Raw genomic sequence first — 72089 nt, forward strand, 5'->3', positions numbered from 1 at the left:
AACACTAATACCAAAAATGACAAAAACCTGACAAAAACTGGCCTTTAACACTATTTGGAGACATTTTCAACAATGATATACATATATTGAGTGCTATATGTACCTATTAATCAACAGTGGTGGTTAACCTGCAACATGGGCTTTAATGTTTTATGTAAAGCACATTGAGTTGCTTTACATAAAATGCTGAAATGTGCTAGCTATACAAATAAAAGTGCCTTGCCTTGCCTTCATGAACGTGTTGAACAATGTTGTAACCTTATAACGTTAACATTCCCCACCGAGCATTAGCATGAGCTAACGCTAACGTTACTTGTCAACCTAGCACGTTAAGCTTGATCAATCGAAATTGAAATGTATCAATATGTATGTTGTAAGTGGCATGTAATGTAACTCTCTTTCTATACAGCAATTTGGGCAGTGTCAGTTGGACACATTTGTGCACACAATTACCTCATGTCTCTTTCATCTAAGAATGACCTTAAACTGGTTAAATTTTTTTATTTCTGTTCCTTCCTACCTGTCTCCACTTCTTCCCTTTTCTTGAGTGCAAGGTCTTCGTGACCCAGATTGTGTGTTAGGTTCTAACATACATGATAGTCAAACCGGATGGTGTACTTCGAATGATTTCACATTTTCAGATATTTCTGGAGATTATGGGTACTCACCATTTCCTGGTTTCCCACACAGGACAAATCAAAAGATTTTATTGATAACTGATTATTTTATTATTTATTAAAGCTATAGTGCTTAGTTTCTGTCACCCCCATGAGGTATTCTAAGTAATGACAACAAAACTGTCACCGCGTCCACATGATACAAGCCTTCCGTGATCACGCACCACCCCCCCCCCCCTCCTCCTCCACGCAGTTGCTAGTAGCCGAGGAGGACACTGAGGATTAAAAAAACAAGATGGACTCTTCAGAAGAGGTAATTATCTTCACTCGAGTTTCTGCGTGGGACAGTCGCCGGACGCCACAATCTTTTGAACCATAAAATACAGAGAGAGTTTTGTGGAGCTGATAGTCTTAATTAGCTTTGTAGCAACTTATTTGGCAATGGCTTGAATGTAACGGACGTTCATTAATATCAAAAAGTTACACACTAAAGCTTTAATTGTTTTAGCTTAGGCATGGCCTAATTAGTGAAATGGAAGACACGATACATTTCGAAATATCTTTATCATTTCTGTGTCATTGATCCTATTACCTTGGAACATAGCAATGCACAAGCAAGTTCTTATGTACTCATTTTCTATCTCAGCTTTGTCTCAAAGAGAGAACTCCTCTGCTCACTGACAGGATACACCTTGCTATGCTAACTTCCCTGCGTTAGCTCACTCACATCATCATTGTTTACACTAAAGATAGCTTTCAAACTGCACTTCCTGTCTCTTTGACACAGAAAGAAGTCTCATCTCCGAGACTGCAGGGCTAAATTGTGCTTAAACGTTGTACGCTTGTGAACCCTGTGTGCATTGAATAAACACCCATAGTGACACATGATTGATAGTGAATCCTGCTAAACTTATGTTACTTAGAAATAAAAGTGAATATATGTGTGGGACCTGGAAAATATCTTGATCCCAAAGTATAATTACAAGTTACATTTGTCTGATTTCTTGATTATAATTGATTATATGATAGACATTACAAGAGTAAACTTAACAGAACAATATCTAATCTAATATTTACAATAAGAGTGTACTTTTTCTACCACATAATACAGTAGTGTGTTTTCTCCACCCACTTCCCCCTCTTTATGTCTAAATACATACTTGTGAACATTGCAGAACTATAGTGTTACAATGCTTCTAATTTATGTAATCTCAACCCTGTGTGACACACCATTACCCTCCGAGTCCCTGAGGTCGAGACTCATGCTGGAATAATGTAAAAACGAATAAGGCCAGGTGAGTGAGATAAGCCTCTGCTAACAACTCTGTGAGTGTGACAGGCATTGAAGTGGGTAAATGGGGAAAGCAATTTCATTCCCATTCATTTTAGTAATAGCCGAAGTGTTGCGGAATGTTTCCACTAATGCATCACTTGCAGGTAGCTGACAAAAATAGATTTTTAATCTCATTATCTCCTTAACAGCTATGCATGAAGAGAGAGGGAAACGGTGCTGTGTGTGTGTGTGACTGTACATAAACGAGTTTGAGAGGTAGAGAGCGAGAGGGGGTATGGGTGTACAGATATGCATCCTCGCTTCCTCCCACCCCTAGGTGCTCTAATTGAGATGAGGCCTTAGTTATATAAACAAGAGGTACACCTCAAGTTGAAAATTAAATATTTGGAGAGCAGGCGTCATGCTTTTGAAAGTGATATATATTCCAGTGGGTGAACACCGGTGTCAAAGGGGTGCTGATGAAGAGGTGGTTATTGGCATGGAGAGCCTGCTCCCTTGCACTGGAGAGTCAATTCCCACCTCGCCTCTCCTTCACAACAATGAACATAACAGCCTCTAAAGCTCTATTTCTATTTCTGTATGCTCCAATTGGATCACGCTTCTGCTGATTGTTCCACATCTCCATGCACTGTTAAAGTGGTAATCTGCGAGTTCCTTGTTACTTTTCCTTTTTTCTTTGTCTCTGTGTTTGGTGCTAAGCGCTCATTACTGCAGTTTTGCACTGCACATCCCGCAGATCAATCAGCGTGTCTCGTACTCTGACGTCTTTTCCTTTTTGAAGTTTGAGTTTCTGTAAGTGACACACTTTTGTGTATTCAGCTGTGTGGCTTTTGCTGCTAATGCTAGTTTGTGTTTCAGACATGGCAGAAAGTCTGACTTCCTGCTAAGGAATGTGTAGAGGTGCAGCGAGTCAGAATTCCAAGTAGTGAGGATGGGCAATATTTCCTAAACTAGCAAAAATATTATGGTGAATGAATTGTAAAGATAATATAAGATCCTGTAGGTAGGATGCTGTAAAAACAAAATGAGATCAGTGTTGCCGACTCTTCCATGAAAGTAGCTAGCACTAGCTCCAAAAGTTGATAAAAGTCGCCAGATGCCGTCATACGCTCATTTGCATATTGGTGCAGCCTGTTCTCATGAAAGGTTAAGCACAGTAATTTGTATGATTTCCATGTTTTTTTTTTGCTGTATCCACCACATTGACTGCTGCTGTATAAGAGCACGTCTGGCCACGTAGGGAAGAGGTCGGTCTAGATGGACGGGTGTTAACACACAGGACTTTCAAGCCAGGGAGTGAAGTTCACTTCCCGGGGAAAACAAAAGACTTTCACTCAGGAAATGCGTGTTCCTTAGGAGTGTTTTAATCCAAACCACAATCTTTGTCATAAACTTACTTAGTCGCTTCGTCGCCTAAACTTAACCGCAATGTCCACCGACACAACCGGCAACTCGCGGTGCTCTGTACCCAGCTCAAAGTCACCTACTGTATTCTCGGGTTAATTAACCACCAACAACGGCTGGTATGACCAGGCACCGTGCGGAGCCGGTGTCACAGAGCTCTGTAGCGGCTAAACACATCTACTAACTGCCGCTGATACGACCGGTTTGTGGCGGAGGTCTTAGCCGGCTTCACAAAGCTCTGTAGCAGCTTAAACAGCTAGCAACGGCCGCTCGGCTAGCAACTGCCGCTCTGTGTCACAGAGCTCGTAGCCGATGTCACGTGCCAGCGGTCTCTTAATTTTTCGTATGATATCTTATGTTTTAGAGTGCATACCTTTTCGTACGATATAATACTAACCCGTTCATGAGTATGCGTTGATTGGTGACGCCATCACATATCATATTCATAAAGCTAGGTGGCTGTGTGTCGGCTAACTGCCTGTTACACGGCCAAAGAGGAGAGGGAGAGAGACCCTGTGCTGTCGGCAGAACAGCGTAGAATGTAATTACTCTGAGCAGCATGCATTAAATACAAAATAATATAGCTTGCTTTTCCCCTGATGGTCTGAAGTCGCTAAATTTGTCCCTAATCGCCTTTTAGAAATAAAGTCGCTAAGAGGGCATGAAAAGTCGCTAAAACCTAGCTCAAAAGTCAGTTGAGATTTGAGCTTGGAGGTTTATTCTAGACCTTAGCAACAGTTTGTGTGACTCCACCTACTCGCTTTTTTGGAGCCTCTTAGGTCACATGAGGGCACAGTTCAGATTGGTGATGAGTACCGCGAGATGCGACTGAAAGCTCTGAAAAAGCAGGTAAATGGAGCTTGATATTATTTTGTGACACACAAAATGAGATGTTTAAGACGGTTGACTGAGCGTGAGCTGTGCTGACCTTTGTGAGTGTTCCCATAGCTGATCAGCCACTGCTTGTGTTAATGATGAGAGAATAAATTGAGAATACATTTATAAGGAGTATTTCTGTATCAAACTATGCAGTGAATCTTCATCATAATGGGGCCAAACTGAAAGATTTACTGGTCAAAATATCAGCCTTCAGATTTGTCTACTTGGTGTGTTACAATGTACTGTTTGAGTCTTAGTAGGGATTTAACTGCTGTTATAGAACATTATGGGTCAATTATAGTATTCTACAGTGTGACAAACTCTTGCCATGGATGCAGTTCTGATCCTAGAATATGGAGGACCATTTTTCTTTTTAAATGAAATCATTTTTAAATCAATATTCAGTGTCAAGTGATTGACTTCTCTAGTAAGTAGCCATGTAATAAGCGGAATAATGTAGAGTAAGAGGGTGATTATTGCGAATGAAACCCTCACAGGGTAATGCAGGATCCTTTACCTAACATCATTCACATTGTAGCGTGCAGGCCTATGTAGTCTTGATTTTAAAAACCTGCAGAAATGACTTTGCTGGTCATTTCAATTGGTATATATTTACAACAGGAAATAATAAAGTAAGTCAATTTACAAACTGCTCTTTGCTAATAAGCTAGCTGCACAGACTCCCACACATCCTCAAATAATCTTGAGCAGAGCAATGGGGAACGTGCAGTGCAAGGGCCTCATTTTTCCTCTTTAATGTGAATACGGCAGGGGCTACTTTGAGCCATACTGGACACCTGACATTTGTCAAGTCTCATTTTGACTAGTCTCACTTTGCCGGACCCTCATCCACACAGCATTCCTGGATGGGATAAAAACATGCTCTCGTCTATTGACATTTCTTTCACAATCGTCATGGGAGGGACTAAGCACCGGACGGAGCCACGGTGCCTCTGCAAAATAGCGTCAGGAAGGAACTTGTTTTGGTGGAACGTGTATGTTCAAAAGTAGTTTTAGTCGTGCAACAGAAAACTCAGATTGGACAGATAGTCTTGCTAGCTGTCTGGATTTACCCTGCAGAGATCTGAGGAATGCAAAGGCGCACTTAAAATCGTTAACACTAAATGCTAACCTACTAACTAATATTGTTGAATTGTTTCACAACAATTCAACAATATTGTTCTGCAAAAATAAACTGTGCAAGTGCTATGGCCAAAGCTTGTAGGCCTACTGCATTTTGTAAACATCACGCATATGGATGACATGAGTTGATGATGTGTCTTTGCTGGCATTTCCTCTTGAATTTAAACTACAATTCACCAGGCATTCACATCTAACATGCCTCAAAATGTTTTATCAGTTTTATCAATGTATACATACAGTATTTCTGACACAGATTGTGACCAAGACGTTACTAGACAGACCCATCTTGCAAAGTGTGACATGCAATGAACCTGCAACATCACTGTTGTGACTCAACGTACAGGGCCTTTATGAAAGCTTGAAAACTGTGCTGCCAATGAGATAAAAAGAGAAGTGCCTGGCATTGATCAGCAAATCTTGTGAGCCCTGCTCACAAAAAAACAAGTAAAACATTGCTTCTTACACCTTAAAGTTTTAGTTGCCGCCATATCTTTGTGGTACCCTGAAATTAGCATTTAATTATCACAGCTTTTTTTTTAAGACTCCAACTACATCAAAACAATTAGTAATTTGCTTTAGCTCCGATATTCCATTTCTGACTTGACCAGACAGAATTACCATCAGTGTGTTTTTAGGTGGAAGAAAATAAATAGCTGGGCCAGAACTTGTTTAGACAGATTCAAAATCAATGTGCTGCCACCAGGAAGGGTTGTGCCCTGATTGCCCTTAATTAACCATCGCCTTTAATTACATGAAAGAACTCATGTTATTTTCTAGATTACATTGCACACAACTAAAATTAAGCAGTCAAAGTTAAAGGTTTTGGTGTCCTTAAAATATTCCTGTTGGATGGTTGTGTAAGTTTAAAGATCCTTGAAAAAACAAAACGTGAAAAAGTGTTGGAGGTTGTTTATTTCGTATTAAAACAGACACTGCAATTAATGAGAGACATTTGAAAGTAGAGCAGCTTCACTTTGAGATGCAGAAAGACCACAATTTTTCCTCCGGTCTGCATTGATCAGCCACACATGAGAAGAAAATGTGTGCTTATGCATCGGTGGAACAGAATAATACGTCTTAACAATAGCTGCCTCTGCAGATACAGCCAATATCTAAAAAGCTTGTTCTGCGTAGCAAAGGGTAAATGGGAGCTGGGGAGTCTGGTGTGAATCAATAAAAGCCATCAAACACCTGAGGGGTCCTACAATTTTCCCACAAACCACTCCACCCCCTGGGCAGGGGGAAACAATGGCGGGGCATCAATACCTGCAATTGGGAGAAGGTGGGCCAGGAGACAGCGAGCAAACCATACAAGTGGGTCACCTCTCCTCCAGACAGCAAATGGGTGCGCAATCGTTTGCATCAATTCAGTCCAGTGGGAGATGGAGGACAGGATGGTAAAGGGGTGCCATTAGGAGTGTATTGGTATAGAAGGTGGGCGCCGGGGAGGAGGTTTTTAAAGCAGGTAGAGATGGAGACACAGGGGGATAAAGGTGTTTTCAATTACCCACAAATTCAGAGCAATTTCCTCCTCTTTCTGACCACAGCTCCCACTGCGAGGCTGATGGGAGTCCAGAACAAGAGGCGTGGAGATCGCGATTGTTTGTTTGCGGGTTGGTGGGGAGGAGCAGTAGGAGGTCGGTTTTCATCCGTCTGCTTTGTTCAACCTTTCTCTGTCACCTTGCTGCTTTTATTGGAGCCTTCTTCTTCTTTTGCGATGGGTAGGAACTTCAAAGTGCATTTCAGCTTCTGTGTAGATGTTGATAAGCCACTTCCTGAGAGCAAAAGATACTCGTATGATAATTGAAGATAATAGACACACACTCACTGCATTGTTCCATTCAGCAGAACAAGACTGCTGTTTCTGTTTTGCAAAGTAGTTAAATTAGCTGTGTAATGATGCACGCCTCATCTCGCTGATGACTTTTGCCCTCGGTTAAAAACTCCTCTGCATGGCAGACCATTTCCATTGTTCTCCTCTATCAGCGGAGACGGTAGGTTTGTAATGCTTTGGATTAAATTATTGCAGGTACTTTGTGTGTGTGGTGCCCTGGAGCAGATATGTACTGACAAAAACACCCCAGCAGGGATGAAAATGACAGAAATGGAACCATTGTGTTCGTTAGAAGGAGGGGGTGTGAGCCATGGTAATAGCATCCACACATACAGGCCTGTCTGGTCCTTATCAACTCATTCTTTGTTGTGAGAAACTCTTATCCCCTGACCCAAGGTTAAGGCTATGCAGATGAATTATTGTTGATAAAACACTCTAATTGATTTACTTTTTTCTCCTGGTGAATAAGAAAGTAACCACAGGAAGAAACAAATGGTAAAATGAACAGAAAGATAGTATTAAAAGCTAAAAATAAAGCAAAGAAAACACAAAGTATATAAATTAACCTGTTCTAACCCAAAGCTGGATAACAGACCAGGCAACACAAAAAAAAATAATAATAATTAAGTTCCCATCATAATAATATATAATGATATAATGGGTTTTATTATAATAAATAATAAACCCCAAGTTAACATATACGAACAGCTCCAAAACCCAAAGATACTGAGTTTGCTAACATAGAAGATAAGAAAACCAGCCAATATGCTCATATTCATGAGAGGCTTGAATTTGACTATTTGGGGCATTTTTGCTTATAAAAGGATTGTTTTATTTTATTTTTTCAGTTCTGTACAGACATTCATGTTATCCAGAAGATTATTGCTATGGACTCTGGTGATCGCCTGAATTGTCCTCTAGCGCCACCATGAGGTTTATATTTGTTGATTTAAGTGAAATGTCTCAAAAATGTTTGGATTGTCATGACATTTTCCATTATCAGGTAAAAAATGTAATATGTCCAGTACTTTTGATTATGGCTAAATGCTTCTCATCGGCTGTACTTCATGGTTAGTGCTCAGCGTGCTGACATGCGAAACTAAGCTGGTGAACATAAATGTCACCATGTTAGCATGCTGACGTTTAGCATTAAGCAGCAGCCTCAGAGCTGCGAGTGTAGCTGTAGACTCTTGTAGTATAGTCTACTGTAGAAGCAACTGTAAGTTACATCATGTTTCCTTTTCGTCTTGCACCTTCCCCTTTTAGGACAATCATCTACACATCAAAAGGAGACAGGAAGTTCCCCCTGCTTGCAGATGTTGCCAGATTAACATGTGAGAGGCTTGATAGGAACCTCTATCAACCATGTCACTTCCCCTGCTCCCTGGCTCAGCAATAGAGGAACAACTAGGTAGCCATTTTACACACACACACACACACACACACACACACACACACACACACACACACACACGCACGCACACACATACTCTTATAGTACATCGGAAGGTGTGTGTTTGTGTGTGTGTTTGCAGGGGTTGGGTTAAGGTTCTTTCTGGATGGTTAGACTTATCTCCCCTCCCATGCACATTCACAATGTATGCTGCGCCAGATGGCCGGAGAATACAGAGCTGCTAATGGTACCACATGATCATGTCTTCGCCGTATACTAACAACGTACATAAATGCCATACACAGAGCGTTCGATTAAGGAGAGTAAACACTTAAAGGACAATGTAGGTTTAGCCGTGTGTAAATCCAGATCTCACAGGCAGTATCCACAATTTAAATACATTTGCTTGCACCTAATTAAAATGGCTGGTTTGCATTTACATATATTTCTTAGTTTCTAGAAAGGTAAGATTACAGATGAGCATGTGGTTCATTGCAAACAAGTTATGAGTTAAAATCCAAGGGAGAGCTATGAAATTCCATGTGAGCCTGCCCCAGCTCCAAGCACACACATGCACACTACATTCGCGCGCGCGCGCGCACACACACACACACACACACACACACACACACACACACACACACACACACACACACACACACACACACACACACACACACAGGTAAATAAGACTTAGTGTGTCTCTAGTAGTACATTACTGCTCCCATGTGGTGAAATGGGTTCTGTACTCTTTAAGGGTTGATTCAGCCAAGTAAGAAAAACAACATACTTTCTCACTTTAGGCATCTCTCCATGCAAGGGTTTGGGGTTTATTAGTTCAGATTTGAGATACCTGTATTTCTGCCTGATGTGAATGGGATTTTTTATTTATTCAGGGTAGGTTCTCTGAGAGGAACCTTCTCTTTTGCAGGAACACTCTGATCCCATTCTCACATTCACACTTTGGAAGCTGCCCAGTACAACCCCAGTCTGAACTACTGGCCACTGAACAGCTCCATTGGAGCAGTTGGGGTTAAGGGCCTTGCTCAAGGGCACCTCAGTGGTGGTAAGTGCCCACCCAGATTTATCCTGTCGGTCCAGGGAATGAACCGGCAACCTCCCAAAACACACACTCGCTTCAGTACGTTTTAGGCCACTATTGCCAAAGTGATAAGAAGTGTATAAGAAGAAAAAAGTGTTACTAATAACATTAACGATATCTACGCTCTATAGACCCAATCACACATGTTTGTTTGTATAACCGGCAGGTTAAGTCCACCTTTGTCACGCCCTTTCCAGTTAGCGTTCCCTCACAATAAACCAATGCTGTGAGGTTCCAGATCTAATAAGAAAAGTATTTATATAGCTGATGTACTATTACATTTTTTCAAGGAAATGTGATTATATAGCCTACCTTTCAATTCATTTTATTTGTATTGTATTTTTTTTATTTTTTACTCTCTTCTTTTCTCACTGTGTATTTTAGTACCTTCTTATAAAGTTTATTTATTTTGTCATTATGTAAGGTTATAATACTCATTGAATGGCTCATTATATATCTTTTAAGTATGATGCTGAATTGTTAAAAAAATTTTGTATCACATGCTATTCATGAAAATATGCAAATAAAGTTGAAAGAAATAAATTAAAAAAAGGTGAGTTTCCGGATCAGTCCCTCAGAAATAAAGACCGGCGGTAGTTAACCCTGTTAATGTGCTCTACATTAAGTCACAAATGTTACCACTTTCATACCACCTACCAGGGTTGTCTGACCTCCTTATACCCATGTCGACCTCCAGTCGACATGGGTATATCCCTGGTCATGACATCAGAGATCACCTGGGTCAACCCGGGAGCAATGCATAACAATTACCTTAAGTGCTAGAAATATAAGATCATATCTTATAGTTAATTGTACCGTATGTTATGTTTTACATGAAGGGTATGTTCTAAATGTTACTGAATACAGTATCCTCACATCACTACCTCACATAGTTTCTTGTTGTTGGCATCTCCTGTGAAAGTCAAATTGCTCCTCCTCACTTTGTTCAACCATTTCTTCCTTCTCTCACTTTCTGAAGGGAAGCTGAACATTCTGACCCCCTTCTCTGAGCGGTTGGTGCACACAATTAAAGGAGAACTCCGGTCAAGTTTTACGTTAATCTCCCTCGCCTGCCGCAGCGACAACAATCCACAGACGCCCGCTGGTCTGGTGGATGTCCTCCAGAGGACAGTTCATGCTTTCACGGCGAAATATTGAAGTTTATTCCCCCCTCAAAAATAGGTAATTGAGCACTGTATTGATCCTATCAGTGACTATGTAACTACATGGAAACAGACCAAACTAGATTTGGTTTATCAAAGGCACTAGCAAAGTAATAAGTACAGTAGAACAACAGGTCGGCCCTCCGTGTTTAACTATATTTTTAAACGTTACAGTTACAGCTGAAAATGACTACAGAAATAAACAAGTTTGCCCATTTCACATATCTCTGTAATTCAAATCAACAGCCAATTGTCTCCCCGGGAGTGATTTTTCTGTTAGTGTGACGTCACGGTGATTCAAATGTCCCAGTATGCTATAACAGTGTGACAGTGAGCCAGCATAACACCAGGACCCTGAAACTGAAGCAGCTAAATCCAATTCAGCCATTTTCCTACTCTGACATGTCACAATGTCTTCTGTGCAAAAGACCTTAAGCCTTCTTAGCAACTAGCCTTGCTAGCTAACATCCCATGTACCCCTGTAGCTAACAGTAAAGAAGCACCCAAAGCATGTATTATGTGTCTGATATCACAAAAGTAAAGGGCAAAATTGAGACCTTTTTTATTTTAATTTTTTTACAAATCAAATGATGCCATGACTTATTTACCATTAGTCATTGTTGCCACATCTCTGGTTGGGCTATCCCAAAAAGGCATTAACATGGAAAATAAACAAAGCTGTATGCAATAATTTACAATTCCGATACGCCGTTTATTTTGTTGCTATATTGTCCTATCATCCTATATTTCATATTGTTGTATAATGTCTGTCTGACATTTTTCACTAATCTAAAACATGACAGAGATGTTATTCTCTCTTTCCTACTAAGGAACTACAGATGAAAATTAGCTTATAGCTAACTATGGTACTGCTAAAGAGCTGTGCACTGCCCCTGTCAAATAAATAAATAAAAACAAAAGCAGTGATAGTTACGGGTTTTGTTGTTAAGATTAGCTTTTGCATTGCGGCAGCTATTCTTCCTGGGGTCCACACAGTTTACATGGTGACAATACAGAGATGTACATTCATTCACACTACTGGCAATAAAACAATAACAATTACTGTAACACAATTTCAGAAACACAAACCGGCTTCGACTGAATCTCTCTAACAGATAATTATCACTGTTTTGGGCGAGTTCTAGCTCGCCCAGTAGAGCGTGCTCCCCATGTAGGCTGAGTCCTTTGCTGCAGCCCGAGTTCAAATCTGACCTGCAGCCCTTTGATGCGTGTCATCCCCTCTCTCGTCCTCCTTTCATGTCTGTCTATACCATCTTCTAAAGAAAAGCCCCCCAAAATAATTTTAATATCATTTAACATAGAATGCCATGAAACCTTTACAAACCAAAGATTGCCTATTAATTACTAACAGTGTTTTTTTAAACAACATATATTATTTTGTTGTGTAAGTGAGAAATGCATTGCACATAATGCTGCAGTCCTTTATAAATAGATTTCATAGAGACTATTTCTTCGTAAGAAAGAAGATATCTGAAAAGCTGGACAAAGAGAACCCAAACTATCTGCATGACTATACCACTAGAGGTAAGTGAGAATTTTCTTTGTTTTTTTCTTAATATGGGTGAGCTTATCCTTTAATACCTAATTTGTATTCCAAGTTGTTTGAAAGACTCCCAGTGCTAAACATTATTCAAGAGAATAAGCTCATTGGGTATTATGACAGCAAAATGGTAATTTAAAGCTCACAATGCAAGGTTAGATTAGAAATATGGAATAGGCTAAATGCTTAAAATACAAACACAATAAATGAAATGAAATGGAAAAGAGGGGTTTAGAGTCATATTCCTGTGCATTCATCATGTGCATGATGTTAATACCTCACTGAAAGCTGTAACCGATCAACATCATGTATTGCATTTGATTGTTTTGCTCATGTAAAGCTACCCTGTTCCTCCTTTGTGCTACTTTTCCTGCTCGAGTCCTCATTTAGACCAAGAATGCGGATCACATCACACCAGATCTGAGGTCTTTACACTGGCTTCCTGTCTCTCAAAGAATTGATTTCAAAATACTACCGTTGGTTTATAAAGCACTGAATGGTTTATTAATCTTCTGCTGCTACATTATGAACCATCCAGACCTCTCAGGTCGTTGGGACCAGTCTGCTTTCTCTCCCTGGAGTCAGAACTAAACATGGAGAAGCAGTGTTCAGTTTTTGTGCACCACATATCTGGAACAAAAACATATCAGAAAAATGCCGGCCCGCTGCAAATCTAAGTTCTTTTAAATTAAAGCTACAGTGCGTAGTTTCTGTCTCCCCCATGAGGAATTCTTAGTAATGAAAACAAAACTGTCGGAGCGTCCACAGGATACAAGCCTTCGGTGATTGCATTTCACCCCCACCCCTCCCCCATGCAGTTGCTGGTAGCCAAGGAGGACATGGAGGATTAAAGAAAACATGATTAACTCTTCAGAAGAGGTAATTATCTTCACTTGAATTTCAAAGTCACCGGACGACACAATCTTCTGAACGTAGCCATGCTGAGAAATACAGAGAGAGCTTTATGGAGCTGATATTTGTATCAACTCATTGGGCAATGGCTTGAATGTAACGGACGTTCATTAATATAAAAAAGTTATGCACTAAAGCTTTAAGGGCTGAAGACTTTTCTTTTTGATGCTCCCATTTTAATTGTTTTCTTACACTGCACTGTAACTTTTCTTCTTGTGTTTCATACCTGTCTCATCCTATTTTAGCTGCTTTTATATTCTCTTTAACAAATGTTTTTAATTGTTTTTAACTGCTTTTCAGTGTTTTATGTAAAGCACTTTGAGATGCCTTGTTGCTGAAATGTGCTATACAAATAAAGCTGCCCTGCCTTGCCTTGCCTCTTGCGTTGGAATGGGGCTGTGTGTCAGGACGGCCATGATTGTGCACATACGAGGTTGGAGATCAGTGTCAGTTTCCAGCAAGGACTCTATATTTAGCTGGCGAGGGGACTGGGTGACCCAGTCTGACTGCAACACATACAGACACACTTCACTGAGACCCCAACACTCGTTCACCTGCTGGCTGTTTCTTTTTTATCTGTGTATGGCGTATGGCGAAGAGGAGGTGAGTTATGAATACTTAATTTCCTCATTTTAAAATGACTGCAGTATGGATGTTTATTCCCCTCTTCTCTATAGTGTGATTTCTTAAAATTTCACATTTACAGCATCCCTACATCGCCATGACAGACTGATGTGACTTAGAGAATGGCTTTGCTGCCTGGTACTGGAGCTGTTATCTGTGTCCTACTGACCATCCATCTTGGTGATTAGTGAAGTGGCAATTGGAGAAGACCATGTGTCAGTCGGAGGTGCCAGGGGCCAGACTGGGCCTGAATAGTCCTGACCCGCTGGTGAGAGAGGCTTTTCTGATGGCCCATGACTACATAGACTATGTAACCACAGGCGGGGCAGATGGCGCCATGGGTCCAGCTCCTACAGCCTGCACCACGGCCCTGCGCTACGCCGGAGACGAGCTCCTCACCCGCTTCCCCATCTTCTTCCGGCGCTGGCCTCGGGTCTTCCAGGACGTGACAGAGAACACGGCCTGCCCCACGCTCATGAGCATCCTGGATGAGCACTTCTTCCCACCAGTCCCTGGGGGGCGGCGCAGGGACCTGGCCTGGAGCGCCGTGCTATCGGTGTATGTGCTGGCTGGCCAGATGGCTCTACATTGCCATGAGAGGGGCATGCCGGGGGTCCTGCCACAGCTGAAGGAGTGTGTGGGGTCCTATGTGGAGAGGGTCATCTGCCCTGAGATACGAGACAAGGGAGGATGGGTAAGATTAAAGGGCAATTTCAGTATTTTTCAACCTGGACCTATTTTCCCATGTATCGGTGTCTAAGTGACCAATGCAAACAAAATATTTGACAGTGGTCCAGTATTGAGTAAGAACGCTGTTAGCAGCAGCTGTGAACCAGGCTGCAATGTAGCCTAAACGTCAACTTCCGTCCACTAAAAGTGCTGTTTTTGCCACTACCCTGCTCAGATTGTTATAAAGCACTTGTGTCAAACTCACGGCCCGCGGGTTGAACCGTACTCCTTTTCTTCTGTGCCACATACATAGACTGTATAATATTAATGGTCAAAGCAATCGATTCGGCGAAGTGCTGCAAATGCGGAAGTGCCTTAAACCTGCATTCTATCTGAATTCCAGCAGGGGGTGACACGTGCGGTTGCAAAAGGAGGTCGGTTTCTGTAGAAGTCTATGAGCAAGTGACCCGCTTCTCACTTGATTTATTACCTCAGTAAACATTTTTGACAGTTTATGGTCTCAATCGCTAGTTTTAAGTCTTCTGCAATAAAGAATGTTAATTTTTTAAATTATGGTCTCGTTGATTTTTTAATCGGCGATAAAGCAGGGGGTGTTTTTGGGCATAGCTATGATGTGATTGCCAGTGAAAGTGTGTAAGGTAACGTAGAGTGTAAGGGCTCTTCCCTCACTCCTCCCTCTCATCTAAAATTGTCACATCCGCAACCAGGATGGCTGTGCCCGTAACGGCTAACTCGACGACTCATAGCAGATCTCCACAAACCAATGGGTGACTGTCTGTCCATTAATATTATTATACAGTCTATGGCCACATATCAATTTAGGTTTTGACCCCCTTAGTTGTGTGCCAAACCAAAAAGACAGGATACTCTCTTCAAACTGAAATTATCCGAACACTTAAAGCAGAATTTGGCACATTTACCGACTTTGAGACAGAAAAATTCCTAAAGAACCAGAGAGTTTTCATTTTCAGCCTGTGAAACAGGTTGTTGTGAGTCAGCTGTGTGGTAGCCTCCTTAAAGGGCAACTATTATATAGCATTTTCAGGGTTTTTCTTGTATTTTGTGTTTGTACTAGAACATGTTTGCAGGCTTTAATGTTAAAAAAAACACTTTATTTCTCATACTGCCAATGGCTGCTACACACACTTCGAATTTGACAGGAAATCACTACCTCCACTTTCGGCGAAACATCACTCAGCAACAATGGCCTCTATTATTTTTAGCCGATGCCTCCGAGACCTCCCACGTCTGAATATCAGTGACGTACACAGGATTGTCAACTCCTGTGCAATGGCTCCAAACTCCAAGAGGAATAAAGGATTCAAATTTTACATTTCATCCTATATCCACAACTATGAGGGTAAGTAGCTACGTTGTTTTTGATGGTAGCATCTTCGCTAGAGCTAGCTGCTAGCTTATTTTACTTACTTGCTACAACTGTTGTACAACCCCAAATCAGAAAAAGTTGGGACAGTATGGAAAACACAAGTAAAAAAAAGAAAGTAGTGATTTCTAAATGTACTTTGACTTGTATTTCATTGCAGACAATGTGAACACAAAATATTTCATGTTTTGTCTGGTCAACTTAATTTCATTTGTACATACATACATCCTTTCCTGTCATTCAGACCTGCAACACATTCCAAAAAAGGTTGGGACAGGAGCAATTTAGGGCTAGTAATCAGGTAAATTGGTTAAATAATGATGTGATTTGAAACAGGTAATGTCAACAGGTGATTGTAATTATGATTTGGTACAAAAGCAGCATCCAAGAAAGGTCTAGTCCTTTAGGAGCAAAGATGGGCCGATGATCGCCAGTTTGCCAACTAATACATGAGAAAATTATTGAAATGTTTAAAAACAATGTTCCTCAAAGAAAGATAGGAAGACATTTGCTTATTTCACCTTCAACAGTGCATAACATAATTAAAAGATTCAAGGAATGTGGAGGAATTTCAGTGCGTAAAGGACAAGGGCGCAAGCCTAAGCTGAACAACCGTGATCTCCGATCCCTCAGGCGGCACTGCATCAAGAATCGTCATTCATCTATAAGCGATATCACCACATGGGCTCAGGACTACTTTGGCAAACCTTTGTATACGTCAATACGTAGACGTACATCCACAAATGCCAGTTAAAACTGTACTGTGCCAAAAGGAAGCCCTATGTTAACAGTGTCCAGAAACGCTGTCGACTTCTCTGGGCTCGGAGGCATCTGGGATGGACCATCACACAGTGGAAACATGAAAAATATCAGTATTTCAGGTATTTTTTGGGAGAAATGGACGCCGTGTGCTCCGGACCAAAGAAGAAAAGGATCATCCAGACTGTTACCAGCAACAAGTCCAAAAGCCAGGGTCTGTCATGGTATGGGGTTGTGTCAGTGCCCTTGGCAAAGGTAACTTGCACTTCTGTGATGGCACCATTAATGCTGAAAAGTACATAGAGATTTTGGAGCACAATATGCTGCCTTCAAAAAGACATCTTTTCCAGGGACGTCCATGCATATTTCAACAAGATAATGCAAAACCACATTCTGCACACATTACAAAGTCCTGGCTGCGGAGGAAGAGGATACGGGTAATTGACTGGCCTGCCTGCAGTCCCGACCTGTCTCCAATACAGAATGTGTGGCGTTTTGAAGCCGGAAAACGACGAACGACCGCACCGTACTGTTGCCCACCTTAAGACTTGTTTGCAGCAAGAATGGCAAAATTACACCTGAAACACTTCATCACTTGGTGTCTTCAGTCCCTAAACGTCTTTTAAGTGTTGTGAAAAGGAATGGCAACATTACAAAGTGGTAAATGCTTTACTGTTCCAACTTTTTTTGAAATGTGTTGCAGGAACCAAAATAGGAATTTTAGGAAAACAATAAAAATCATGAGGAACACATTCAATTATGTGCTGTTGTATTGTCGGCAATGAAATACAAGTCAAAGTACATTTAGAAATCACTACTTTCTTTTTTTATTTGTGTTTTCCATACTGTCCCAACTTTTTCCGATTTGGGGTTGTACTATGTCAAAATAATTTGATTGATTCTGCTTTTCTCAGTATCTAATAAATATCAGGTGTCAGGAGATGTTATCATCAGGGCACAGTGTCACAGGTCCATGAAGAAATCGGAGAAAGCACACTGTTTGAGTGTATGGTGAAGCTATAGGGATACTGGTAACGTTAGACAAGATATCTGTTGTATCGGTATCGGCTCCGATACTGCCTAAAACGCTGGTATCGGTAGCGGGAAGTACTGGAGTTTATGCACCAATCCGATACCACGTAATAAAGCCCTAAAGAAAATCTACGTTAAAGTAGTTTATTTATGTTCTTTTTCCGTTATAACTGACTGTCAGACTGGATAATAAAAGAAAGTTCTGTGGCATTCATTGTTTGTTTGTTCATGTTTCACAAGGAGTTTAACCTGAGCCAGACAACAAAGATAGAAATCATATCACCTCCATACGGGGATAGTAGTATACAGTTGTTAAAACATAATAAAATATATCACACGCTTGTATCGGATTGGTACTCGGTATCAGCCGATACGCAAGTTCAGGTATCGGAATCGGTATCGGGAAGCAAAAAATGGTATCGGACCATCTCTAGTTGTTACGTGACTTTCCCAATCCAGTGTGCCCGGGGATTTAGCACAGATAAAGTTCAGCTCAACACTGTACATAAACTACTGAATGGCTGAAAATAGCTGTTGACTTTACTTTGCCAGTCCCCGCTGGCCTTCTGGACTTTGTTCACGTTTACTGTCTCTTTACCTTATGCTACGCTACTATGCTGTTGTAACCCAGTGTTAACGTTCTTGGGGGTTCAGCTAAGGTCCATGATGATGAACATAAAACACAAGCACAAACGTATGTTTTATATTCAGATACTACTGTACATGAAAATAAAGTATTAGGTCTAGGCCTACAGCACTGTAGTTTTCTCTCATACAAGTTTAGCTCAACTCAAATTTAGTAGAAACAGTGGCCAGGCAGGTAAGTTTATTTAGCTGGATCCCCACTGTGTTAGTGCTCTCTTACTTCCTTGCTATGCTTTCTCTTTCATAAAGTACCCAGTGGAGGATCAAGCCTAGATAGGCCTGAGTATTAACTTAGACAACTTTATTTTGCAGGTGGTCCTGAAAGATTCAAACCCTGTGGAGTTACTACGTCATAGATGCTCATGTATTGCGGGAGCAGCACTTTGCAAACACTGTGTTGCGTTGTTGTTTCAGTCGGCGCATTACAGTCAGCTGAATTTGTCTGCAGTTCCCCCTGTCTTAAGCTGCACTGAAGGAGAACAACAATGGCACAAGCCTAGAACTTTGGTTATTATTATTATTATTATTGTTAATAATAATAAATCTGTCTTTACAAACTGATTGGGGATATGTTGAAACCCAATATGCCCAGTGGACAGGATGGTTGTACTCTCCGCTAAACCCAAGACTCAAGCAACAACAGAGGGAGTCAAGTAAGTCACATATTGTATTGGAATGTGTGAGTGAATATTTGAAATCTGTTTGCCTCCTGACCTTTCAATTAACTTAAGTTTTCACACACAGGAGCACACTGTACAAAGGCCTCAGCGGGGATTTAACTGATCTCTCTCTGTGCTTCAGGTAAGTGGGGATAGAGTAACATGTAAGGATAATGGTTTTTAAAGTATACTTTTTTTATGCCTTTAATGAACAGGACAGTAGAGACTGACCGGAAGCAAATGGGAGTGAGAGAGACGGGATGGGACCGGGAAACGACCGCAAGTCGAAAACGAACCCGGGTCCCATACCATATCAAATAGCCAATTTGGTCTTTTGTTATTACTATATGTGTGATGTGAAATTGTAGTTACTTGGTATTTCAGTAAATTGTTAAAATACTAGTCCATCTCCAGGTGACCGAGGCCTACAAAGAGTTACCCCTGGCTGATGCACCAATAGTCTGCGGTATGGCCATCAGCGTTGACGTCCTGCTCACCAACTCAAGCGTCGGGATGGTCCAAAGAAGAAGCCCACTGTCTTATCAGCAGCCAGCAGCAACAAGGAGAGACCGCTCCTTTCATGTTGCCCCACCACGTCCATCTATACCCCTTCAGGGATACCACCTAGAATCAACAGCCTGCAGTTTTGTCACCACTGAAGGAGAACAGCGCCACTTGCAGTGCCTACAGGTCAGCTGGGACATGGCACACAAGTACAAGTCCGCTACAAGAGAGCAGAGTAGCTGCACGGAGTGGCACCAACTGAGAAGGCCCAGACTGACTGCCTCTCAATTTAGCGTGTCATGTTAGTGAAAAAGATGGACTTGCTCACAGAATTCCGCAAGGAACTCGTCAGACAGCAGCAATGCAGCGAGGGCTAGAGCTTGAGGCTGATACCGTTTGGGAATACTGCCAAATAAAACGCGTCAATCACTACCCCTGTGGATTTGTAATCCACCCTGATGCTCCCTGGTTGGGGGAGTCTCCAGACGGACTTGTTTTTGATCCTTCAGAGTCAGTTCAGTTTGGGCTTATATTTATTTATGTATTTGGAACTAAGAAAATCACATGCATATTACTGGCAGGTTGAGGGTGAGATGCTAATTACCGGTTTGACATGGTGTGATTTTGTCATTTCGGCTGAAGACGACCTGCTGATTCAGTGGATTTACAGGGACAATGATGTATGCAAAGTCATCAGAAAAAAAATTGACCGTTTTTATTTCTATGTTTACATGGCAAAATGCATGTAAAGTGTCTGTCCCATACAATCAATACCAGCAATTAATTAATTGTTACTTTCTTGTTGTTTTAATGAAGTAAAACAAGTTATTATTAAATTCTATATTGAAAACAGATAACCACATGACTGTCAAATTTATTTGTAAAAAACGTTTCAAACTTAATTTGCCCATGTCTTCACTCGGGGTCCATTTTGGAAATTTGAGAGAAGACAGGCTACTGTAAATATTTGATTAATGCTCCCGGTTAGGGAGAGGGAGATGGTGGTGTCAAACAGTTTGTTCTCTTTGACTCTTCGAATCATCCTTTCTACATGCACCCTCAGCCGAGCTATGGATTGGTTCTATAGGACATCCTCCTCTGGCATCTGGGCCCTCTGAGTGACCAAAAAAAAAAGTCCCAGGTACCAGGTCATCCACTAGGAATCCTTTGTCAACCATAATGGCCATCTCAGGGGTTAAAAGGGATGTAATTCCTGACACTTCCTTGTCACTCATGGAGCCCTCAAAGAGGGTAGATACAAATGTAAGGGCTCCGTGTGGGAACCATAGACTAACAGTCTATGGTGAGAACATGCCTCGCAAGATGACATTTTACTGCCGTTAGCCGCAGTAGCGTAGTAAAAACAACACTCCAGTCCTGCCTACTTGGAGCAGATGGCCAATCATAGCAGGCCGGCTTAGAGTTGCGTAACTGTTGAAAACGGAGCGTTCAGAACAGTTGGAAATCTGAACGTTTTAGCTCACGGGTGTTTCTCTAAAATACGTTTACCTCATTATTTGAATTAAACGTTTTGGCCACGTTTAACATGAAAATCCGACATTATAACATTGTTGATGTGACAGAAAATACGAAAAAGCATACTATGTCCACTTTTACAAAAACACAAAATGTAATCATTATTTTAAATGATTTGCTAAATTCTCTGATGGCTGAGGAACTTTTTTGTTGACTTTTTGGGGGCGTTATGTGGACCAAACTGTAAATGAGAAATCTATGTAAGATATGCAATAATACAATCAAAAATGTTTTACTTTTTTTTTTATAAAAGCATGTTAATAAACTATACATGTCTGGCCCTTGATGTGATTCTCATTTTCCAGCGTGGCCCTCGGTGAAGTTGAGTTTGACACCCCTCTTATTAAGTGTCTGACAACATTATGGAAAGAATCCCTACAGAGATAGACCATTTTTTCTAAAGAGTAAGATCCTTTTGGTTTAACGTGAAACAGCTCCGAAATCGCTATCACATACCATCGCCAAACCTCTACCAGACTAAGAAATATTTTTTGCATGTATTTTATTTTGTTTCTATCGGCTTTGAATGAAGTGTGTTCTACATTAATAACATTACCGTTTCTTTAAATCCAGTCTGGTGGGTTTTGCGATAGCAATTTCGGGAATGTTTCATGTTAAACAAAAAGGATCTTACTCTTAGGCCGACCTCTGTAGGGATCCTTTCCATAATGCTGTCAGACAGAGTAATAATCTGAGCATGTCAGTGGTAAAAACAATCACTTTTAGCGGATGTAAATTGGAGGTGCCCACTGCTGACTGCAGCGGTCTTGCTTAAAGTGATGGTTTGGAGTAATTTCACCCTAGGTTGCTTTGCACCTTGACCTCGAGCCAAAGAACCCCCCATAAGCTTTTTTCCCTTGTTATAACGTTGGTCGAGTTAGCGTTATCAGCTGGTTAGTGCAGGCGCTAATGGATCCACGTTGTATCTCGTAAATTACCCCAGTAATAATGCCCGGAATGATACCAAACTTCTACAGTAGTACAAATAGTTTCTGTACTTATAAAACAAGGCATTGGAAAGTTTGTAACTACACCATAAGTATATTTAAATAACACTTGCCTGATGGATACTCCTCTCGGCTGCTACCGCGCGAGATCCCATACAGAGCACAACATCTATTGCTGGAAGAGACTACTGGTAAAGAAGAATCAAGAAGCGAGTGAACAGCAGAAGCAGCTACTGCTGCGTGAGGCGATAGGACAAGATGCCACACAGTTACGTATATATCCTGGCTGCGGTTTAAAAGCAATAGATTTTGTGCTCTGTGCGCGATGTTGCGGGATCTCGCGCGACAGTGCGATAGCAGCCAAGAGGAGTATCCATCAGGCAAGTGTTATTACTATGTACTACAAACAGTTACAATACTCTTGTTTTATAAGTACATAAAATATTTATACTACTGTATTTAAACGTATGTCATTATCAGTTTTAGCGATATCCAGCTTTCAACTGATACCCTTCAACTAAAATTTCATAACAAACAGTGTTCCAGCCAATAACTGACAAGAAGGAGCTGGTTGAGCCATCACTGCAGCAGTGTTAGCACGTAGGCTACTTCCAGAATGTGTATTCATGACTTAACCAGCTCCTTCTTGTCGGTTATTGGCTGGAACACTGTTTGTTATAGTTCGTTGTGCAGGTTGGCACAGTTTGTTTTTGTTGCCGTTTGTGGAGCCTGGGCTGTCTACAGAGACTGCGTTTTTTTTACAGAGTGTTCAGGGGACAGGCAGCTAGCAGATAGCGAGGAGATGTTTGCTGTATGTGACAAAAAAGGTTGTACCCTAAAAAACGCGTCACATCACTTAGAGCACCTTTAAGTAAGGCCTGTACAGCAGTTGCAGCCCCCTCACTCACATCTCTCCATTTGTGCATGAACAGTATAGGACCTGAGCATGTTTGTGTATTTCAGGCCTGTGTGTAGTGTGCTCTAACAATAGATTCAAAAAAAGTATATAAATAAAATGAAATTGGAATAGACTAAACTGCACCAGACTCTCAAACAACATAGTGCAGTGCAGTGCTTCTCGTGTTTAGTAATTTGACTTTAGCATTAGGGATGTAACGATGCATCGTGAAGCGGTTAAAATAAAAAATGAATCGCGATGCAATTTTTAAACGGCCTAGGGCGTAATCTACTTTAGATTGAACTTGTTTGTCTTCAGTTGTCACTATGTCTTCTAAGTTTGACACAAAACAGGGGGTCCTCTGCCAAAACATTTTTTTCCGATTTGAATCCAATTTCCTGCATTTCTACATACATTTATAGGGACTATGGTGATACAAAATCCAGGAAATAATTCAGTTGATCATAATGATAAATTCTTCTAGAAAGAATAGTACTAAACCATGTATAAGAAAAAGATGTCTTACTTTCTTTATTGTTTAAAATAGCGACGTATAATAAATTAATAAACATATTTGAAAGTATGGGGGGGGGACACAAATGGGATTTTGAAAAGTGGGGGGGACATTGGAAATGACGCCCTATAGGTAAAATGCAAACTGCAGACACATTGCAGCTTCTTTATTTGCCCAGAGTTTGATGATACTATCTTACCCCTTTTTACTGTGTCAGTGAGGTAGTGGTAATTTGATTAAAATATAAATTTATTTAGGAATATGCACCATTTGAGCATAACAATAAAGTTTATAAAAACTAGAGATAGACAGACTTTAAGATAGGGTCCCTTCAACATATAGTAAGAAATGCTACATTGTGGCTCCTTTTATTTCACTTTACATTGTGCTTTAATGATGCATATTTTGAAAAAAAATGTTAATTGTTCAAATGACCACAATCTAACTGCAACAGTCAATTTTGGGCCTCTGTGCAACTCAAGTTGTGTCAAAATTGACCTATACTTCCACAAGATATACTACAAAAACGCCTTTCATTTCTGAAAAACAACAAAGACATTATATTTAACTGGTTTCCACATGCTGAATTAAAACTTAAAAATAACAATTTAAACCAAACAAACCCACATTCTTTTGACTAACTGCTTCTTTACTTACTTCTTTTCTCTCCTAAACGATACGTGAATGCTCTCCCGAGGAAGGAAGATGCTCCACAAGTGATGCTGTATTATTTGAACAGGACATCCAATTATCACAGTTTATTGTCCTGACTTGTATCATTTCATTTGAAACTTTCATTAACTTATTTGTTTCTGACAGAGTGGTTTTGTATCACGCTTTGGAGAGAAGCAGGGCTTGGAGGGCCAGGTGAAGAAAGGGTGCTGTTGGACACTGCTGGCATTGGCCATAGGCATCCTCACCTACTTCTTGTGGAAAAGAATAGCTTAGCCAACACTGCCACCTAGTGTCCACAACCAAAAAATTCTCTAGGGGGGTTAATATGGGAAGGGGGGGGGGGGGTTTTTTTTTTTTTTTTTTTTTGTAACGTACACATTAGTATAATTTTAATCACTGCTGGCATGCCTATTGATAGTATGTGTACAAACTTGTGATCTAAGGAGCATTAAGCCATTCTGATAGTCAAATGCTGTCAAAAGTTGTAAGCTAACCCTGTTTGTTCAACAGCATATGAAATTATAGGAGCTGGTATTATAATTAATCTGCTCTTTGCTTAATGTCAGCTGTGCACATGCAGTCAGAATTTTAGAGCAATCTGGAACGTACTGAATTTCTGATTTTACTATTAAAGCCAATTGAGACACTAACTGCAGTTGTATGATCATTTAACTACTTTTTCTCTGAGCACGTAACACAACCATTAACTCTTGGGTTGAGTTCAGGTCAAATTGACCCATTTTCAATTTTTGTTTTATAATCAGAAAATATGGGACGTACAAATAAGCGCTGAAAATTGCCAGCCCCAAGGTTGACAGGAAGACAACACAAGGGTTAAAATTAGTTATTTGAGGGATCACACAAGACACCTTATGAGTCTAACTGGATTTATAGTACTGGCAAAATACCAGTTATGCATCTACACTTTATGTACAGTGTAGAGCATCTGCTATATAACCAATCCATCTCTATATATCCAAGTCATTAAAACCAGGAAAGCAGAGTTCAAAAATGCATAAGATTTTATTAACATGAACAGCAGACAGAACACTGAAAACTGGATAGACATGGAACGTTATTTCACTACAACTTCTGCAGAGCTTTATAGAAGTGACCCATTTAGGCCAGCTCCTCCTCACCCTCCTCCTCAAACTCGCCCTCCTCCTCAGCAGTGGCATCCTGGTACTGCTGGTACTCAGACACCAGGTCGTTCATGTTGCTCTCTGCCTCTGTGAACTCCATCTCATCCATACCCTCGCCGGTGTACCAGTGGAGGAAAGCTTTGCGCCTGAACATAGCAGTGAACTGCTCAGAGATGCGCTTGAACAGCTCCTGGATGGCTGTGCTGTTGCCGATGAAAGTGGCAGCCATCTTGAGGCCACGGGGAGGAATGTCGCAGACGGCGGTCTTGACGTTGTTGGGGATCCATTCAACAAAGTAGCTGCTGTTCTTGTTCTGCACGTTCAGCATCTGCTCATCCACCTCCTTCATGGACATGCGGCCGCGGAAGATGGCAGCCACCGTAAGGTAACGGCCGTGACGCGGGTCGCAGGCGGCCATCATGTTCTTGGCGTCGAACATCTGCTGGGTGAGCTCCGGCACAGTGAGTGACCTGTACTGCTGGCTGCCTCGGCTTGTGAGGGGAGCAAAGCCTGGCATGAAGAAGTGCAGACGGGGGAATGGCACCATGTTTACCGCAAGCTTACGCAGGTCGGCGTTGAGCTGTCCGGGGAACCTGAGGCAGGTGGTGACACCGCTCATGGTGGCAGAAACCAAGTGGTTGAGGTCACCGTATGAGGGGGTTGTGAGTTTAAGGGTGCGGAAACAGATGTCATACAAAGCCTCATTGTCGATGCAGTAGGTCTCGTCCGTGTTTTCTACAAGCTGGTGGACCGATAGTGTGGCGTTGTAGGGCTCAACAACTGTGTCCGATACTTTTGGGGAAGGCACCACGCTGAAGGTGTTCATGATGCGGTCGGGGTACTCTTCACGGATCTTGCTGATGAGCAGGGTGCCCATACCAGAGCCTGTACCACCACCCAGGGAGTGTGTGAGCTGGAAGCCCTGAAGGCAGTCGCAGCTCTCTGCCTCCTTCCTCACCACATCAAGGACAGAGTCAACCAGCTCTGCACCCTCTGTGTAGTGACCCTTAGCCCAGTTGTTGCCAGCACCACTCTGGCCTGTAACACAAGATTAAGGTTCACGCATTTATATATAAAAAAATTAAACAAAAACAAAAAAAAGCATAATGGAGTAGCTGAAATTTGCTGGACAAATGCACACAAAAAAGTAATTTACCAAACACAAAGTTGTCTGGTCTGAAGACCTGGCCGAAAGGTCCGGACCTCACAGAGTCCATGGTACCTGGCTCCAGATCAACCAGCACAGCACGGGGGACATATTTCCCACCTACAAAAGCAGGTCAGGGGTTAGGGAAATAAATGGCAAAGAAAAGTCTGTACTTTATCCTGTACAAATAAATACTTACCTGAGGCTTCATTGTAGTAAACATTGATCCTGTCCAGCTGCAGGTCACTGTCACCGTGGTATGTACCAGTTGGGTCAATTCCATGCTCGTCACTTATCACCTCCCAAAACTGAAAATGACAAAAAAAAAAAAAGTTTATTTATAACTGGTTTATTTAACGGTCCCTTTTAATGTAGAAGGCTGGAGTGACTACTTCATTTCCCGCCGGCAACACTGGCGCGCGCGGCCTGATCCCCTATTGGCTGCAACTCATGGATTATGAATTTGAAAAATCCTGCTACGTCACTAACCGCCACGACCGCCTACTTCAAGCAAAAGCCGGGCGCTGTTCAAAAGGCATTGCCAAGTAACGCTAGGCCGCAGTGAACGTTCCAAAAATCACTATATCTAACATTACCTTGGAAAATGAGGTTTATTTACATACAATTATACTGTTCATTTTACATTGCAAGAGTAGCTTGTTTTAATGGACATCAATCCGTTTTTTTCGCATTGCAGTAATGTTAGCCAATAGAACAAAGGCGACAATAGCCCAAGGTTAGTTCGTCAACGTAAGCGTTGTTATAGTGTTTCGATTGCTATGTAGCGGTTTGATGTTCTGCTACATTGGGCTTTACATTAAATTTCGATACATTTAAAAAGATGCAAAAAAAAAAAAAAAAAAAAAATTAAATCGTTTTACGTCGACATATTACGGCCCTAAAGACATCCCAAAAGGGAAATCGTTCAAATCAAAACGTTAAAAATGCAATTTTCATAAAGAGGGCACATTAATATTCCCAGGGCGTGGTTCGTGGGAAGAGTAATGTAACATTGACGTTACCGTTATAGGCACAAAGCACCGGCTTCTAAAGAAGAGAACACGGCGTTTTTGAATACAATCATTCAATTTAGAACTCAAACGGCAAATACAGTTTTACTAACCTTGGCACCAATCTGGTTTCCGCACTGGCCAGCTTGGAGATGCACAATTTCCCTCATTTTGCTTTCTGGAGGTGGGGTGGACCTTTCTACGACTGATACCGCCTTTCTTTATGTGTGTGAACAACGGCTCAACCCTCTATTTTATACTACAACAAGACCCGCCCTTTACGTTTAAGATCGAATGTGTATTGGCTGATTTTCGAAAGCGTCATCTACAGACACACTCTTAAACCAATCAAATGTTTCAATGCTTATCCGCCATTGGTCTAATCCTCCTGTCAATCACATTCATCTCAGACGTGTGACTAACGTCTAATCTGAAGACGTTGGCCTACTTCCTCATGATGGCGGAAAAGAAAAGCGACACCGACAACAGATTTAATTCTGCATTTAACAGCCGCAAGTTAGCGTCTGTAAAAGACAGTGAAACATTTCATTTCGACAATCAAAGTAAATCATTTTAATTTGATCAGTTGTAAGACTTCTTAGTTGACTGCTAGTTAGCCACAGTCCACGTGGCGGACTAACGTAACAGCATACAATGGTCCAGTTTAGCAGAGGTTCGCTAGCGGAAACGATCGCAACAGAACTGGACATGACTGTCGTGGCAACAACCATGATTTTCAGTCATGCGCCTCTAGGTCAACGAGTCTACAGTTTTACATTCCAGCTAAGCACAACAGCAGCTTAAGTCTACATATTAGTTCCCTTTAGGCCTACTCTAAATAAAAGCTGCATCAACTAGGCAGTGATATTTTTGTGTGAACAGAAGGGCTAGGACTATAATTATTATCAAGGCAGGCAACCAAAAAGAGCTGTGCAGTGCCCTGATAGTAGACTTTATCAATCAGGGCACTGCACAGAAACACAATCCTAATTATCATGTGTGATGGTGATGTGCCAATGCACAGAGATTTGAAGAACTGATTCAGAATCAAGAAAAAAACGTCACAATTATTTCACACAGGATGTGCATTAGGCTACACCAAACCTCTAATAGCCCATATTATGTAAAGTGCTTTCTTTCAGCCTGTATAGACTTTTAACCTGTCGGACTCACATCTCAGACAGAGAATCTTGCAGATTTATGGCTGATTCTTAAGATAATGTAAGACTAAAAATATTAGAATTCAGCTTCAATGTAAGGTTTAAACACAGGACATGGCTCAGACACAGGATGCCTGGAGAAAAGAAAAGCCTGTGTGTGTTTGTAGGCTATATGCATTGTCTGCTGTAAAGCAGGGTTGCGGGATGAGGGCTGATGGACTTATTAATAGTTAATCTGAATTCCAGGCGAGAATGTGGCTGTGACACAAGCTCTTCTGCATGGGCCACGGCCATGTCTCTAACAACTGATGGGGGGGATACATCCTAGGTGGTTGTCGCCATGACGATTAGGCTTTCTCACTGGGCGTTGTGGACTTCTGTGCCTTAGTACAGGGCTTTAAGCTTTCCATGAACCTTTCCAGCCATTAGCACAGTATCTATGCATACCATGCATTTTTATGTAGATTAGATTGTGCAGACTAGACTTTAGGTGGGTGTGTAGTATTTTATTGAGTGAGTCTCATTAAATCTAAATACGGTAGTATTATTACAAATTTATATTCACACTGCTTGGGCCCTAGATGTTTTTTACAGGAACACCACTGCTGTGCTTACCATATCATACAGACCAGTATGTAGGTCACGCTTGTAGTCTCTTCTGTGTGTGCATTGTAATCTGACACACAATGGCCTCCTCTGTTTGCTCCATGACAGTGCCATGTCACAGAGAGGATGAATCACGATACAAGGAAATATGACCAGCTAGCTTGTACTGTATCCCGTTGTCTGCATTGAGCCTTGTTGGTTTCAGGTTCTTGCTGTAACTGTTAAGGTCAGGGCTCTTTGTAGGCCAGTCAAGTCATATACACATATAGTGTATTACATGTGTTGTTATCAGTTAAGACAGCCTCAATGTCTTTTGTAGGCCTATAGAGGAAACATTATATCACGACATTGTAAAGATTCAGTTTCACCATCATTCAGTTTTTATGTGAATCTAAGCATCTAGTGCTGTACCACTCAGGACACAGAAGGCATGTCAGGCTAATATTTCAAAAAATCTTCCCCCTTGCCGAATTATTCCAAAAAGCTCTGCTTTCAGTGACCTATACTGGCGTTTGCATGTGTATGAAATTATGTTAATACTGCATGTACGTGTGGACTAGGCCTAAGAATGACAGTGTCAGTCTGTTGGTTGATCCACCACTTTGGTCCAGACTGAACTATCTCAGCAACTACTGGATAGATTGTCATGGCCTTTTAGTAGATATTCATGGTCCAAAAAGAATAAATCTTAATGCATTTGGTGAGTGAAAGAGGTATATCTCAACAACCACTGAATGGTTTGCCATGGCATTTGGTAAAAGTTTGGTAAAAACTGTCATCACTTTGTGTGTCACTTTGTGTAATTGTGGTTCAATCAGCATAAGATGTGCTTTGTATTTACTGCCTGGCACCAGATCATAATGTATAAATAAATAGGAAAATGTTGTGATTTTGTGTGATTTTACAGAATTTGGTCAAGGTAGTCCTGCATTACCAGACCTTCCTCCACAGCGCTGCGGAGGAGGGCTTGTCCACACAGCATTCCTGGATGGGAGAAAAACGTGCTCTGGTTTATTGGCATTTCTTTAAACCAATCACAATCGTCTTGGGCGGCGCTAAGCGCCGTACGAAGCGACGGCGCCTCTGCAAAATAGCCTCGGGAAAGAACTTGTTTTGGTGGAACGTGTGTACGTTCAAAAGTTGTTTTAGTCTTGCAACAGAAAAACTCAAGATTGGACTAGTCTAGCTAGCTGTCTCGATTTACCTTGCAGAGATCTGAGAAAAAGGTTAGCCATAGTCCTCATAAATCGACCGGGGTTTAAAATGGCAACACAAAGGAAGCCCAAGGCAATGGATATCCGGCCTAAATAAGTGAAATCCGGCGGAATTTCCGTCGGCAACGGAGCAATCCCAGAAGAGGAACGTCGTGAATATAGAATAGGGTCAAGGTATCTTGACTATAGTGTGTAACATGTAAGCATATTTCAGTAATAACGCTGACAGTAAGTGTTACAGACTTAGTGGATACCTTCTTTGATCTCAGTCAGTTGTGTTCCTCTTCAGTCTGCTGCCTTTGTGCTATTACTGATACATTATTCATTGATCTCTTTGTTTGGGGCGATGGAGTGCATTGAGTGGTTTGTGGTGACAGCTTGAGCAGGTCAGCTGGAGATTAATGCATGAACCTTTCAGTGCATCGAAAGGAGATTTTGCTGTTTGATGCTTTTTATGAGTACATTACCTCATGATGAAGCACTTCCCACAGTGTGCTTACATACATACGGTCTCTGTGAAACCCTGTTGAATCAGTGCTGCTTCCCATGACTCAGCATGTCTCAGAACACTGCAGCATTCAGCACTCAGCCTCCAGCAGCTAAATCAATAAAAAAAAATAAAAAGGAAACAGATGCTGCTGGGATAGTCCAGCAAGTACATATAGATAAAGGTGAATGATTGCTATCAGTACAGAATAAACAATATATGTAAGCCTACTATTTAATAAATGCCACCTTGATATGTAAATTGTAAATCAGTGGTTTCCGAATGTTTGTCATGCCCCCTTTTGGAGCTGAAAATATATAAGCCCGTAAGAACATGAACTGCATAATACTAGGGTGTAGAATAACTATGCACTCATAGAAAATCACACACAAACACGTAAACGCATTTTGAGGTCAATAATGCACCAGCTCGGGGAATGGTCTTCCAGTGTGCGACTGGTGCTGTTATGTAGATACTGTGGGGAATGGGGTTATTGGAGTGGACAGGTGTTAGACAGGAACAGCTGGGCTCATGTAGCATGTCTGCTCAGAGAACCACTGATTCACTCTCATATCGGGTTACTGACTTCCCAGTGCCGCAGCATTCAGCTGTCTTACATTCTGCTGCAAACCACATCACTTTCAGGCCAAACACACAACAGACAAACTGGGATTGTTTGCCTGCAGGTTGTTACACCCTGAGCTGGCTTTGTAGAAGATGCTGTGAAATACAAAGGCTCAGCTGAGAAAGAAGCAGAATAAAAGGAGTCTTTACAGAGATGTATCATTGAAGCCTAATTTGAATTTAGGCCATTGATTGAGCAGATTTAACAAAAAGAGCATTTAAACATAGGCGTAATCACTACAATATAACCAATAAAGCAAAAGATTAACAGATTTGGTCAAAATTGAGTTAATTCTGGAATCTCACTTTCTGTGTTAGTACATAAAAATGTGTCTGCAATAGAGATGTATAAACATGTTTGGACTGTCAATATGAAGCCAATTTTAAGATGGGCAAGAAATCAGATAGAACCCATTTTAATTGTTAGATACTGCATCTCCACATTCCCTAAAGATGATCCAAAGGCAGAGTATCTGCATTCATATTATGTGGGCTTTGGGGGTGAAATGATCATCCTAAAATAATAAGATTAGTCAAGGCAACCTTTCTATCTGTTACACAAAACCGTCAACCTTTTTACCCTCAACCTCACTGCCTCTGTAGGGTGGAATATTTGGATAAGGAATGAGAGCCTCCCATTGACAACAGGAAATGTAGATGAATATGACAAATCAGTGTCAAATTAACTGCATTACAGGGGTGGCGCAATGACAGGCAGATAGCTTACTATATAGTTCTATAAGTAAAGCCACATTAGCCATAAACACATTTTTGGAAAAAACTGTATATTTGCCCTGCTTTTAAAAGTTATAGCGGAAGAAATGCATCCCTACATTGATTTTTCCCCCATCATTCACCAGCGTAATGTGTCTTTAAGAGAGCTGTGTCTGTTTGGCTGCTCTCCAGAGACTTCGAGCCAGGAAGTCCATTTGATGCTAATACAGCCAGACAGTCACCAGCAGGCTATGCACAGCCACAGCCCCACAGTGTACAGCGTGGTCCAGGGGAAGTCCACGATGCATCTGCCCACCCTGCTAACACAGGATATCATGTTACAAAAATACAAGATAATGTTGGGGCATTGCTGCAGGCCCAGCTGGCTGCAACTCATTATACTGTACCATACTGTTGTGTCTAGATTGTATGTAACATAAGCTGTTTTGATTAACTTAAATGTGCTGCATGTAGCATGACAGCATTATCATACCATGTATAAATCATCAACATGTAATCAGTAAAAAGGCTGGCCGTCTCTAATGACCTTAAGACTGCATTGCAGAATTCCCGGTAGGCGTTGGCTGACGGCAAAATCATTACTGTCATGATAAGATGAAAAGGGGGAGGGATCGTGAAGTAACAGGCTTTATGGGAAATGTGGTTTTAATTAGAGACAGGAAATTCAGAGGGGGTACGTATTAGGGGTGGCGGAAAAAATCTATACAGCATAGTATCGCAATATTTTCTGTGGCAATACTGTATCGATACACAGATGCCAAGTATTGATCTTTTATGATACATGTGTTGGTCAGTTTGTCTGCTTGACAATCCCATTTTGCGGCAATACATATTGAATATTGAAGTGAGATGAACAAACAGAGAAATGTATCTTTTTAGATAAAACAGATGTTGACAAAGTTTCCTTTTGGAGACATAATTTGAAATTGGGAAAAATTTGAAGTTGGAAAAAAGTTAATGAATTGCAATATATCGCAGAATATTGCAGTATGTTTAAAATCGCAATAATATCGTATCGTGACATAAGCATCGTGATGATATCGTATCGTGAGGCCTCTGGTGATTCCCAGCCCTAGTACGTATTCACACTTTGAGTCACTGTCTCTAAAATACAGTGAGTGCCAGGAAGCTCAGTTAATAGAACTTTTGTTGTCCCTCTTCTCTGGAACAAACTGCCAGATCAAATTAGATCTGTCACATCTGTGTCTAGGTGTAAAGGCTAACTAAATTTGTTTTAACCTGGACCCTATTTTTGTGTATAAGTGACTGAGGGGAACAACTTTTTTGAAATTGGTCCAGTGCTAGACAAAACAAGGTGCAATGTAACATCACTGAGCAATTGCGCACCTTCAATTTACCTCCAGTAAAAGTGCTGTTTTGGCTACTGACAGGCAGACAGATTATTATTCTAAGTGACTGGCAACATTATGGAAAGGATCCCTATAGAGATAGACCTTTTAGTTAAAGAATAAGATTATTTTATTTAACATGAAACAGCCCCTAGAATTGTTTAACGTCAAACCCACCAGACTCTGTTTAAATAATTCTATCACCATAAAACACACTACATTCAAAGTCGACAGAAACAAAATAAAATTATCAAAAGACATCTTGGTTTGTCTTTCCACTGCTACAATAATGACCACTCTGGTTTGGTTGAAATAAATTCTTAATTCACCCACTTACATATGGAAATATGCTGGCTTTATATATGCTAAAAGTATTGTTTATTTAAACGGAGTCTGGTGAGTTTGGCGATGGCCATTTCCGTCTGTTTCTTGTTATACAAAAGTGATCTTACTCCTTAACAAAAAGGTCTATCTCTGTAGGGATCCTTTCCATAATGTTGTCACACAGACACTTATAATAACAATCTGAGCCTGTCAGTGGCAAAAACAGCCCTTTTAGTGGACAGAACTTGATGGTGTGCATTTGCCCTATAGGGTTACATTGCAGCCTGCCTGGTTGGACCAATACTGGACCAATTTTAAAGATGTCTGTTCACATAAGTCACTTAGACACCAATGCATGGGGAAATACAGAAATTACCCTTTAAGCAATTGACTACAATAGTGAGTTTGTAAACCAACTTTAATTTTAAACATCACATACAACTGACAATGTAGTGAAATTCAATTTCCCCATCCTAAACAATAGGAGCAGTGGACACATGCATAATACATGCACCCAGGGAGCAACTTGGGGTTCAGTGTCTTGCTCAAGGACACTTTGACATGAGGGTGGAGGAGGCCAGGTTCGAACCACCAATCTTGTGGTTGAGGGGCCGACCCTCTGTACACTCTGAGCAACATGCCATCACACTTGCGATTATATTACATATTATATATTATATTACAGCCCGACGTGAAGCATACATGTGCAAAAATGTAGGTTACCAATATCATTGAAAGTGATTATTTGCTGTGTACGGATCAAATGAGTTCTATATCATTAAGGTTTGCTGACAAGGAATGTATGCCTGAGCTGGTACGAGTTGTTTTGTATTTCTTTAAACCAATCCCAATCGTCTTGGGCGGCGCTAAATTCCAGACGCAGCAATGGTGGCTCTGCAAAATAGTCTTGGAAAGGAACTTGTTTTGGTGAAACATTTGCACCCTGCTAAGGAAAACATCAGATAAAATATTAAGTTAACAGTAAAGTGAGCTATTGAAATGAGCTGGATACATGGTTAAACATCGCCATGTGTACTTCGTCCATAGCAAATCCCTGCCAATTGGTCCCAAAACGTCCCAGTTAGATAGCTAATGCCGTAAACATATTCTTTGTAAATGTTTACAATAATTTACCAAAAGAACCGATCAGGCCTACCTTATTGTGCTGTCTAAATTTTCTTCAAAACATGCCATATGGGGCACCGTCATGCCAGCGTCCCCGTCGTATGCTTCCGTTTGGTAGCTTGCTAGCTCGGAGGTTGTTGTTGTTTCCTGCATAAAGGGATTTTGAGAAAGGCAATATCCAGAGAGCATAAGGTGAGGGACAATGCCCAACATTCGGCCCTCAGGCTTCATCCTGAAAATGTACTTCCATTGATCCAGGCTAGGATGAAGGTGATCATCAAATCCAGATACAATCAGACACTGACAAAACTGTATGTTCAGTGTCATCCAGATCCAGCAACCCTCTCAGTGCATACATACCTTGAAATGATGATTTTAATCCTTACAGGAAACATATCTGTTACTGTGATCACACATGTGACCCTTTGATGATGGACAGGTTTTCCCAGCATACCATCCTGCTCCTCAAACCTGGACAGAGGACAATAGGCAAAACAGGCAGACAGAATACATCCATTCTTATCAGTACAACTTCCTCCTTATACATTACATATTTGCATTTGGTCAGTTTGCACTTCCCTGTGTGGTTACCAGCATACAATGGAGCCTTACTTTCCAAACATCGCAAATAGACTGGAGAGGCAGTGATATAATGGGCTACAGTTCAGACAACATTCTAAAAATGAGTGCAATATTTATATACCAATTAAAACACATAGTATTTCTTATTCTAATCTGAAAACAACCACTAATCCTGAAGTGTATTGTGTGGCTGGTTACCATTCACTTGGTTATGGCAAATGAACTCACTACAGGGATGTGCCATATCATATCGTTCACGATAAAACCGGTATCATTTGTAAAATCATGATATGAAATGAAAAAATTATATTATGATGGTGGCAATATTTCAACTTCTTGACATATGTGACAGATTTGCACTTTGTTGTACTATTTGTATTTTATAAAGAGGAACCGAGATATCTTTTATCTATATCTTATCTATTTTGTTGCAATTGTATGTTCTTGAAATTAATTAAAAAATATTGTTTAGTGGTTTGTCATGTCATCATTAAACAGTTTCAAATCTCTTTAAATCACAGATAATAAAAGTAAATAAACCATGCTTTATTTAGGTTGTTAGGTAAGTTTTTCAAATTGTTTTTTGAATTGATTAAGACAAAATTTGGTCAATCAGCTTTTTCATTTACTGTAATCAACTATGTGATCATTGATCTTTGTATATTTTGTATTCTGGTTTATATGTGATGTAATGCTTGTCACGTGTTGTTTGTTGTTAAGTTTTTATCTGTTTTGATAGTATTGTCTGTATTGTCTATGTTGTCTATATTGTTCTTTTATCTCCCTTGCGCAGGGACCACAGATGTAAATTAGCTGTATAGCTAACTCTGGTACAGGGCCTGAACTGTGCATGGTCCCTGACAAATAAACTAATAAAATACAAAAAATTAGGTTTCCAGTTTATAAGCAGGTCCTGCTTTTCAATATGCAACATGCCAAGCAAAAAAGCACATTCTGTTGTGTTATGCTGCCACATAGTGGTACCTTTTGGAATTATTTTCACATGGACAGTAGATTCCACAGCAGCTCAAACTACTTACTGTACACTTTGTTAAACCCCCCCCCCCCCTTTTGTTTAATATATGGTCTAATTTTAAAGATACCTGTTTGTTTTTGTAGCTATGAAAGTAGCAATTGTTGATTTTGAAATGAAGTAAACATGTCGTGTGAATGATCACACTTTTTTTACATTCTTTGCATAGGATATGATGAGCAACACAGTGGTGCAGTGTCTTTCGCCCCAATGTCAGCTGGGATTGGCTCCAGCTTCCTGCAACCCTGTAAAGGATACTCAGGTGCACATAATGGATAGATGACGAGCAAATTGGCATCCTTTTGATTCGTTTTAGTGACAAATGAAAGGACTACCCAAGTTAAAGTGTGTCTGATGGATTGCGCTTGATCACACTATGAAGTGTGTTTCACAATGATCAAATGACTGTTTATTTAAATGGAGTGTGGTGGGTTTGGGCGATTTTGGTGGTGTTTCACGTTAAATAAAAAGGATGTTACTCTTTAACAAAAAGGTCTCTGTAGGGATGCTTTCCATAGTGTTGTCAGACAGTAAGTATAGTAATCTGAGCCTGAGTGGCAAAACATGCAGGGAATTGATCAACCAAAAACAGGTGAAAAGTAATCAGGGTCAACACATTCTCACACCCAACTCGTAAAATAAGGACGTTCGGTCAGGAGCCTTTCTCGTTCTTATTTGACGTTAAAAGTCTCCTTTAGCGTCTCATGTAAACGTGCTTGGTCGCCACTATTGCCGTCCCTTTTTCGGAGAAAAACAACGGGGAAAGGACGCCTCAAAAGCCGGGAAACACACGCCGGACACGGGGAAACAAAACGCCACACACGGGGTGCAAACCCGAGTCTCCTGAGTGAAAGTCCGGTGTTTTACCCATCCACCGTCCTTACCCAGCAATTTCCCCTTACGTACCACTCGCTAAGTCTCATCCAACTGCGGCTCTCCCCAGTACGTTACACAAATACGCCGAAGGGTGCCTTTTTCGTCGCATCAGACGCTGAAGGACACTGAAGGACACTGACCAAACGTACTTATTTTAAGAGTTCAGAATGAGAACGGGTTGATCAGGGTTGGGTAGGCAATCAATCACACAGTTTGGAAAGACAAAGACAGGAAGTGAAGTATCTGAAACGAGACAAGACAAGACAAAACAGGAAGTAATGACTAAATCAACAATACTATAGTTTAAACACAGTTTGATTTATTTGATAATAAAAAAAACAACACTTACAACACTGCACAGCAGTTATTACATAGGCCATATTAAACATCACTGAGTATAAAAGCACCTCTTGGTCACAAAAGGCAAAACATTTAAAATTGAGATTGAAAATGCTACATGGTTCTTGGTAACTATTTCTTTAAGGCCCCTTTAAACATGATCAGTGACAACACGTTCTCACTTCGAACTCATATAATATGGACGTTTGGACAGTGGCTGTCAGCGTCTGAAGCGACGAAAAAGGCGTCCTTCAGCGTGTTTGTATATAACGTACCGGGGAGAGCAGGCAGCTATACGTGGTTTAGCGAGTTTAGGGAGGTTGGTTGGGGTGGCGGATGTGTCAAACACAGGACTTTCACCCAGGAGAACCGGGTTCGTGTCCTGCTTGTTGTGTTTCCTGAAGTCGCTTTCTTCTTTGACCGCCCCGTTATTCCTGCGTGTCACGGAAGCGTACGCCCACCCACGACCTTTTCCTTAACATAACTGCGTTAAATAAGGACGCCAATAGTCCCGACCAAGCGCGTTTAGTTAAAGCACGTTATATGAAGCTAAAGAAGACTTTTAGCGTCAATAACAACGACAAAGGCACCTGACCAAGCGTCCGTATTTTAACGAAACAGGAGTGAGAACCTGTTGTCAGTGCAACACAACACAGTTTTTAGATTTGTTTCACTGTACTGCTGCACTGTAAGCAAATGTGTTTACCCATTAGACTACTGAATCAAAAATTTATAAAATCAAGCCACCTCTTCTAAAGTGGCTATGATTTTCTCTTAAAGCTATAGTGTGTGACTATTTTATATAAATGAATGTCCGTTACATTTAAGGCCAAACTCTTTCTGTATTTCTCAGTATGGTTATGTATACAAAATAATAATAATAACTTTATTTGATATAGCACCTTTCACAGACAGAGTCACAAAGTGCTTCACATGATAACAATTTTTACAAAACATAGTAAGTTATACAACTAAAAAGACTAAAAACAGTCATTAAAAGACAACATTTTACATACAGGAATCAAAAGCAAATTTAAACAAGTGCGTCTTCAGCTGCTTTGGTGTCGACATTCGTGACCATCAGCTCAAGTGATGTGTTTTACGTCACAGCTGAGAAAGGACATCAGCGGTGTACGGCCCGAGACAAAGAAAAGGACATAACGATTACAAAATAATTACTTCTTCTGAAGAGTCCATAACTGTTTTTATCCTCTGTGTCCTCCTTGATTTGACGGAATAAACGCTAGCAACTGCGTGTAGGATATGGGATGGTGAGGTTGTTTGTCCTTTATACAGGCGCATGGAGGGATCACTGAAGATATGCCCATTTTGCTGCCTCATTCTGGAGATCCCGTAGTCAGGCTTGAAAGACTGATCATCACTTAGACTGTCCTGCAATTCTTAGCCCACTACCCCACGCAGACCCCAACCACTCCACACATTCTGATTGGCTATGTTCTCTACAGCCAGATTTCCTGCTGTTAATTGTGTTTGTTCCCACTTGTTGTCATGTGTAAATTTAATGTAAAAATGTATATTACCTGGTATCCTGCACATTCTTTGATACCAAAGATCTCAATTACTTCCTATACAATTTGCTGCTTATTTCATTGTTACAGTGCTTAACTATTCTATTTATAAATATAGCTTGTAAATCCTAGATTATACCTCTAATACTTGATATCTGCACATTATCTGTTCTGGTACCAAATATTCTACTTAACGTGACTTTAGTATTGGCTTATTTCATTCCGTCAGTGCTTAACAATGGTATTATAGTTCATGTAAATCCTATTTCATACCGGTTACTTGATATTGCACATTAACTACATTTAAGGCCAAACTCTTTCTGTATTTCTCAGTATGGTTATGTATACAAAATAATAATAATAACTTTATTTGATATAGCACCTTTCACAGACAGAGTCACAAAGTGCTTCACATGATAACAATTTGTACAAAACATAGTAAGTTATACAACTAAAAAGACTAAAAACAGTCATTAAAAGACAACATTTTACATACAGGAATCAAAAGCAAATTTAAACAAGTGCGTCTTCAGCTGCTTTGGTGTCGACATTCGTGACCATCAGCTCAAGTGATGTGTTTTACGTCACAGCTGAGAAAGGACATCAGCGGTGTCAGCTTCGGAGACAAAGAGGACATAACGATTACAAAATAATTACTTCTTCTGAAGAGTCCATAACTGTTTTTATCCTCTGTGTCCTCCTTGATTTGACGGAATAAACGCTAGCAACTGCGTGTAGGATATGGGATGGTGAGGTTGTTTGTCCTTTATACAGGCGCATGAGGGATCACTGAAGATATGCCCATTTTGCGCTGCCTCATTCTGGAGATCCCGTAGTCAGGCTTGAAAGACTGATCATCACTTAGACTGTCCTGCAATTCTTAGCCCACTACCCCACGCAGACCCCAACCACTCCACACATTCTGATTGGCTATGTTCTCTACAGCCAGATTTCCTGCTGTTAATTGTGTTTGTTCCCACTTGTTGTCATGTGTAAATTTAATGTAAAAATGTATATTACCTGGTATCCTGCACATTCTTTGATACCAAAGATCTCAATTACTTCCTATACAATTTGCTGCTTATTTCATTGTTACAGTGCTTAACTATTCTATTTATAAATATAGCTTGTAAATCCTAGATTATACCTCTAATACTTGATATCTGCACATTATCTGTTCTGGTACCAAATATTCTACTTAACGTGACTTTAGTATTGGCTTATTTCATTCCGTCAGTGCTTAACAATGGTATTATAGTTCATGTAAATCCTATTTCATACCGGTTACTTGATATTGCACATTAACTAGTACCAAAATTCTACTTTCATTCCATCAGTGTGCTTAACTGTTATTCTATTAAAAATAGCTTGGAAATCCTATTTCACCAAATATTCTACTGACTCTGTTTTTAACATTTGCTTTTTTCGTTCCGTCACAGTGCATAACTTTTATTCTATTGTTAAATAGAACTTGTAAATCCTTGTGTCACAAGTCAGCATTGCAGTTATAATGGTCTGTTCTACTACTGTTTTTACCTCAGTATGTATATATGTGTATATATATAATATATATATGTGTGTGTGTGTGTGTGTGTGTGTGTGTGTGTGTGTGTATTTCAGCGATCTGACATGTCTTGTTTCAATGACAGTTACTGTACTTTGAAATGTGGAATTAAAACGCCAAATGGAAATTTGTCTGGTTTGATCAATCATTATTCTTGATAAACTGCATGCAGAGGTGGGTAGAGTAGCCACAAATTGTACTCAAGTAAAAGTACTGTTACTTCAGAATAATATGACTCAAGTAAAAGTAAAAAGTAGCCATCCAAATAATTACTTGAGTAAGAGTAAAAAAGTACTCGGTGAAAAAACTACTCAAGTACTGAGTAACTGTTGAGTAACGTCTGATTTATTTTTTAACATAAGCATTCAATCAGACGGACAAAAATACAAATAATCATCTTTAGGCAAATTATAGTTCATCCAATCAATAAAATAAATAAAAACTAATTAATTACAAAATAGCTTACATTAAAATAATCCAGGTAAATTCAAGTACTTAAAAAATAAAATACATAAAATAATAATACATAAAAATAAATAAGCACAAGTAACACAAATTTCCAAACCTACTTTTTTTTACCAGGCTCTGCAGGCAGAACTAGAACAAGGTAATGGAGCTGCTGTTTGGCACTTTTACTAAGGTAAACATGCTTTCATTATGAGGCCAGAGGCCTGTACTATGAAGCAAGATTTGGGGTTAACGAGCTAACTTCAGGTTCAACCCAGGGTTTTCTTTATCATGAAGGTGGATCACTTGATACCGGGTTCAGTCGCCGTGGTAACTCATGCTGGACGCCTAACCTGGTCGGGAGCAGGTTATGTTGGAGATCAGAGATCAACCGGTGTAAAAGCACGGCCTACTGACCAATCAATAGGCCTACTCGATTGATAACGGCGTCACCGTTCTTATAGAAGATCAGGCGGAGCTCGGTGCGGAGAGAGAGAGAGAGAGAGAGAGACGGGGGAAGAGTGCGCTCATAAAAGTTAAAACATTTAGAGACCGACAACGCCGTAAACATTCCCTGATGGGTATATTTATGAAATATATAGATTTGAATGGGAGGGAATTACATATCGGCTATTTCTCTGCTTCTTGAGCCAATGCGCACAGCGGTTTGAATTATGTTTTTTATATTTTTTATTTGCTCTCACGATCGCTTCCACTGGCAGGATTTCAACTGAAATAATAGGCTAATTACGGCAGTTTAGGGAAAGCACAAGTGTAATTATGGTCAGATCTTGGTCCTGACTGATGGGGAAGTGATATTGATAAGTGTTGATTTACGCATCAGCGTCGCCTATTTTTTGTTGCCAGCTGACGAGACCGCACAACTACGTTTGATTGGTGAACAGTCACGTACGTGGTAGAGCCTTTGGTGGAAGTCTCTCTCTCTCTCTCTCTCTCTCTCTCTCAAAATAAAACATTAAAATGAGGCGTACGCGGGGGAATACAAACAATGACACGTAGAATACCAAAGAAGTAAAAAGAAAAGTAACGAGCTCATTGTAGCCTAATGTCGCGGAGTAAGAGTACAGTTTCTTCTTCACAAATCTACTCAAGTAAAAGTAAAAAGTATAGTGATTTAAAACTACTCATAGAAGTATATTTTTTTCAAAAACTTACTCAAGTAAATGTAACGGAGTAAATGTAACTCGTTACTACCCACCTCTGACTGCATGCTATAAATATTAAATATAAATAAATATATATACACAATAAGCGGCGATCGCTCGAAAATAGCGTTTGCCTCCGACGGGCCGCAGAAGGGCCACCTTTGGTATGACGGCGGCGGGACGGCGGTTGGCCCGCGGGCCGGCCTCGGAACGAAGGCGGTAGGAAGGTGGTGGTGGTGCGCTGGCAAACGTGTTTGCGATTACGCCATTCTGACGCTTCTACTGCCTCTGGAGCACCGCTGGTGGTCCGCCGACTCATTGCTATCTGGGATGTTGTTTATAAGTAAAAAACAGTTAAGTACTGTGGTACCATGTTCATTTTATTCTGGGGGGGTGGGGGGCTTTTCCTTTTATTTGATAGTGACAGTGGATAGACATGAAAGGGGGCAAGAAAGAGAGCACACGCTTTTACTGGGTGAGCTAGAGGCTTCCCCTGTGGAACCATGTTTTTCACAATTTTGTATGTAAGCAGAAGTTTGCTTTTGAAGCGTTATAATATGGTATACCAGGAGATGGCAGCATACTCAAAATGAATTTGGACTGGAGCTCCTGCTAATGTGTGGAGAATTGGTCTGTCCAGAAAGGTGGCTTTTCTGGCTAGAAAACAAATGCTTTGATTTATCTAGGTGAGGGCTTTAAAAGTGCCCCATATTATGAAAAAAAAAACACTTTTTCTGGGATTCGGGGTATTATGTTGTGTCTCTGGTGCTTCCACACGCATACAAACTTTTTTGAGTGAGATAGGGGTTTCTGAATGTAACCTGCCTTCAGTCTCTGGGCGAGCTTTTCAAAATCTGCACGGCTTTCTAAGTCACTAGCCAAAACGAGAGGCTAGGGGGCTAACCGTTAGCATGCTAGGGCTAGAATGCTAGATTGTTCTGAATGGCAAAACAGTGCTACAACACACACACAAATTCACCCTAATCTACAAAATAAATTTTATAGAACTACATACATGTCCCTGTTCTGCAGGTATTCCACGCAAAGTGTGAAGTGCGCCCTCGTTTAGAAGAAGTCTCCCGGCTAATCCTGCCTTGTACTGACTGAAGTTAGAGAAACAGCTAGCTAGCTCATGTAATCCTTACCTAGCTACTGCATATGTGTGACTGCCAACAAAGATGTTACAGAAGTTGAGATGTCTCACTCTGTAGCTAAACAGAGACCTGACACAGGGTGAAAAGAGAATCTGCAGCAGTGGGCAGTACAACAAAAAGATGGTGTTTTTAAAAAATTAAACCATGTAATCCTATTCCGATACAATCTCAAATTACAATTATGAAAATGAGCATAATATGGCCACTTTAAATCCATATTTCCACCTAATAAAAACCTGTCTAAAATGCAGCCAAGATCATTTATACTGTTTAGCAATAATATGGAAATCTCCAACTTAACCCCAAAAACCCTGGTGAATTTTACTTTAGGACCAAAAGAACGGCTTAATTTTCTTAATTGTGTGACGTCAAAAACTGTAACGATTCACGGGTAGTAAGTTACGGGTTTGACTGCCGTTCCAGGGCACTTTCATGGGTAGAAGGTTGTGAAAACACGGGTTATGGGTTGCCTGGAATGCAGCATAAGTCATTATTTTGAGATACTAAGTAAATATTTTGAGATATTAAGTAAATATATTGAGATTCTATGTCAATTTGAAAGTTTCTCATTACTTTGAGATTCCTAGTCAATATTCTTAGCTACTGAGTCAATATATTAAAATACTAAGTCAATTTTTGAGATATTTAGTCAAAATATTGAGATACTAAGTCAATATATTGAGATTCTAAGTTAATATTTTGAGATATGTAGTTAATATTTGAAAGTTTCTCATTATTTTGAGATTCTATGTCAATATATTGAGATTCTAAGTCAATATTTTAAAGGTACTCATTATTTTGAGATTCTTAGTCAATATATTGAGATAGTTAATATTCTGAGATGCTAAGTCAATGTATTGAGATTCTATGTCAATATATTGAGATTCTAAGTCAATATTTTAAAGGTACTCATTATTTTGAGATTCTAAGTCAATATATTGAGATACTTAGTCAATATTCTGAGATACTAAGTCAATGTATTGAGATACTAAGTCAATATTTTGATATTCTAAGTCAATATTTTCATATTTCTAATTAATTTGTGATTCTTAGTCAATATTCTAAAATACTAAGTCAATATTTTGAGATATTTAGTCAATATATTGAGATACTATGTCAATATATTGAGATACTATGTCAATACATTGAGATACTATGTCAATACAATGAGATACTAAGTCAATATTTTGAGATATGTAGTCAATATTTTGTCTTTATAATACATGATGAGCAACACGGTGGGCAGTGTCCCTCGCCCCAATGTCAGATTGGCTCCAGCTTCCTGCAATCCTAAAAGATACGCAGTTACACATAATGGAGAGATGATGAGCAATTTGGCATCCTGATTAGTTCTTGTTTTTTTTTTGTTTTTTTTTGGGACTTTTCCCTTTATTTGAAAGTGACAGTGGATAGACAGGAAAGGTGGGAGAGAGATGGGGATGACACGCAGCAAAGGGCCGCAGGTTGGACTCAAACCGGGGCCGCTGCAGAGGATACATACTTTAATCAGTCAAACACTGTGTTATGCCTTCACATTTCACAATAAACAATTCAGGAAAAACAAGTGCGTTCATTTATAGCCAGTTAAAATAATATAGCTAGCTAGCTAGCAAAGCAACTAACTGACAGCACGTTGGCTAGTAGCTAAACTAGTTAACTGGCGAATCACCTGGCTAGCTTGAAACTAGCTGGCAAATTAGCCTGTCAAACTCAATAAACATGACCATATGCCCATGGGCATTATGAACTTGTTTCATTAATTCATTAATATAATTCAGACCAGACGGATAAGCTGTAGCTAGGCTATCCGTGCTTTCATGATAACGGCTAGCTAAATGGCTAACGTTAGCTAGCTACGTTGTTAGCCAAACCAACCAACTAGCCTCGACAATATAAAGATACTACTTTAATAGGTAACGCAACACAGACTATAGGCTGGTCCGAGATGAACTGTGCCTCGCCTGTTAAGTAAACGAGAGCAGGCGGCAGCAGCCGGGGGCGGTGACAAAAATCCGCTCTCAAGTCGGACAGTTTTCCAGCTGATTCCAGCAGCCTTCAGGCTGAACAGGAAGTGACAGAAACACTGTGGTCCGATTCCGATTTAATAAAATGTTATCAGACCCATATATCTGCTCCGACACAGTCTCCAGTTGATTTTATTATGACAGAGTAGCTGTCAAAATGCTCTACATGCGATCTCTTGCTGATTTTAATTAACAACACACTGTAGATCTGAACAGATTTAGTCTCTCCGACTTCTAAACATAACTATCAGCCTCACAACATGTGTTCTGTACAGAATAAGCATTTAAATCAGACAAATAGCAGTTAAAATCCCTCCGATTCAAAATCAATAAAAAGTTTATATAAAACGTCATCATGTTGAGTCAATTCTGAACCAATCAGCTGTTAGATCAGCTGAGAGGCCGGCGTTTCCCAGCATGCACTGGGTCCGCCTGCGTCCACCTGGCTCTTGCAGTTGGTGAAAAGCAACTGCGCTACCTGCGTCTCCGAACTGCGGCCGCCTTGGTCGTGAGATTATCGTTGCCCACGTGTGCATGACGTCAGAGCAAGTCGGGATCAAGTCGGACACAAATCTAACCAGCATGCATTGGGCGGCGATCGCCGGTGATCGATTCTGCGCAGATCTGGCTCATCTCGAACGAGCCTAATGTGAATTAGACATGTAGTGTACACAAACCTTGTATTACTTATTTGCCTCGCTGGATAACCAGTCAGGTTCTCTGCTTAGACGAGCGCTCGGTGTGTGGACTCCGGTGGATGTCAGTACCCGATCCGTACCGCCCGTATGATCCGTTCTGCGCATGCGCATGATTACGTGATGTGATGACGTTCGAAGCACAAACAACCCACGTGCTGGGTCAACCGATGTATGTTGGGTTGATGGATTTTGACTCAACGCATGAGTTGCACAAAATAACCCAAACTCCACATAAATAACCCATAATGGGTAAAACATTTCATAACCCAGCAGTTGGGTAGATGAAATAACTCAGCTGTTTTTAGGGTGTACACTCACCTAAAGGATTATTAGGAACACCTGTAAGATTTCTCGTTAATGCAATTATCTAATCAACCAATCACATGGCAGCTGCTTCAATGCATTTAGGGGTGTCGTCCAGGTGTACACAATCTCCTGAACTCCAAACTTAATTCCAGAATGGGAACGAAAGGTGATTTAAGCAACTTTGAGCGTGGCATGGTTGTTGGTGCCAGACGGGGTGGTTTGAGTATTTCACAATCTGCTCAGTTACTGGGATTTTCTAGGGTTTACAAAGAATGGTCTGAAAAAAGAAAAACATCCAGAATGCTGCAGTCCTGGGGGGCGAAAATGGCTTGTTGATGCTAGAGGTCAGAGGAGAATGGGCCGACTGATTCCAGCTGATAGAAGATCAACTTTGACTCAAATAACCACTCGTTACAACCGAGGTATGCAGCAAAGCATTTGTGAAGCCACAACACGAACAACCTTGAGGCAGATGGACTGCACCAGCAGAAGACCCCACCGGGTACCACTCATCTCCACTAAAAATAGAAAAATGAGGCTACAATATGCACAAGCTCACCAAAATTGGACAGTTGAAGACTGTAAAAATGTTGCCTGGTCTGATGGTAGAGTCAGAATTTGGCATTAACAGAACGAGAACTTGGGTCATGCCTTGTTACCACTGGGCAGGCTGGTGGCGGTGGTGAAATGGTGTGGGGAATGTTTTCTTGGCACACTTTAGGCCACTTAGTACCAATTGGGCATCGTTTAAATGCCACAGCCTACCTGAGCATTGTATCTGACCATGTCCATCCCTTTATGCCCACCATGTACCCATCCTCTGATGGCTACTTCCAGCAAGATAATGCACCATGTCACAAAGCTTGAATCATTTCAAATTGGTTTCTTGAACATTACAATGAGTTCACTGTACTAAAATGGCCCCCACAGTCACCAGATCTCAACCCAATAGAACATCTTTGGGATGTGGTGGAACGGGAGCTTCGTGCCCTGGATGTGCATCCCACAAATCTCCATCAACTGCAAGATGCTATCCTCTCAATATGGGCCAACATTTCTAAAGAATGCTTCCAGCACCTTGTTGAATCAATGCCACGAAGAATTAAGGCAGTTCTGAAGGCGAAAGGGGGTCAAACACGGTATTAGTATGGTGTTCCTAATAATCCTTTAGGTGAGTGTAGCTCAGTGCTGATTGCAATGGTAACACTTTATAATAATGGTTCATGTATGACTTCATGCATGAAAAAGCATGCATTCATTCATGTAGTACTTCATGAACTATCAGTAATGTGCAAGGATTAATAGTATCTGATTCATGACTTAATGCAGAAACAATGCGTTAATTAATGCATCAATTAAGGTATATGAATCATCATGATTTCTGATGTATTAATGATGCTCATATATTCTTCAAAAAAACTGACCAGTCACAGCAGTATACATATATTCTAATTTTTTTTAATCATGATTAACTAAACATTATGTCTTCATTACTTCATCATGTTTTTGGCCCTTCAAATAAAGTGCTGACCTGGTCCGTCTTTAACATTTATACAATAAGAAATATTTAATGGTGGCATACAATTACTGTAAATGTATTAAGAATTAAAGGAGTGGGTTTATTTTTGCTAAGGTCACTGCATTGACACAAAATACAGTATACTGCAGATGCATTTTTAGTTGTGAATGTTTCTTTATTCACAACAACATAAGTCATTTAAACAGTAATGTCTAAGAACAATGCTCAGCCAGCAGTATATTTATGAATTTTACTTTTTACTAACTTCTAAATGTCTGAACACAAGAAATGTCTTGACATTTATTTTTATTTTTGGTGTCACAAAGATTGGGGCATATGCCACCATTATTAATGTTAAAGATGGAGCAGGTCAGCACTTTATTTAAAGGGCCACCAACATGAAGAAGTCATGTTTAGTTAATCATGATTACAACACTACAATTCTGTTTCTTTAACCTGTCACTTTAACTACAGATTTATTAAATGCATTATCAACTAAGACAATTTTACACAATAACATTTTTTATTTGATGTATTTTACTTTTTTTTTACAACATGGAACATTTAGCAACAGTGGGTCGCAGTAATGGTCAAGGATCTACAGCAGTGTGAAGTTTTCCTTGGGCTCACTGAACCTTCCTCACTGGAAGTCTTGTCTGCTCCACCCACCTCTCTGCCAGCTGTCTTTTACGCTGGAAAGTGACAGTAAAATACTGGTGAGGTATGTTGTTCAACTGATGAAGAGTAACCACAGTAGGCCATTGTGTATTCCTAAAACCTGCACCACATAAGAATGAGGGCTGCATCTGTCCCTGATGATACACTGAGATATTTAGCTTACTGTTGTGGCATCAGGTTTACTTTAAAAAGCTACGCAAGTTTCCTCTCAGTGGTTACTGCAGCACCCCTAAGGGTGGAGTCAGGTGTATAGAAAGTTTGGTACCAACACAAATGTTTGTTATGACATAAAGGTTTTTTGCTAAATGTTAAAGGTGCAACTGCTAGTGACCCACAACTACAAGTTCACAACACATTCTTTGCTAAAAGGAGCTGCAGCATTCGTTTGTCTGTGCTATGTGCATTCTAAAACTAAAGCAGACAAATATTGTGATGTACATGGCTCTTAATAACATTAGTGCAGTTTAAAAATTACTGAGTAAAATACACTGTAAACCTTTGATGTAAGTATACAGCTAAAATCTCACATTATCTTGCTGTTTTAATGTTATACAGGATCATACTGTAAATGGTAATGCATTCTGGGAGAAAAGAATATTACAGCACTATCTGTGAATGTTACAGATTACAGTTATTTACTGTTAATACCAATGCATCTTGGGAAAATAAAGGAAAAGGCGGGAATTACACTGCAGCCAGTATATTACTGTAAATTCAAATAATACAGTAAGAAACTGTATATCTATTTACAGTATAATACCTTAAAATGTAAAAACAGTATGCAAACTGTAAATAAACAGTAGTTTACTGGCTAGGCTGCTGCCAGTATAATACTGTAGATTTACGGTGAAAAGTTTTACAGTGATATCAGTTATGGACCATGAGAATAAGCAGCAAAATGTCCTTACAGAATCAAAAGTAAAAGTAATTCATATGCTTGCCCCGTTTTCAGAGTGCATGTACACTATATATAATTGCATTACTACTACTGATATGAACAGTATTTTATTTTGTAGCTATTCAAATTGGTGCTAATTTTAACTACTCCATATATTATTAGGATATTTAGGAATATCACAGTTCACATCCTATTTATTTAAGTGGATTATAGGTTTTGTGAAGTATAATACAGTATTTCTCTCTGAAAGGTAGTGGAGTAACAGTATGAAGTAGCATAAAATGGAAGTCATCAAGTAAAATATTATTACCTCAAAAGTACAGTAAATAAGTTACTTTCCACCATGGTCTTTGGTGTAAATTGTGGTAATATGTTACCTTTTGGGAGGACGTTTTTCTCAAAGTATCCCGGCATGTTCATGTTGCCAGCTGGCCGGTACTGCCCAACCACAAAGACCTTGTGGCCATCAGTGGCCATGCCCACACCCAGTTCTTTGCTGTCTTTCCACACCACCTGAGTAAAATGACCTGCAGGAGGAAACACAGCAGTGGGGTACTATCTTCCAATGTGTTATTCACTGCATAATATAACATCTGAACCTGAACATAAATACAATTACAGAGCAGTAGTAGTAACTAACTTATGGCGTAATCTTTAAGTAGATAATAAAGACCAGTCATAGGTTTAGACATAATTTCCCATTTACTTGAGTGTCCAAACTTTTGACTGGTACTGTACATATTTTAGGGATGCAGATATACACATGTATTATTGATTCACACATTTCAAATGTATTTATATTTACAAACTTCTTAGAACTCATCATGATGTGGGTTGAGTTTTACCAGTATTGCTGCTGAATCCAGGGCGGCTCCAGTTGTAATTCTTGATCTCACTGTACCACGAATCTACAGCTTCTTTCCCTAAAACATGGAGGAGACAAAAATAAATGAACATAATATGAACATTTAAATTGGTAGTTGAAGTTTGAGCTTCATAGCCTAAACAGAGTTGCTCTAAAGGCAGATAGTTGGATTTGAACTGCAGTTGGTGAAGGACAGTTTAGCCCAGGGGTGTCAAACAAACGGCCCGTGGGCCAGAACCGGCCCGCCAAGGGGTCCAATCAGGCCCACTGGATGACTTTGCAAAGTGTGAAAATTGCAGAGAAGTAATTCACTCCAATTCCAAATTTACAACTTTAATCACAGAGAATATCGGAGTTCTTTTTCCGTAAATTTATGACTTTAATCCTATAAATTATTATTTATTTTTTTTCTCTCGGGTCTGTAACATTATTATTTTTTCATACAATGGCCTTAGAACGCTGTCGTAGCAGAAGCAACTTGTGTTTGCCAACATCAAGCTGACAAGAAAATCTGTGGCAGATAAAGTTTCAGATCTTTCTGGAGTGGTTTACTGGTCTGGCCCACTTCAGATAAGATTAGGGGGATGTAGCCCATGAACTAAAATTAGTTTGACACCCCTCGGTTAGCTGCTATCGCAAAGTAGCGATTTTCCTAAAAAAACCTAATAGAAATGGCAACATTATTTCTCAAAATTACAGGTGGGTGGTAATTGGTAAAACATACTGGAGACAGTAGAATAAGTACAGAAGAGTGATACATTCAGAGAAAGGTCTTGGGTCTCTAATTCACCTGTCAGTTTAAGGGTTGCTGAGCTCCACATATTGTAGATGTTCTCTCCGTCCTGAGTTTTACTGTGTTGCAGGGCGTTGATTGCCAGCAGGTGATTGGCCCATTTCTGAGCTGAAGCAGACAGCTCGCTGCTAAGGGTCATCTTTGGCGTGTTGTGCTTCAGCCTGTAGGCATTGTGGGTTTCCAGGAACTCCCGCTGAAAGCTTGCATCTGTAGAGAAATCAATCGATATCAATTGATAAGCTTTTACTGCTTAGAGGAAACATTTTTTTTAAACATTGTGGATGTAGACATGATGAATCCTGCCCTGTGATGATATATTATGGAAAGCTGTGGAAAATATTTCCTGAGCAGACAAAGCACTAACCTGCCATTGTGCATGTGGTTATGAAGGCTGAAATGAAATAAGAACAGAGTTTAAAATTTAAAAATAACCCTAACCCTAATAACACAAAAATACAGAGTGAAAAAATAACCATAAAATCCAATAAAGTATTAAACGTTAGCGTGGTGGTGATGAAAGGAATAATTTCATACAGTCATGACTGCAGTGATCTCCAGCACTTACCTGGTTCAGGGTCTGGAGGGATGTCCTGTGAAGATACAGTTCCCTTTGCTGTCTTGAAGTCAGTATTTATGAGAAAGACCTCTCCCTCCTCGTCGATGCGTAGGAGGAGACAGATACCCAGCCCTTGCCTGTAATTATTTCATTGTGCCACCATCCTTTTTGAAAATGACTCAGCATTGTTGTTTTCAGGATGATCCATATTCTTCACATGCTAATTCTGAAAGCCATTAGTAAAGGAATAATAATAGCGAAACAAAAGAAGGAGATAGGCGTTTTGCCAAAGAAAACATGTAAACAGAGAGCAGATGAGTACTGCTAGGTGCTGTCAAACAGGTTGTGGCCACGTCCCCTCCTGTAAAGAATGGATTTCTTTCTCTCTCTTGCCCTCCAGCAGCATCCGCCGAGTTGAGACCTGAAATAAACATAGTCAAACAGAAGACTTCAAACACACATGGATTTTATCAAGTCACTAATAAAACAATACTTCTAGGCCCCATGCTTATGTTTACCACAAATCCAGCAAATGTCTTTCTAACCACAGTGACATGAGTTGCTCACAACAACGCTTCACTGCAGACTCCCATTCTGAAAATCACATCATCAGAAGTGACACTCTTATGTAGGTGTGGTTTTGTGTTGCTAGTGAATTTTGACACCAACTGAAAAAGTTTGCCCTTCAGTAGAAGGGTTAAGGCTGTGTTTTTGGCTGTCAGTCATCCAAACGTCATCCAACAATGCACACAGATAAAAGATGGAAATACTCAAGTACAGTGCAGGTACTTAAAAAATGTACTTTAGTACAGTACTCGAGTAAACATAATTAGTTGATTTCCACCACTGCATTTTTACATTACAACATGAGAATTTAGTTATAAAAAGCAGTCACACACACAAACACACAACATCAAAAAAAGAACTTCTCAGAGGAACTGATGTTTTTTAGGGGTCCAAGCCCGAGGGGGCATGGGAACCGCGTAATGCAATGCATCGCGGTTCACAGCTCCAATGGAGCGTGGAACCCTATTGTTTTTCTACTGATTATTAGGGGTCCAAGCCCGAGGGGGCAAGGGAACCGCGTGTTGCAAGGGAACCGCGTGTTGCAAGGCAACGCGGTTCACACTCCAGCGGAGCGTGGAACCCTATTGTTTTTCTAAGGATTTTTATTATTTTCCATTATTCTTCTCCGCCTAAAACTCCGACTGCAGCCTAAACTGTACATGGTGGGGGGTTGCCATTTTCAGGACTGGTCCAAATCCCTGCAAGGACCTCAGTCTCAGAAATTGACCCATTTCCACCACTAGGTGGCGCTATAGCAGACAAAAACGCGTTTGGCCCTATAACTCCCACACCGTACACCCGACATTCAAAAGCCATACATCTACGCTTTCACTGGATCCAACTGAATCACGTGATATAGGCCACGCCCATTTCCGCCTAGACTTTTATGCGTGAAAAATCGTGATTTATCAAAAACCTACTTTTTCGAACTCCTCCTAGACCGTGCGACCGATCTGCACGAAACTTGGAACCTAGCATCTCCAGACTGACCTGACAAAAATTTATAAAAGGATTTTTTGTACGATAAAAATTGCGCATATAACGCACAAACTAATTTGTGTAGCTAACTATGAAAACACCAACTTTGCCATATCTCAGCCAAAATAAATGCTATCAACCCCAAACTTTAGATTATTCTTTGCCATGACCCTCTGGAGGTACCCCATGCGTTTTACGAAAATTGGTCACTAGGGGGCGCTACAACTACAAAATGTTTATATCTCATAAACGGCTCTTCCGATTTATACGAAATTTAATGCGTACCATCTGGGGCCAATCCTGAGGCCATCTCTAGAATGGAGTACTGAGGGGTCAAAGTGGGCGTGGCCTATGTGACCCAATGTGACCCAAGTCTAGATATACCACTTACACTAATGTGAACAACTTTAAATTTACAGGGTAGATGGATAATCGGCCATCGACCACACCTACCAAAAATTACACATGTGGACCACTAGGTGGCGCTGTAATGTTTTTTTGTCTTTAACTCCCACATTACACATCGCACATTAGAAGTTGTTACATCCACGTGTTCCTTGAATCAAGCTGAATTACCTGATATAGGCCAACCCCATTTTCGCGCAAAATGTTTTTCGCAATATCGCGCAATGTGCAAAACCAACTTTTTCGAACTCGTCCTAGGCCGTGCGACCGATCTGCACGAAACCTGGTAGATAGCATCTCCAGATGGACCTGACAAAAGTTATTGAAGGAATTTTGCTACGTTAAAGTATGCACATTTGACGACAAAACCAATTTTCCTAGATAGCTACTACACACATATCATATCATATCTCGGCCAAATTAAATGTTATCGGCAAATATCTTGAGGTTCTTGTTCAACATCTGACGACGATACTCTGTACCAAATTTGGCGAAGATCGGCCTTTAGGGGGCGCTATAAGCAACGTTTATTTGTTTTCCCGCCAATTTTCTCAATGCATTTCAATGGGAAATTTGCAATTGCAATATCTCTGCCACAGTAAAAGCAATCAACACGAAATTTGTGTGGCGTGGCGTTCTATGGCTACCTACCAAATTTGGCAAAGATCGGCCATTAGGGGGCGCCAAAATCAACATAAAAGTATTTTGCACTGTTAATCAATGTTAATGGAATATTTGCAATGGTAATGTATCAAAGACCTTGCAGCTCACACTTCTCAATATTTACTGATGTTTACCTCCTACCGTTACGTTTTGGTTTTCGCATTTGCGTGCTCCCCTGATGGTCTGCAATAAACAAACTTCTTAACCCACCTGACAAAGTTTCTACAACCTTCACAGTGGACAAGTGTAACTCTTTTCTCCCACTTTTTCAATCCAAAATCAACACCATTCATATGCGCTGATACCGTGCAAATAAACATTGCAGTTGGTGCTAAGTGGAGAGTCTGTCATAGTGTGATTGGGCATGTCGGTGGCATTGATTCTTAATTTCCCACGAAGGTGATCGCGGTTAAGTGTCAGTTAAACTTCTCATCTCCAATCCTATCTGTATTTGTGAGACGTGGCTCTGTCCTGAGTTGAAAGCCTACTTTACGGCTTTATTATCGAGTTAATAGGCGCATGTGTTCGTGTCGGTCGCTGTCCATTTCCTAAGGTTTTGAAATGCAAACAAATTTTGACTACTTCATTTTTTTTAAACGACGTGCGCCTGTTAGCACCCTCAGAGGAAAACATCAATCAGCGCCTATGACACCATTTACAACAACCTGACCACCTCCCCTGCTCTTTCAACCACCACACCTGCCGGTACCTCCACCCTCTAAGTCACTCTCTCATTTCTCTCTGCTGTCCCCTGTGGTCAGGGGGTTGAGAAGTTTGTTTATAGTAGAGAATTGTTAAAAGTAGTCTGTATATGCATGGAGATGAACTGTTAACCACTACATTTGCAACGGCAAAGTACCGCGAGACCTCGTACATCAAACCTCGACATTCACCAACGTTTGCCCCCTACGTAATGCTTCCGGTCCCGCGATTGGTGCAGCCCGGGTCATCGGGGACCCGACTGGCGGCTCCCGGGGCATGGCGGACGACTGGCATCGAGGGCGCGAATGGCATCGGCGCGAATGGCATCGGAGGCGAATGGCGTCAGAGGCGAATGGCATCGAAGCGAATGGCATCGGAGGCTTGGGCCCCGGTCATAACTGCTTGCAGTTCTAGTTATTTTCCGCTTCTTCTTCTCCGCCTAAAACTCTGACTGCAGCCTAAACCGTACATAGTGGGGGTTGCCATTTTCAGGACTGGTCCAAAACCCCGCAAGGACCTCAGGGGCAAAAATCGACCCATTTCCACCACTAGGTGGCGCTATAGTGGACAAAAACGCGTTTGGCCCTATAACTCCCACACCGTACACCCGACATTCAAAACCCATACATCCACGCGTTCCCTGGATCCAACTGAATCACGTGATATAGGCCACGCCCATTTCCGCCTAGACTTTTATGCGTGAAAAATCGTGATTTATCAAAACCTACTTTTCGAACTCCTCCTAGACTGTGCGAACGATCTGCACGAAACTTGGAAGCTAGCATCCCCAGACTGACCTGACAAAAGTTATAAAAGGAATTTTTGAGATCAAATTGCGCATATAACGCACAAACTAATTTGTGTAGCTAACTATGAAAACACCAACTCTGCCATATCTCAGCCAAATTAAATGCTATCAATGCCAAACTTTAGATTATTCTTTGCCATGACCCTCTAGAGGTACCCCATGCGTTTTACGAAAACTGGTCACTAGGGGGCGCTACAACTACAAAAAGTTTATATCTCATGAACGGCTCATCCGATTTTATACGAAATTTGATTCGTAGCATCTGGGGGCAATCCTGAGGCCATCCCTAGAATGGAGTACCGAGGGATCAAAGTGGGCGTGGCCTATGGGACCCAATGTGACCCAACTCTAGATTCACCACTTACACTAATGTGAACAACTTTAAATTTACAGGGTAGATGGACAATGGGCCATGGACCACACCTACCAAAAAGTACACATGTGTGAATAACTAGGTGGCGCTGTAATGTTTTTTTGGCTTTAACTCCCACATTACACATCGCACATTAGAAATCTTTACATCCACGTGTTCCGTGAATCAAGCTGAATTACCTGATATAGGCCACGCCCATTTCTGCGCAAACGTTTTTTCGCAATATCGCGCAATGTGCAAAACCAACTTTTCGAACTCGTCCTAGGCCGGCGCACCGATCTGCACGAAACCTGGTAGGTAGCATCTCCAGATGGACGTGACAAAAGTTATTGAAGGAATTTTGCTACGTTAAAGTATTGCGATTTGACGACAAAACGAATTGTCCTAGCTAGCTACTACACACATATCATATCATATCTCGGCCTAATTAAATGGTATCAGCAAATAATTTGAGGTCCTTGTTCAACATCTGACGATGATACTCTGTACCAAATTTGACGAAGATCGGCCTTTAGGGGGCGCGCTATAAGCAACGTTTATTTGTTTTCCCGTCAATTTTCTCAATGCATTTCAATGGGAAATTTGCAATTGCAATATCTCTGCCACAGTAAAAGCAATCAACACGAAATTTGTGGTGCTCGGTTCGGGCGTGGCGTTCTATGGCTACCTACCAAATTTGGCAAAGATCGGCCATTAGGGGCGCCAAAATCAACATAAAAGTATTTTGCACTGTTAATCAATGTTAATGGAATATTTGCAATGGTAATGTATCAAAGACCTTGCAGCTCACACTTCTCAATATTTACTGATGTTTACCTCCTACCGTTACGTTTTGGTTTTCGCGTTTTGCGTGCTCCCCTGATGGTCTACAATAAACAAACTTCTTAACCCACCTGACAAAGTTTCTACAACCTTCACAGTGGACAAGTGTAACTCTTTTCTCCCACTTTTTCAATCCAAAATCAACACCATTCATATGCGCTGATACCGTGCAAATAAACATTGCAGTTGGTGCTAAGTGGAGAGTCTGTCATAGTGTGATTGGGCATGTCGGTGGCATTGATTCTTAATTTCCCACCGAAGGTGATGCGGTTAAGTGTCAGTTAAACTTCTCATCTCCAATCCTATCTGTATTTGTGAGACGGTGGCTCTGTCCTGAGTTGAAAGCCTACTTTACGGCTTTATTAGCGAATTTAAGTAGTGTTGGTCGGTTGCTGTTCCATTTCCTAAGGTTTTGAAATGCAAACAAATTTTTGACTACTTCATTTTTTTAAACGACGGTGCGCCTGTTAGCACCCTCAGAGGAAAACATCAATCAGCGCCTATGACACCATTTACAACAACCTGACCACCTCCCCTGCTCTTTCAACCACCACACCTGCCGGTACCTCCACCCTCTAAGTCACTCTCTCATTTTCTCTGCTGTCCCCTGTGGTCAGGGGGTTGAGAAGTTTGTTTATAGTAGAGAATTGTTAAAAGTAGTCTGTATATGCATGGAGATGAACTGTTAACCACTACATTTGCAACGGCAAAGTACCGACAACCTCGTGCATCAAACCTCTCGACATTCACCAACGTTTGCCCCCTCACGTAATGCTTCCGGTCCCGCATTGGGTGCAGGGCGGTCATGCGGGACGACAGCGGCGGCTCCGGGGCATGGCGGACGGGCGAATGGCGCATCGAAATGGCAATGAAGGCCGAGCCGAATGGCATCGGAAGCTTAAGGCGCTGCGCGGTTGGAAGAAGGCGGGCGAGTGCCGTTAACTGCTTGCAGTTCTAGTTATTATTCCGCTTCTTCTTCTCCGCCTAAAACTCTGACTGCAGCCTAAACCGTACATAGTGGGGGTTGCCATTTTCAGGACTGGTCCAAAACCCGGCAAAGGACCTCAGGGGCAAAAATCGACCCATTTCCACCACTAGGTGGCGCTATAGTGGACAAAAACGCGTTTGGCCCTATAACTCCCACACCGTACACCCGACATTCAAAAACCATACATCCACGCGTTCCCTGGATCCAACTGAATCACGTGATATAGGCCACGCCCATTTCCGCCTAGACTTTTATGCGTGAAAACATGATTTATCAAAAACCTACTTTTTCGAACTCCTCCTAGACTGTGCGACCGATCTACACGAAACGAGGCTAGCATCCCCAGACTGACCTGACAAAAGTTATAAAAGGAATTTTTGTACGATCAAAATTGCGCATATAACGCACAAACTAATTTGTGTAGCTAACTATGAAAACACCAACTCTGCCATATCTCAGCCAAATTAAATGCTATCAATGCCAAACTTTAGATTATTCTTTGCCATGACCCTCTAGAGGTACCCCATGCGTTTTACGAAAACTGGTCACTAGGGGGCGCTACAACTACAAAAAGTTTATATCTCATGAACGGCTCATCCGATTTATACGAAATTTGATGCGTAGCATCTGGGGGCAATCCTGAGGCCATCCCTAGAATGGAGTACCGAGGGATCAAAGTGGGCGTGGCCTATGGGACCCAATGTGACCCAACTCTAGATTCACCACTTACACTAATGTGAACAACTTTAAATTTACAGGGTAGATGGACAATGGGCCATGGACCACACCTACCAAAAAGTACACATGTGGACAACTAGGTGGCGCTGTAATGTTTTTTTTGGCTTTAACTCCCACATTACACATCGCACATTAGAAATCTTTACATCCACGTGTTCCGTGAATCAAGCTGAATTACCTGATATAGGCCACGCCCATTTCTGCGCAAACGTTTTTTCGCATATAGCGCGTAATGTGCAAAACCAACTTTTTCGAACTCGTCCTAGGCGCGTGCGACCGATCTGCACGAAACCTGGTAGGTAGCATCTCCAGATGGACGTGACAAAAAGTTATTGAAGGAATTTTGCTACGTTAAAGTATGCGCATTTGACGACAAAACGAATTGTCCTAGCTAGCTACTACACATATCATATCATATCTCGGCCTAATTAAATGGTATCAGCAAATAATTTGAGGTCCTTGTTCAACATCTGACGATGATACTCTGTACCAAATTTGACGAAGATCGGCCTTTAGGGGGCGCTATAAGCAACGTTTATTTGTTCAGCCCACTAACTCAATGCATTTCAATGGGACATTTGCAATTGCAATATCTCCGCCACAGTAAAAGCAATCAACACAAAATTTGTGACGCTCATTCGGCATGCCGCTCTGAGGTTCCTTACCAAATTTGGCGACGATCGGCCATTAGGGGGGCCGCTATAATCAACATATAAGTGTTTTGCCCTGTTAATCAATGTTAATGGAATATTTGCAATGGTAATGTATCAAAGACCTTGCAGCTCACACTTCTCAATATTTACTGATGTTTACCTCCCTACCGTTACGTTTTGGTTTTCGCATTTGCGTGCTCCCCTGATGGTCTACAATAAACAAACTTCTTAACCCACCTGACAAAGTTTCTACAACCTTCACAGTGGACAAGTGTAACTCTTTTCTCCCACTTTTTCAATCCAAAATCAACACCATTCATATGCGCTGATACCGTGCAAATAAACATTGCAGTTGGTGCTAAGTGGAGAGTCTGTCATAGTGTGATTGGGCATGTCGGTGGCATTGATTCTTAATTTCCCACGAAGGTGATCGCGGTTAAGTGTCAGTTAAACTTCTCATCTCCAATCCTATCTGTATTTGTGAGACGTGGCTCTGTCCTGAGTTGAAAGCCTACTTTCGGCTTTATTATCGAGTTAATAGGCGATGTGTTCGTATCGGTCGCTGTCCATTTCTTAAGGTTTTTGAAATGCAAACAAATTTTGACTACTTCATTTTTTTTAAACGACGTCCGCCTGTTAGCACCCTCAGAGGAAAACATCAATCAGCCCTATGACACCATCATTTACAACAACCTGACCACCTCCCTGCTCTTTCAACCACCACACCTGCCGGTACCTCCACCCTCTAAGTCACTCTCTCATTTCTCTCTGCTGTCCCCTGTGGTCAGGGGGTTGAGAGTTTGTTTATAGTAGAGAATTGTTAAAAGTAGTCTGTATATGCATGGAGATGAACTGTTAACCACTACATTTAACCGCAAAGCCCGCACCTCGCAATGGCATCAAACCTCTCGACATTCACCCGACGTTTGCCCCCACGTAATGCTTCCGGTCCGCGTTGGTTGCAGCCGGGTCATCGGGGACGAACCTCGGCGTCCCCCCGGGGCATGGCGGAACGACTGGCATCGGGCGAATGGCATCGAGCGAATGGCATCGGAGAATGGCGTCAGGCGCGAGGAATGGCATCGAAGCGAATGGCATCGGAGGCTTGGGCCCCGTCATAACTGCTTGCAGTTCTAGTTATTATTCCGCTTCTTCTTCTCCGCCTAAAACTCTGACTGCAGCCTAAACCGTACATAGTGGGGGTTGCCATTTTCAGGACTGGTCCAAAACCCCCGCCAAGGACCTCAGGGGCAAAAATCGACCCATTTCCACCACTAGGTGGCGCTATAGTGGACAAAAACGCGTTTGGCCCTATAACCGCCCACACAAAAAACGACATTCAAAAACCATACATCCACGCGTTCCCTGGATCCAACTGAATCACGTGATATAGGCCACGCCCATTTCCGCCTAGACTTTTATGCGTGAAAAATCGTGATTTATCAAAACCTACTTTTCGAACTCCTCTGAGACTGCGACCGACTCTGCACGAAACTTGGAAGCTAGCATCCCCCAGACTGACCTGACAAAAGTTATAAAAGGAATTTTTGTACGATCAAAATTGCGCATATAACGCACAAACTAATTTGTGTAGCTAACTATGAAAACACCAACTCTGCCATATCTCAGCCAAATTAAATGCTATCAATGCCAAACTTTAGATTATTCTTTGCCATGACCCTCTAGAGGTACCCCATGCGTTTTACGAAAACTGGTCACTAAGGGGCGCTACAACTACAAAAGGTTTATATCTCATGAACGGCTCATCCCGGTTATATCGAGAATTTGATGCAATTGCAATATCTCTGCCACAGTAAAAGCAATCAACACGAAATTTGTGGTGCTCGTTCGCATGGCGTTCTATGGCTACCTACCAAATTTGGCAAAGATCGGCCATTAGGGGGCGCCAAAATCAACATAAAAGTATTTTGCACTGTTAATCAATGTTAATGGAATATTTGCAATGGTAATGTATCAAAGACCTTCCGCTTACCACTTCTCAATATTTACTGATGTTTACCTCCTACCGTTACGTTTTGGTTTTCGCATTTGCGTTGCGTCCCCTGATGGTCTACAATAAACAAACTTCTTAACCCACCTGACAAAGTTTCTACAACCTTCACAGTGGACAAGTGTAACTCTTTTCTCCCACTTTTTCAATCCAAAATCAACACCATTCATATGCGCTGATACGCGTGCAAATAAACATTGCAGTTGGTGCTAAGTGGAGAGTCTGTCATAGTGTGATTGGGCATGTCGGTGGCATTGATTCTTAATTTCCCACGAAGGTGCGCGGTTAAGTGTCAGTTAAACTTCTCATCTCCAATCCTATCTGTATTTGTGAGACGTGGCTCTGTCCTGAGTTGAAAGCCTACTTTACGGCTTTATTATCGAGTTAATAGGGCGCATGTGTTGGCGCGGTTCGGCTGTCCATTTCCTAAGGTTTTGAAATGCAAACAAATTTTGACTACTTCATTTTTTTAAACGACGTGCCTGTTAGCACCCTCAGAGGAAAACATCAATCAGCGCCTATGACACCATTTACAACAACCTGACCACCTCCCCTGCTCTTTCAACCACCACACCTGCCGGTACCTCCACCCTCTAAGTCACTCTCTCATTTCTCTCTGCTGTCCCCTGTGGTCAGGGGGTTGAGAAGTTTGTTTATAGTAGAGAATTGTTAAAAGTAGTCTGTATATGCATGGAGATGAACTGTTAACCACTACATTTAGCGACGCAAAGTACCGCGAGACCTCGTGCATCAAACCTCCGACATTCACCAACGTTTGCCCCCTCGTAATGCTTCCGGTCCCGCGTGGGCGGCGCCGGGTCATCGGGGACGACTGGCGCGGCTCCCCGGGGCATGCGGACGACTGGCATCGGAGAATGGCATCGAGCGAATGGCATCGAGGCGAATGGCGTCAGAGGCGAATGGCATCGGAGCGAATGGCATCGGAGGCTTGGGCCCCGTCATAACTGCTTGCAGTTCTAGTTATTATTCCGCTTCTTCTTCTCCGCCTAAAACTCTGACTGCAGCCTAAACCGTACATAGTGGGGGTTGCCATTTTTAGGACTGGTCCAAAACCCCCGCAAAGGACCTCAGGGGCAAAAATCGACCCATTTCCACCACTAGGGTGGCGCTATAGTGGACAAAAACGCGTTTGGCCCTATAACTCCACACCGTACACCCGACATTCAAAAACCATACATCCACGCGTTCCCTGGATCCAACTGAATCACGTGATATAGGCCACGCCCCATTTCCGCCTAGACTTTTTGCGTGAAAAATCGTGATTTATCAAAAACCTACTTTTCGAACTCCTCCTAGACTGTGCGACCGGTCTCGCGCGAAACTTGGAAGCTAGCATCCCCAGACTGACCTGACAAAAGTTATAAAAGGAATTTTTGTACGATCAAAATTGCGCATATAACGCACAAACTAATTTGTGCAGCTAACTATGAAAACAAACCAACTCTGCCATATCTCAGCCAAATTAAATGCTATCAATGCCAAACTTTAGATTATTCTTTGCCATGACCCTCTAGAGGTACCCCATGCGTTTTACGAAAACTGGTCACTAGGGGGCGCTACAACTACAAAGTTTATATCTCATGAACGGCTCATCCGATTTATACGAAATTTGATGCGTAGCATCTGGGGGCAATCCTGAGGCCATCCCTAGAATGGAGTACCGAGGGATCAAAGTGGGCGTGGCCTATGGGACCCAATGTGACCCAACTCTAGATTCACCACTTACACTAATGTGAACAACTTTAAAATTTACAGGGTAGATGGACAATGGGCCATGGACCACACCTACCAAAAAGTACACATGTGGACAACTAGGTGGCGCTGTAATGTTTTTTTGGCTTTAACTCCCACATTACACATCGCACATTAGAAATCTTTACATCCACGTGTTCCGTGAATCAAGCTGAATTACCTGATATAGGCCACGCCCATTTCTGCGCAAACGTTTTTTCCCAATACTCGCGCCAATGTGCAAAACCAACTTTTTCGAACTCGTCCTCGTCCGTCGCGCCCGATCTGCACGAAACACTGGTAGGTAGCATCTCCAGATGGACGTGACAAAAAGTTATTGAAGGAATTTTGCTACGTTAAAGTATGCGCATTTGACGACAAAACGATTATTGCTGCTAGCTACTACACACATATCATATCATATCTCGGCCTAATTAAATGGTATCAGCAAATAATTTGAGGTCCTTGTTCAACATCTGACGATGATACTCTGTACGCCAAATTTGACGAAGATCGGCCTTTAGGGGGCGCTATAAGCAACGTTTATTTGTTTCGCCCACTAACTCAATGCATTTCAATGGGACATTTGCAATTGCAATATCTCCGCCACAGTAAAAGCAATCAACACAAAATTTGTGACGCTCATTCGGCATGCCGCTCTGAGGTTCCTTACCAAATTTGGCGACGATCGGCCATTAGGGGGCGCTATAATCAACATATAAGTGTTTTGCCCTGTTAATCAATGTTAATGGAATATTTGCAATGGTAATGTATCAAAGACCTTGCAGCTCACACTTCTCAATATTTACTGATGTTTACCTCCTACCGTTACGTTTTGGTTTTCGCATTTGCGTGCTCCCCTGATGGTCTGCAATAAACAAACTTCTTAACCCACCTGACAAAGTTTCTACAACCTTCACAGTGGACAAGTGTAACTCTTTTCTCCCACTTTTTCAATCCAAAATCAACACCATTCATATGCGCTGATACCGTGCAAATAAACATTGCAGTTGGTGCTAAGTGGAGAGTCTGTCATAGTGTGATTGGGCATGTCGGTGGCATTGATTCTTAATTTCCCACGAAGTTGTCGCGGTTAAGTGTCAGTTAAACTTCTCATCTTCAATCCTATCTGTATTTGTGAGACGGTGGCTCTGTCCTGAGTTGAAAGCCTACTTTACGGCTTTATTATCGAGTTAATAGGCGCATGTGTTCGTGTCGGTCGCTGTCCATTTCCTAAGGTTTTGAAATGCAAACAAATTTTGACTACTTCATTTTTTTTAAACGACGTGCGCCTGTTAGCACCCTCAGAGGAAAACATCAATCAGCGCCTATGACACCATTTACAACAACCTGACCACCTCCCCTGCTCTTTCAACCACCACACCTGCCGGTACCTCCACCCTCTAAGTCACTCTCTCATTTCTCTCTGCTGTCCCCTGTGGTCAGGGGGGTTGAGAAGTTTGTTTATAGTAGAGAATTGTTAAAAGTAGTCTGTATATGCATGGAGATGAACTGTTAACCACTACATTTGCAACGGCAAAGTACCGCAGACCTCGTGCATCAAACCTCTCGACATTCACCAACGTTTGCCCCCCCTACGTAATGCTTCCGGTCCCGCATTGGTGCAGCTTCGCGGGTCATCGGGGACGACTGGCGCGGCTCCCCGGGGCATGGCGGACGACTGGCATCGGAGGCGAATGGCATCGAAGGCGAATGGCATCGGAGGCGAATGGCGTCAGAGGCGAATGGCATCGGAAGCGAATGGCATCGGAGGCTTGGGCCCCGTCATAACTGCTTGCAGTTCTAGTTATTATTCCGCTTCTTCTTCTCCGCCTAAAACTCTGACTGCAGCCTAAACCGTACATAGTGGGGGGTTGCCATTTTCAGGACTGGTCCAAAACCCCGCAAGGACCTCAGGGGCAAAAATCGACCCATTTCCACCACTAGGTGGCGCTATAGTGGACAAAAACGCGTTTGGCCCTATAACTCCCACACCGTACACCCGACATTCAAAACCCATACATCCACGCGTTCCCTGGATCCAACTGAATCACGTGATATAGGCCACGCCCATTTCCGCCTAGACTTTTATGCGTGAAAAATCGTGATTTATCAAAAACCTACTTTTTCGAACTCCTCCTAGACTGTGCGACCGATCTGCACGAAACTTGGAAGCTAGCATCCCCAGACTGACCTGACAAAAAGTTATAAAAGGAATTTTTGTACGATCAAAATTGCGCATATAACGCACAAACTAATTTGTGTAGCTAACTATGAAAACACCAACTCTGCCATATCTCAGCCAAATTAAATGCTATCAATGCCAAACTTTAGATTATTCTTTGCCATGACCCTCTAGAGGTACCCCATGCGTTTTACGAAAACTGGTCACTAGGGGGCGCTACAACTACAAAAAGTTTATATCTCATGAACGGCTCATCCGATTTATCACGAAATTTGATGCAATTGCAATATCTCTGCCACAGTAAAAGCAATCAACACGAAATTTGTGGTGCTCGTTCGGCATGGCGTTCTATGGCTACCTACCAAATTTGGCAAAGATCGGCCATTAGGGGCGCCAAAATCAACATAAAAGTATTTTGCACTGTTAATCAATGTTAATGGAATATTTGCAATGGTAATGTATCAAAGACCTTGCAGCTCACACTTCTCAATATTTACTGATGTTTACCTCCTACCGTTACGTTTTGGTTTTCGCATTTGCGTGTCCCTGATGGTCTACAATAAACAAACTTCTTAACCCACCTGACAAAGTTTCTACAACCTTCACAGTGGACAAGTGTAACTCTTTTCTCCCACTTTTTCAATCCAAAATCAACACCATTCATATGCGCTGATACCGTGCAAATAAACATTGCAGTTGGTGCTAAGTGGAGAGTCTGTCATAGTGTGATTGGGCATGTCGGTGGCATTGATTCTTAATTTCCCACGGAAGGTGATCGCGGTTAAGTGTCAGTTAAACTTCTCATCTCCAATCCTATCTGTATTTGTGAGCGTGGCTCTGTCCTGAGTTGAAAGCCTACCTTACGGCTTTATTATCGAAGTTAATAGCGCGATGTGTTCGCGTGGCTCGTCGTCCATTTTCTAAGGTTTTGAAATGCAAACAAATTTTGACTACTTCATTTTTTTAAACGACGTGGCGCCTCGTTAGCACCCTCAGAGGAAAACATCAATCAGCGCCTATGACACCATTTACAACAACCTGACCACCTCCCCTGCTCTTTCAACCACCACACCTGCCGGTACCTCCACCCTCTAAGTCACTCTCTCATTTCTCTCTGCTGTCCCCTGTGGTCAGGGGGGTTGAGAAGTTTGTTTATAGTAGAGAATTGTTAAAAGTAGTCTGTATATGCATGGAGATGAACTGTTAACCACTACATTTGCAACGGCAAAGTACCGCAGACCTCGTGCATCAAACCTCTCGACATTCACCAACGTTTGCCCCCCCTACGTAATGCTTCCGGTCCCGCATTGGTGCAGCTTCGCGGGTCATCGGGGACGACTGGCGCGGCTCCCCGGGGCATGGCGGACGACTGGCATCGGAGGCGAATGGCATCGAAGGCGAATGGCATCGGAGGCGAATGGCGTCAGAGGCGAATGGCATCGGAAGCGAATGGCATCGGAGGCTTGGGCCCCGTCATAACTGCTTGCAGTTCTAGTTATTATTCCGCTTCTTCTTCTCCGCCTAAAACTCTGACTGCAGCCTAAACCGTACATAGTGGGGGGTTGCCATTTTCAGGACTGGTCCAAAACCCCGCAAGGACCTCAGGGGCAAAAATCGACCCATTTCCACCACTAGGTGGCGCTATAGTGGACAAAAACGCGTTTGGCCCTATAACTCCCACACCGTACACCCGACATTCAAAACCCATACATCCACGCGTTCCCTGGATCCAACTGAATCACGTGATATAGGCCACGCCCATTTCCGCCTAGACTTTTGGCTGCTAAAATCGTGATTTATCAAAAACCTACTTTTTCGAACTCCTCCTAGACTGTGCGACCGATCTGCACGAAACTTGGAAGCTAGCATCCCCAGACTGACCTGACAAAAAGTTATAAAAGGAATTTTTGTACGATCAAAATTGCGCATATAACGCACAAACTAATTTGTGTAGCTAACTATGAAAACACCAACTCTGCCATATCTCAGCCAAATTAAATGCTATCAATGCCAAACTTTAGATTATTCTTTGCCATGACCCTCTAGAGGTACCCCATGCGTTTTACGAAAACTGGTCACTAGGGGGCGCTACAACTACAAAAAGTTTATATCTCATGAACGGCTCATCCGATTTATACGAAATTTGATGCGTAGCATCTGGGGGCAATCCTGAGGCCATCCCTAGAATGGAGTACCGAGGGATCAAAGTGGGCGTGGCCTATGGGACCCAATGTGACCCAACTCTAGATTCACCACTTACACTAATGTGAACAACTTTAAATTTACAGGGTAGATGGACAATGGGCCATGGACCACACCTACCAAAAAGTACACATGTGGACAACTAGGTGGCGCTGTAATGTTTTTTTTGGCTTTAACTCCCACATTACACATCGCACATTAGAAATCTTTACATCCACGTGTTCCGTGAATCAAGCTGAATTACCTGATATAGGCCACGCCCATTTCTGCGCAAACGTTTTTTCGCAATATCGCGCAATGTGCAAAACCAACTTTTTCGAACTCGTCCTAGGCCGTGCGACCGATCTGCACGAAACCTGGTAGGTAGCATCTCCAGATGGACGTGACAAAAAGTTATTGAAGGAATTTTGCTACGTTAAAGTATGCGCATTTGACGACAAAACGAATTGTCCTAGCTAGCTACTACACACATATCATATCATATCTCGGCCTAATTAAATGGTATCAGCAAATAATTTGAGGTCCTTGTTCAACATCTGACGATGATACTCTGTACCAAATTTGACGAAGATCGGCCTTTAGGGGGCGCTATAAGCAACGTTTATTTGTTTCGCCCACTAACTCAATGCATTTCAATGGGACATTTGCAATTGCAATATCTCCGCCACAGTAAAAGCAATCAACACAAAATTTGTGACGCTCATTCGGCATGCCGCTCTGAGGTTCCTTACCAAATTTGGCGACGATCGGCCATTAGGGGGCGCTATAATCAACATATAAGTGTTTTGCCCTGTTAATCAATGTTAATGGAATATTTGCAATGGGAATGTATCAAAGACCTTGCAGCTCACACTTCTCAATATTTACTGATGTTTACCTCCGTCCCATGGTTTTTCTACAATAAAGAAACTTCTTAACCCACCTGACAAAGTTTCTACAATCTTCACAGTGGACAAAATGTTACACTTTTCTCCCACTTTTTCAATCCAAAATCAACACCATTCATATACCCTGATACCGTGCAATTAAACATTGCAGTTGGAGATAAGTGGAGAATCTGTCATAGTGTGATTGGTTATGTCGGTGGCATTGATTCTTAATTACCCACGAAGTTGATCGCGGTCACGTGTCAGTTAAACTTCTCATCTCCAATCCTATCTGTATTTGTGAGAAGTGGCGCTGTCCTGAGTTGAAAGCCTACTTTACAGCTTTATTATCGAGTTAATAGCCGCGTGTGCTCATGTCGGCCGCTGTCCATTTCCTAAGGTTTTGAAATGCAAACAACTTTTGACTACTTTATTTTTTTAAACGACATGCGCCTGTGAGCACCCTTGGAGGAAAACATCAATTGGCGCCTATGACACCATTTACAACAACCTGACCACCTCCCCTGCTCTTTCAACCACCACACCTGCCTACCCCCTTCCACCCTCTCAGTCACTCTCTCATTTCTCTCTGCTGTCCACTGTGGTCAGGGGAGTTGAGAAGTTTGTTTATAGTAGAGAATTGTTAAAAGTAGTCTGTATATGCATGGAGATGAACTGTTAACCACTACATTTGCAACGGCAGAGTACCGCAGACCTCGTGCATCAAACCTCTCGATATTCACCAACGTTTGCCCCCCCTACGTAATGCTTCGGGTCCCGCATTGGCTCAGCTTCGTGGGTCATCGGGGTCGACTGGCGCGGCTCCCCGGGGCATCGCGGACGACTGGCATCGGAGGCGAATGGCATCAGAGGCGAATGGCATCAGAGGCGAATGGCATCGGAGGCTTGGGCCCCGTCATAACTGCTGGCAGTTCTAGTTGATTTTGTTTCTTTTGCCATTCATTCCATTGCCAGTTTAGAGTTGGTATGAGGAACTTTTAAAACATAATTCTGTGGCGAAATATTGCTAAAATTAATAGAAACATTGTTTTTGTCATTTTGGTGCTCAATGGTGTTTTAAGCCCCCAACGTCGACTTCAAGGCAGCGCTGCGACCGTTGACTTCAGCTCAATGGTGTTTTAAGTCCCCAACGTCACCTTTCAGGCAGCGCTGCGACCGTTGACTACAAGGCACCTAACCCTAACCTTGACCCTAACCAATGAGTATAGAAGTAACAAAGAGGCGAAACTCAATAGAACGTTGTGTTGCGTTCAGTCCAAGATGGCGGAGCTGCACTCTTTAGAACTTTCCATTGCAAGCTGCAGCTCAGTCATGGGTGCGTTTGTTGCAATGGAACATTCTAAAGAGTGCAGCTTGAGTTGGGACTATATTGGGTGGAAGTAGGCTACAGCCGAAGCACTGCTACTTGGGCACAGAGATATCACGCAGCACCTGAAAACCCCCAACTTACAAACAAAATCCTTTAAGTACCTGGGCATAACTATTCCAAAAGATCTCTCAAAACTATCAGAATATAACTACTCTCCTATACACCAAAAAATCAAAGAAGATATCACAAGATGGAGCCTCATCCCTTTCTTTAGTTTCAGCTCAAGAGTACAATCTGTGAAAATGAATATATTACCCAGATTGTTATACCTATTCCAAACCCTACCAATAGAAGTTCCCAAAGCCAGCTAAATGAATGGGACAAAATATTATCTAGATACTTGTGACAAGGCAAGAGACCAAGGGTTCGTCTCAAAACAGTGCAGTTAGCAAAGGAGAAAGGAGGATAGGGTTTGCCATCCCTCAAGGAATACTATTATGCTGCCCAGACAAGAGCTATACTATGATGGTGCAATCCTTCATATTCTGCACAGTGGAAAGACATTAAAGAAGACCTGTTTCCCATTCCAATACAAGGAATTATAGCTGATTCAAAACTGCAACAGTACATAGACAGTTCTGATAACCCATGGGTCAAATTGACTCTTAAGGTGTGGAAAAATATCATTAGAGAATATAAACTAGAAGGAGATCTACTGTCTCTTAAAACATATTGTCCATCCATCCATCTTCGTCCGCTTATCCGGTGTCGGGTCGCGGGGGGAGCAGCTCCAGCAGGGGACCCCAAACTTCCCTTTCCCGAGCAACATTAACCAGCTCCGACTGGGGGATCCCGAGGCGTTCCCAGGCCAGGTTGGAGATATAATCCCTCCACCTAGTCCTGGGTCTTCCCCGAGGCCTCCTCCCAGCTGGACGTGCCTGGAACACCTCCCTAGGGAGGCGGCCGGAGCATCCTTACCAGATGCCCGAACCACCTCAACTGGCCCTTCGACGCAAAGGGAGCAGTGGCTCTCAAGCTCCTCACGGATGACTGAGCTTCTCACCCTATCTCTAAGGGAGACGCCAGCCACCCTCCTGAGGGAAACCCATTTCGGCCACGTACCTTAGAGATCGGGAAAAAAACCTAACGGTAGATCGAGAGCTTTGCCTTCTGGCTCAGCTCTCTTTTCGTCTAACGGTGCGATAGATGGAATGTAATACCGCCCCCGCCCGATTCTCCGACCAATCTCCCGCTCCATTGTCCCCTACTTTCGCGAACAAAACCCCAAGGTACTTGAACTCCTTCACTTGGGGTAAGGACTCATTCCCTACCTGGAGAAGGGCATTCCATCGGTTTCCTGCTGAGAACCATGGCCTCCGATTTAGAGGTGCTGATCCTCATCCCAACCGCTTCACACTCGGCTGCGAACCGATCCAGTGAGTGCTGAAGGTCACAGGCCAATGATGCCATCAGGACCACATCATCTGCAAAGAGCAGCGATGAGATCCCCAGCCCACCCGAACTGCAACCCCTCCCCACCCGACTACGCCTCGATATCCTGTCCATAAATATTACAAACAGGATTGGTGACAAAGCGCAGCCCTGGCGGAGGCCAACCCTCACCTGAAACGAGTGCGACTTACTGCCGAGAACCCGGACACAGCTCTCACTTTGGTCGTACAGAGATTGGATGGCCCTGAGTAGAGACCCCATCACCCCATACTCCCGCAGCACCTCCCACAGTATCTCCCGGGGGACCCGGTCATACGCCTTCTCCAAATCCACAAAGCACATGTAGACCGGTTGGGCATACTCCCAGGCTCCCTCCAGGATCCTTGCGAGAGTGAAGATCTGGTCCATTGTTCCACGACCAGGATGGAATCCTGGAAACATATTGTTTCGCTTTGAAATGATTCAAGAAAATTAT

The 72089-nt window shown here is 41.8% G+C and overlaps 3 protein-coding genes across 4 annotated transcripts; 1 reads left to right on the forward strand and 2 right to left on the reverse strand.

Annotated features, from left to right (window-relative positions):
- The first annotated feature begins 13818 nt into the window (after window positions 1–13818).
- Window positions 13819–37004, forward strand: bcl2l16 (BCL2 like 16). Of its 2 annotated transcripts, none has more exons than XM_039803769.1 (3): window positions 13819–13905; window positions 14009–14620; window positions 36877–37004. In XM_039803769.1, exons 2-3 carry the CDS (start codon window positions 14138–14140, stop codon window positions 36988–36990), a joined length of 597 nt encoding a protein of 198 aa, XP_039659703.1. In that variant the 5' UTR covers window positions 13819–13905; window positions 14009–14137; the 3' UTR covers window positions 36991–37004. The 2 variants fall into 2 exon arrangements, with proteins under 2 accessions (XP_039659703.1, XP_039659702.1); XM_039803768.1 differs by lacking the exon at window positions 36877–37004 and adding an exon at window positions 24314–24476.
- tubb2b (tubulin, beta 2b) lies at window positions 25174–27710 on the reverse strand. The gene is made up of 4 exons (XM_039803767.1): window positions 27582–27710; window positions 26658–26766; window positions 26468–26578; window positions 25174–26349 (listed from the first exon to the last, which is right to left on the reverse strand). The coding sequence occupies exons 1-4, from the start codon at window positions 27636–27638 to the stop codon at window positions 25289–25291; spliced, it is 1338 nt and encodes a 445-aa protein (XP_039659701.1). The 5' UTR covers window positions 27639–27710; the 3' UTR covers window positions 25174–25288.
- Window positions 37005–48848: 11844 nt separating the features above from the next.
- Window positions 48849–52360, reverse strand: LOC120561256 (Golgi-associated plant pathogenesis-related protein 1-like). Its single transcript, XM_039804293.1, has 6 exons — window positions 52129–52360; window positions 51928–51954; window positions 51561–51770; window positions 50751–50828; window positions 50283–50432; window positions 48849–49021 (listed from the first exon to the last, which is right to left on the reverse strand). Exons 2-6 carry the CDS (start codon window positions 51932–51934, stop codon window positions 49017–49019), a joined length of 450 nt encoding a protein of 149 aa, XP_039660227.1. The 5' UTR covers window positions 51935–51954; window positions 52129–52360; the 3' UTR covers window positions 48849–49016.
- Between the last annotated feature and the right edge of the window lie 19729 nt (window positions 52361–72089).

This window comes from Perca fluviatilis, chromosome 6 (assembly GCF_010015445.1).
Source record: "Perca fluviatilis chromosome 6, GENO_Pfluv_1.0, whole genome shotgun sequence".
NCBI lineage: Eukaryota > Metazoa > Chordata > Actinopteri > Perciformes > Percidae > Perca > Perca fluviatilis.

Coding starts and splice junctions, on each gene's coding strand:
- tubb2b (XM_039803767.1), bottom strand. CDS start 27,638: ATGAGGGAAATTGTGCATCTCCAAGCTGGCCAGTGCGGAAACCAGATT. Junction 26,767..27,581: donor GAAACCAGATTGGTGCCAAG/GTTAGTAAAACT, acceptor TGTCATTTTCAG/TTTTGGGAGGTGATAAGTGA. Junction 26,350..26,467: donor ACCAGACAACTTTGTGTTTG/GTAAATTACTTT, acceptor CTTGTGTTACAG/GCCAGAGTGGTGCTGGCAAC.
- LOC120561256 (XM_039804293.1), bottom strand. Junction 50,829..51,560: donor AGCAACCCTTAAACTGACAG/GTGAATTAGAGA, acceptor TCCATGTTTTAG/GGAAAGAAGCTGTAGATTCG. Junction 50,433..50,750: donor TGGATTCAGCAGCAATACTG/GTAAAACTCAAC, acceptor TTCCTCCTGCAG/GTCATTTTACTCAGGTGGTG.
- bcl2l16 (XM_039803768.1), top strand. CDS start 14,138: ATGTGTCAGTCGGAGGTGCCAGGGGCCAGACTGGGCCTGAATAGTCCT. Junction 14,621..24,313: donor TACGAGACAAGGGAGGATGG/GTAAGATTAAAG, acceptor TGTTTCTGACAG/AGTGGTTTTGTATCACGCTT.